The sequence below is a fragment of the Lygodium microphyllum genome, chromosome 17 (genome assembly GCF_053477565.2).
Source record: "Lygodium microphyllum isolate KBCC chromosome 17, Lygodium_microphyllum_v1.1.10, whole genome shotgun sequence".
Taxonomy (NCBI): domain Eukaryota; kingdom Viridiplantae; phylum Streptophyta; class Polypodiopsida; order Schizaeales; family Lygodiaceae; genus Lygodium; species Lygodium microphyllum.
Genome location: NC_141151.1, coordinates 38692954 through 38765042, shown reverse-complemented (window position 1 = coordinate 38765042; position 72089 = coordinate 38692954). Strand labels below are relative to the sequence as shown.

General features: G+C 39.7%; 1 protein-coding gene across 1 annotated transcript; it reads right to left on the bottom strand.

The window, feature by feature from the left end:
• Positions 1-24873: 24873 nt before the first annotated feature.
• On the bottom strand, positions 24874-55161 carry LOC148021796 (serine/threonine-protein phosphatase 4 regulatory subunit-like protein). Its single transcript, XM_087696661.1, has 5 exons — positions 54968-55161; positions 53697-53774; positions 25400-25448; positions 25172-25271; positions 24874-25023 (listed from the first exon to the last, which is right to left on the bottom strand). Exons 1-5 carry the CDS (start codon positions 55012-55014, stop codon positions 24947-24949), a joined length of 351 nt encoding a protein of 116 aa, XP_087552787.1. The 5' UTR covers positions 55015-55161; the 3' UTR covers positions 24874-24946.
• Positions 55162-72089: the final 16928 nt, after the last annotated feature.

Below are 72089 nucleotides of genomic sequence, written 5' to 3'. Positions count from 1 at the left end.
TACACTGCACTGTGTCAATGGGAGTTGCATTGCTTTGGCACAGAATCATGTATTCCATGCTAGGTCAAAGCACATTGAGGCACAATACCATTTCATTCAAGAGAAGATCTTGGATGAGACCATTGATGTAGTTTACTGCAAGATGAAGGATAACTTGGTCAATTTGTTTACAAAGGCTCTTCCTCAAACCGTTCTTCGACAACACTCTAGATCCTTGAGCCTTATGCCCCATCTAGGATCTAAGAGGGGATATTTAGAGATTTATTCCCCATTGACAAACATTGTGAGGTTACTATTGCACAGTTAGTACTCTTAAGCAGAATTACGCATTTCCCATTTATCAAGTTGGACAATTCCATGCAATCTACAACCCATTACCAGCATTTCCATCAAGCAATTGGGCAAGCTAGACAAGCCACGTAGAGTGCCACATGGCAGCTTGCATTTATTGCACAACATTTTAGTATTATTTTAATCAATGATTGTGTCTATGTACCAAACGGCCAATTTTTTTTATGGTCAACCTTATTATGTTATTGCTTTTATTCTTGCATATTTATAGGTAGCCTACCCTCGGTCATACTTCACTTGTTATTTTAGGTGGAGAAAGAGAAGGCTCATGAAGATACTTTGACAATCCGTATATACAACTGCCTGCTTCATTTCAGCATTTATCTAGTACAGATTTATGCGCTTTAATATCTCCTCTCTCTCTCCCTCTTCTCTCGTGTTTATTTTCTTTCAAGCAGGTCATATACTTCTGCATTTGCTGCACTCTTACACAACCAAGGTCTTGAATGCTTTTAATGGCATGCCATACAAACAATCTTATTCCATCACTTAAACAAAATCATGGTTGCATTCCGTCCATGGATGGATCCATATTGTACAATCTATCCAGTCCGACTAGACGGGTACAATCCATATAGCTTTTGTTCTTTTTTTTTAAGTTGATGTTAAAAAAAGTTGTTTTTTCTCAAGAATTTCAGAACAGTAATGTAGACCTTACTCTTTGTTATAAGATTCAAGGAAATGATATTGTATTGCTTTGTATAGATGATCTAATTTTGACAAAAAGCAATGATGCTTTGGTGGAGGATGTAAACTTTAAACTCTCCCACGAGTTTAAAATGAAAGACCTTGGATACTTGTATTATATTATTGGTTTTAAAAAATTTAGAATGAGGTCAAGAGATATTTTCACTTCTTAGCAGAAATATCTTCAATCTATCCGTAAAAGATTTGGTATGGCTAGCTCCAAAACTATCTTTACACCCATGGAATCAACCCTCAAGCTAGCTCAAGATGAAAATCATGCTTCTTATTATTCATTGGTTCTCTTATCTGTATGAGTAGTACAAGGCCTAATATTTTTTATGTAGTCAATTCACTTAATTTATGTAGAGTCCAAGGATGTCCCATCGGATGGCAGCCAAAAGAGTACTTAGATACTTGAAATGTACTCAACATTAGCATATTTTTAGTCTTTTCCTCTTTATCCTCATTCATTTCTACCTATACCTAACTTACCACCTCTTCTTCTACCTCTCTCTTACAAGCTCCTCTACTCTTCACTATCATCCATCTACTTCTCTCTACCTCTAGATACTCCTCTTCCTTGTGTCTCATCCCCTATGTGTAGCTCTATTTCTATTTTCTCTTCCTTTACCTACTTTTCTTTCCCTTCCCCTACCTCTATCTGTACCTTTACATTATTTACCCCTATCACAACGCCTAAGTCTCTTCATGAAGCCTTAGTTTCACATGCAACTCACCTTGAGTTTTAGCCTTTACGTACTTTTTGTATCTACTACTTTTTGTACTTGCCACTTGGCACTTGTGACTTGCCATACTACGATCCATGAATCATGATCCATCATTGCAGCTAGCTCTTTTTTTTTATCCACTATATATGTCTTCAATCTTATAAATGAAATTGGATCTTTGAAATTACTTGTGATTAGAGTATTGGATTTACATTTTGTCTCAACCTCTCGTCATGTTCATGACTCATTGAAAATTGAAGCAAGGATATTTGTAGTTTGTAAACTGTAATAGTATTGAATGGATAATGCCTTGTGACACTCTATCTCATGGGTAGCCACTCTCATGTTAAAACAAGTAATATTTACTAGCCTAACCCTTAATTTCCTATGTATTTTTTAATGACTGTATGAAGCACCAGATTTTATCCAACTTTTTTTTTGTACAAATACAATACTAAGTCCACAGACTGGACAGATGGGATGAATCGTACCTAACTACCTCAAACAAAATACACAAGCATCAGGCGCAAGTGGCAATAGTAAATAGCATGGTACTAAAATGGCATCTTTGCCTTGTAGAGTTCCAAAGAAGACAAGTAGCAAGGAGCTGATTATCTAATATTATAGGGATTGAGCCTCTATCATACAACCGAAATATGGAATTTTTCATTTTTGTAACTCCCATCTTATTCATTTGCTTTTGTAAAGTATCAAAGACTTGCTAAATACCAATTTGCATGATAAGAATAGACAAATCTAAATATTTAGAATATTTAATCACAATATAAGCATTGGAAATATTGTAAATTATTATCTTCAAGTAGTTAGCTAGCAATTTAGCCACCAACTTGTAAAAAGCTTGGATTAATGATATTAGCCACCGATCTATCTATGATTTAATGCCAATATTGCCTTTTTGGGGTCAATCTAACCAACTCTTCTTTCTAGCTATCAATACAAACTCCTATCTACCAATCATAACTGGTCATAAAAAGTGTATCCATCTGTGCATATGTGCATGTTGTAAATGGCTGCCAAAGGGAAGCATCAAATTGCCTCTCTTTTTTTGACAATTACCGAGCAGTCAATTTTTCAAATAGATCAAAGAACACTCATGATGGAGACAGAAGATAAAGATGGGGCTATGATTGATCATGAATATGGGGCACATGTATGGAATGGCATGTTTACTTTTGGCCATCATAAGGCATGGAGCCATAGAGATTGAACTTACCCATAGCATTTTTAAGGCTCAACTTCAAGCAACTATTGGAATGGCATTCATTTTGAGCCTTACGGAAATACAAAAATGGATGAATAGACTTGCATTAGAATGGTTAATCTGACTCTATAGTCAATTATTGCCAATTTTAAGTGCAAGATTTGGCAAAATACAAGGAATGGATGTCTGAGCGATCTTGAAAATCAAGGTATTTGTAAAAAAAACCGCCTTAAAAATGCTAGGGGTAAGTGCAATTTATTCATCCATTTTTGTATTTCCATAAGGGCTCAACTTCAAGCAACTATTGAGATGGTACTCCTATATACTTTCATTAGAATGGTTATCTGACAGTATAGTCAATTATGGCCAATTTTAAGTTCAAGATTTGGCAAAATACAAGGAATGGATGTTCAAGTGAACTTGAAAATCGAGGTATTTGTAAAACGACCGCCTTAAAGACGCTAGGGGTAAGTGCAATCTATTCATCCATTTTTGTATTTCCATAAGGCTCAACTTCAAGAAACTATTGGGATGGCACTCCTCTTAAGCCTTATGGAAATACAAAAATGGCATGTTTACTTTTAACCATCATAAGGGATGAAGCCATAGAGATTGCACTGACCCCTAGCGTTTTTAAGGCTCACCTTCAAGCAACTATTGGAATGGCACTCCTTTTGAGCCTTATGGAAATACAAAAATGGATGAATGGAATGGCATGTTTACTTTCGGCCATCACAAGGCATGAAGCCATAGAGATTGCACTCACCCCTAGCGTTTTCAAGGCTCAGCTATTGGGATGGCACTCCTTTTGAGCCTTATGGAAATACAAAAATGGATGAAATATTCCTTTTGTATATCCAGATTCCAAGTGGATACACCTAATATGGTGCAAGAACATTCAGCCTTTGCTTGAGACTTATGTGATCTTCAAAACAAAAGGTTTCACGAGCATATTCATTGTACTACAGGCTAGCAATCACCAACATATCTTATAGGCTATGGGTACTTAATGACAAGATGGAAGTTGGCAAGATAATTTCCATCTGACCTCGATGAGCTCTTTATCAATGGATCTGATGCCAACTGTATTTATCTTCTTCAACTTTAGGGCCAATGGCAATGATCAAGGCAGATCTTCACCTTGGGCATGCCATTTCAATGAGGCTCAACTTACACTCTAATTATGGGCTGCCTTGCATCTATTTAAGGAGCACATTCTCTCTCCTAATGATACTAATCAGACCTTCCTACCCTTCCACTTTTTGTATTGTAGAATTTGGGGAGATTTTTATGGGAAGAGAAGGAATGCATTGGACCAAGCGTAGGCTTAAGTCCATCAAGATGGGCCTAGAGGATTCTTGCTATAAATAGGGAGGAAACCTCTAGGTTAGGAAGGCGGTGTCTTCAGTCTTTTGCAGAAGATTTGATTTTCAATCACCTCCAATAGTTAAATTTTGTATGGAACAAGTGAAGGAACCCCCAGCATGCTGCCTTTTCAGAGTCAAAAGGGGCTACCAAGCTTGTGTGGAGCTATTGGCAATGGCTTTTGAATCAGATTTGAAGATTCAGGCTATTATGATTCCGCAAGGTCCCAGTCCTACTGGCTCTTCCGCAAGATCAGAGCTTGTTGGTGAAACGTGCAGCATTTGGCACCTTGTGACCATACAAAGGTCAAGGATTCTACCACTCTTTCTCAAGAGGAGGAGAATAAGTAGTTGGAGAAAGTTTAGGCACATTAGGAAAAATTGAATGCCTACATTCACTCATTCCTATCTTTCTCATGTACACCGGCCACAATTGCTCACATCAAGCCTTTGAAAGGTGCTCATGGATATGGTTGGAGTTGGACCAGCTTTACAATCGGATAGCTGCTATGAAGGAGGTGTCTCTAGAGATTCATATGCAAACTTTGAACTCAAAGAAGTCTGCCTCCATGTGAGAGCACATTAACAAACTCGAGCAATTGCAAATGCAGATTCAAAATGCCACTAAGGCGATTTCATTCAAAGACATGGCAGTGACTTTGTTGTCACAATTGCCTCCCCAATTTAGTGCTTTTTGTTCCACTTCAATTGTATTGGGGTATTTTGACACTCTTAAATGGAAACATCTAGATCCCATGGTGTTGGATCAAGAGGAGCAACTTAAGACTCTTAATCCTCCAAAGTCGAAGGCTCTTACAAGTCAAAGATCCATACCCTTAATCGATCACCCACCTTAATCGCTCAGGATATGACTCCATTTGAGGCTTATTTCAAGGTTTTTGAATGCAATGCTTATGCTTTCATTTCAATAAAGAAACATGACAAGTTTGAGCCCAAGTCCAAGAAGCAGGTATTCGTTGGCTACAATTCCCAATCATAGGGGTACCATATCCATAATCCAATCTTCCGAGATATTTACACAAGTCTAGATTTTCTAGTTGCAGAAGGCAAAACAGTGGGGGTAGTATCGACCTCCTCCCCATAGGGCATGTGATACACTCCATGATGCAAGGATTGAAGGACTTCCCCAAGAGTGGCAACCACAACATGGTCCATGGCACTCTCGACAAATTCAAGTGCATTCAAGAGAGCTTCTATGTAATATTTACGGATTGATCACCCATGCTATCCAAGGTCAAGAACCAACGTCAATTGCAAAAATCTAAGCCTATATACTATGACCATTGGTGGGAGGCCATAAAGTAGGAGTTAAGAGGCTATTGAGTGGAATGGCACTTGAAAGTTTGTGCCTTGGCCTGTTAATCAGAAGGTGATTGGAGTTAAATGGGTATTTAGGACATGTATCTCACAATTGCACACTAGATAAACACAAGGCAAAGTTGGTTACCAAGATTTTGCAAAATGGGTTGATATGGACTTCAAAAACACCTTTGCCTCTGTTGGGTTTCACTCACGCCTACGCTCACAGAGGAGTGTCGGTGATCTTCGGTAGGACACTAGGACACTTTTTACTCTCCGTACGAGAGTTTTTTTCCCCTAGATCTATTCTCTTTATTTTATGTGCCTATGTTACATTTTTTCGGACACTTATCGTGTTTCACACACTTCGGGTGTGAACACCCTCTTACGACCCTAAGGTTTAAGGGTTGTACCTTGTACTTTCATTTTACACTTCAATCTATTGCATTGGGTGTTGTGCTTTCACTCTCCACACTGTCTACTTCACTCTCAGCTAAGCTTCGATCCACTCCAGCTCTCACATTTGGTATCAAAGCTGAGTGCAGTACAAACTCCACTCCCTTTGCTCTGCAACCAGCAGCTTGCATTAGAGATTGCCACCTACTCAGGGAGTCCCCGTTAGCTAGAACCGCACTGTATCACGGCCCTATGCCCCACACCAACTTCCGCCTCAGCCAACGCTTCCTCCTGCACTAGCTTCCGCCTGGCAGTTGCACCCGACAACAGCCCCTACGCTATGCTCAATTGTTGCTCCTGTGCCCGACTACTGCCTTCTCCCCTCTGCCCTGTGCTGCGCCACACACCACTACACTACGCAGCTACCATGCGCCAGCTCTGCCCGCTTGTAATCCTCCAACGCCAACTCCCTTGCCCTCAGCACCCCCCTACAATCTAGACACCATCCCCTGCGTTGCCCCACCCGCCCATACACTGCGCAACTCCCTTGCGCCAGTTGCACCCACCTGTACTCCTCCAATGCCAACTCCAATGCCCTTGCCCTCACTGCCCCCCTACAATCTAGACACCACCCCTGCAGCCGTTAACAGCTCCAAGCCCGCCTGATAAGCACTGCCCAACCAACGCCGCCTGATCCCTCAGCGAGCCTCCATTTTCAACCGTCGAAGGTACCCTTTTTTTTAAAGGAAATTTTTACTTTTTTATTTCAAATTCATCTCTGGGGAAGGGGCTTTTGCCCGAGCAAGCACAAGCAATCTCAAAACGTATCTAGGGCACAAATATTGCACGAATTTCTTGGCAAATCAATCAAGAATTTTGGGACTTTTGACTTTTGTGCAGACATTGGTACATGCAATACAAGTTCAGTCTGAAATAGAATGTTTTTGAGCATTTTGGGGACAATAAATTTTGGGGCTTTTACTTCTATAGTGATACTGAGCATTTATTGCACCTTGGACTACGTGCATTACAGACAGTTTTGACAGAGTGTACTTCAATTTGCTAATTGCAGCGAATTACTTGCTGTAACTTTTAAAATTTTTGGGATTTCTAGATTGGTTCAGCTAGGGACATTGCTCTTTTGCTCTCTGATCAGCATCGTTTATCATGGCAAATCAAGGAGGTGATATGTTTACCTATGTATCCAAGGAGGACAAGTTGGATGGTAACAACTATTCACTCTGCTTCTTCATGATGAAGAATGTGCTGATTGCGAAGAATCTTTGGGAATATATCAACGGTGAAGATGTTAGGCTTGAAGTTTTGGCTCTTGCTGCTCCTCCTCCAAGAGGACGTGGACAACGGGCAACTCAACCTATTGTTTTCATACATGCAAGTATGACTCTTCTTGGGCTGATAGAGCATTTAACTCTACTGAGGATGCAACCACATGGTTTTTTGACAGTGGTGCTTCTAGGCACATCACATCTCGCAGTGATTTGTTTGCTTCTATTGGTGCAGGCCCAGTTGGCAAGTCTGTACAATGTGCCAACAATGCATCATATCCTGTTAGAGGTATTGGAGAGATTGTGCTCACAACCATTGATGGCTCTATTCTCTGCCTATAGTATGCTTTGTTTGTGCCAAGTATAAAGAAGAATATGTTATCTATTTCTTCTTTGGCACGTTGTGGTTTGCAAGTCACCTTTGATGATGACACAAATGCATGGTGAGAGATAAGGAACACGTGACTTTGGTCTTGACAGGCACTCTATGTCATGGGTTATATGAGTTGGATGCTCTTTCAGTTGATCAGTCGACCTATTTAGCATCCACTCTTACTCTCGCTATGTTACAAGAGGAGTTATGGCATGATCGCATGAGACATGTAAACTATGGTAGCTTGATGCTTTTACAGCATACACAAATGCTTAATGGATTACCACTCTTGGAGAGACCTCCTGAGCACTTATGCGAGAGGGATGTATTTTGGGAAAAATGCATTGATTTTCGTTTCACCATGATGTTGCTTTTAGAGTCCCAGCCAGATTACAGATAGTGCACTTAGATGTACGCTGCCCTATGCAGACAAAGTCATTGGGTGGTTGTTACTATTTTGTGACTTTTATTGATGACTTTACTCGCTTCTGCTAGGTCTATTCTTTGGTGAAAAAGTCAGAAATGCATGATGCATTTTTGGCTTTATAGCACTTGTTGAGAACTGATCTGGTTGCAAGGTCAAGACTCTCCGTTCGGACCAAGGGGGGAAATACATGTCCTCTATGCTGAATTCTTTTTTGAAACAAAAGGGCATTGTTCATCAATACACTACTACTTCTACTCCATAGCAGAATGAGGTTGCACAGAGGAAGGATCAGTTACTCATAGAGATGGCCAAATGTATGCTGAAAGCAAAAAGCTTGCCACACAATTTTTGGATGGAAGCCGTTATGTGTGCTTGCTATGTTTTGAATAGATGCCCCAACAAAGAATTGAAGAATATCATGCCTTTTGAGGCTTGGAACAACCAGAAACCTTCTATTGGGCACTTTCGTACTTTTGGGTATCTTGCATATGCACGCATTCCCAAGGTACTTAGAAAAAAGTTGGATAACAAGGCTATCAAATGCATTTTTCTGGGGTATAGCAATGAGAGCAAAGGATATAGATTATATGATCGTGTCTTTAAAAAGGTATTTGTCAGTAGGAATGTAGTTTTCGATGAAAAATCAGAATTATCCCTTGCTGGTTTTAACATATATCAGGCTGCTAGTGATGTATCTGAAGGGCTGCTGCCCATTTCATTTGATAATTCAGCTAGAGTTTCAACAAGTGAACTTAATGTTCAGCCAGCTGCTCCATTGGATAATGCAGAAAATCAGCCCATGGTTGATCTGAATATTCAGCAAAGTGCTAAATCTGAAATTCAGCAAGAGCTTGTGCACAGTCAAGAGGCTAGACAAATGCCTAGATGGTATTTACAGACTATGAAAGATAGTCACTTGGATGCTCCCATGGCTAGTCATACTAAAAGGCAGGCTCCTATGCATGATAATGCACATACCATGGAGTTTGTTATGGCAGCAAATACAATTGATGATGAGGAGTCTGAATGTTTGGAAGATGCACAACATAGTGTGCATTGGATGGCAGCAATGCAAGCTGAGTTTGATTACATCATTAAGAATCGAGCATGGGAATTAGTGTCTTTGCCTATTGGGAAGAAAGCCATTGGAACAAAATGGATCTACAAGCTAAAAAGGAATGCAAATGGATTCAGTGACAAATATAAAGCCAGGCTTGTAGCCAAGGGCTATGCATAGAAGAAAGGCATTGACTATGAGAAGACATTTGCTCCTACCTCCCGCATGACTACCATCAGGTCTATGGTTGCTTTGGCGGCAATTATGGATGGACTGTGCATCAGCTAGATATAAAGACTGCATTTTTACATGGGGAACTTCATGAATAAATATATATACAACAACCCATTGGTTTTGCAATTGAGGGATCCAAACACTTGGTTTGTAAGCTGAAAAAGGCTTTATATGGCTTGAAACAAGCTCCTCGAGCTTGGTACGCAAAGATTGATGCTTTTTTATTCAGCCAAGGGTTCATAAACAGCTCATCAAAGTCTACTCTTTACATATGTAAAGAGGGGGGATCCATGCTAATCACTTGTCTATATGTTGATGACCTTTTGCTTACAAGGATACATGTTGATCAGATTTTAGCATTCAAACAAGACTTGTTGATCAAATTTTAGCATTCAAACAAAATTTGCAGCAAACTTTTGAGATGTCAGATTTGGGGTCTTTGCACTATTACTTGGACATTTAGTTCATTCATGATGCTAGAGGTATCGGTTTATCACAGTCAAGATACTTTGGTAAACTTCTTGAGAGGTTTGGCTTACAGGATTGCAAGCTAGTCTGTACACCAATGGAACCTGGACTAAAGCTGCCATTGCATGATGATAGTAACTTGTTGGATATACACACATGTTTGCAAACACTAAAGCTATGCAACACTTTCACTCACACCTATGCTCACAAAGAAGTGTCGGTGATCTTCAATAGGACACTGGGACACTTTTTACTCTCCATACGAGAGGTTTTTTCCCCCATATCTATTCTCTTTATTTTATGTGCCTATGTTACACATTTTCCGGTACTTATCGTGTTTCACACACTTTGGGTGTGAACACCCTCTTACAACCCTAATGTTTAAGGGTTGTACCTTGTACTTTCATTTTACACTTCAGTCTATTGCTCAATCTATTGCATTGGGTGTCATGCTTTCACTCTCCACGCTGTCTACTTCACTCTTAGCTGAGCTTCGATCTACTCCAACTCTCACAACCTCTACATTCCACATGGTCGCTATTCGGAAAATTCTTAGGTTTTGCCTTAGCTAGACATGGGAGATCGTCGATGTACCAATTAGATGCCTAGTCAACCTTCTTAAATGGTGATTTGCAAAAGAAAATCTATGTTCAGTACCCTCTTGGGTTCTCATATTAGATAGAAATATAAAAAGGTTGAATAAGGCTCTATATAGCCCTAAACTAGCTCCTCACACATGGAATGAGAGGATTGATTCTTTCTTGAATCCTTAGACAGAAGGGATACCGAGATCTACTTTTGATCCAAATCTTTATGTCCACACTTCAGCCCAAGGGTGCACGTTATTCATACTCTATGTGGACGATCTCATTTTGACAGAGAACCATACCCAAATGATCAAGCAAAGTAAGGAGGCACTTCATGAGACGTTTGAGATGACAGAAATAGGATGCCTTCATTTTTTTCTAGGCCACAAGATATGACAGACTGAGAGGGGATCTTTCTTTCACAACAACAATATGTGCAAGAGCACTTGACTACTTTTGAGATGACAAAGTGTCACACTATCTCTACTCCTATGGATCTAAATTGGAAGGATTTGACTCACATTAATTCACCCACAATAGATGCTTCAAAATATCAATAATTGATTGAGTCTTTGATATGGCTTCTTAACACTCACATTAATTTGTGTTTTCCATTCAATTTGTTTCAAAAGTTTATGTTTATCCAGCACGAACATGCGATTCAGCTTTGGTGCTTCGAGGCTGGGCAAAGACTAGTCTAGCTGGTGATGTTGATCACAGGTGATTGACTACAAGCTATTACTTTCTCCCAAGTGCAAGTGCTATTTCTTGGAGTAAGCAGTCGACTGTTGCCCATTCTTCAAGAGAGACTGAGAACCGAGTGCCATCTTCCACCACTTGTGAGACCATTTGGCTTTAGAGATTGTTGGGTGAGATTGGCTATCCACAACCCTGAGCTATGAGACTTCTATGTGACAATAAGCATAGCAGCCAAAAATGTTAGAAACATTTAGAAACGAAACATCAGAAATGTGTTTCGTAAGTTTCCTTCAAGAGGGGGTAAAATAAGAAACACGGGTCTTTTATTATAAGGATTTTTAATAGTTTTGACTAGGGAAAGAGATTATAAACCTCTATGAAACTCTCTCTTAAACAAAGAATGGCCAATTGAGCTTGAGTGATAATAGAGTCAATTGAGAATTATAGTTACATATCTATGATTCATTATTGACTTGTCACTTATATCAAAAGCTATACTATGATTTAGAACTCAAACATTATGATTCATACATATCATACAAAGAAAATTAAAATTAACATGTAATAGCCTATCTAATCAATCTCTCGTCCAAAATCTTGAGCCCTCACGAGTTATTACACATCATCATCATCATGTTTAACATTGCCCGATAGTTTTTGTCAAAAAAACCACATTTTGTGTTCCAACTCACCCAAAAAAAAAACCCACGTTTTTTACTCTCACAAACGTTTCGTACTTTAAGAAACGTCTCGTGAGTTGCATAGCCTTGGCACAAGATCTAGTATTTTATGCAAGGACAAAGCACATAGAAATCTAGTAGCACTTCATACGTAAGATCTTGGATGGGAGACCAATGATGTGAAGTACCTGTAAGACAAAGGATAATTTGGCAAATCTATTCACCAAGAGGTTTTCTCAAGCCGTTCTTCATCAATATTCCAAATCCCTAAGCCTCATGCCGCATCCAAGATTTGAGAGGGGATGTTACAGGATTCACATTTCCACAACGAGTACTCAAGAAAGGACACGTGTTGGATAATACATCAGACAAGTCAAGCAAGCCTTGGGGCCCCAGGGACAGCAATCGGAACAGGTCGAGGCAACGGCGTAAACGCCCCGAACAATGTAGTATACTTAACAATTATGATATTCGCTTGTTTTCAAGATTTAATATAAAAGAGAATGAACACTTAAAGCTGAAAATGAAAATTACTCACAAAATTACAACCATGAAAATGTAAAAGTAATGGAGACAAGATTGAGGGTTGAAGATGGACAAACCCCCCCCCCCCCCCCCGAAGGAATGTATTTCTGCTCAAACCAAGTCCCTTAGGGAAGAGCTCAGTTACAATCAACCTGAGAGTGAGGAGAAGTAATTCTCACTCTCACAAGACTACGCAAAGATGTACAAACACGCATGCATTATCTATTATGCAATGATAAGAACTGATTTCTTTACAGTATGAGAGAAGAAAGAGGGGAAATCAGCCTTTCTCCATCGTTGATCAGCAGTACATGGATAGGGCTTGCTTCTTGTTGCTAAAATTGAAGAAAGAGCTCGAGAAGGAGGTGCTGTAATGAATTTACAAGCTTGCTGTCCTATAAAACAGCAGCGATGGAAGAGGGAATATGGAGGAATTTGATAATGGAGAAGTGGGGGATGATGATGGGAATGGATGGGGCCAGTTTCTGGCTGTCTGTGGGTGCTATACATGAGTTTACAGCAAAGAAAAATGATGTTGAATGAAGAAAAACGAGCTCTTATTTATAGGAGAGGGAAGAGCTAGTACAAAAGGGGAAAGTGGAGTAGCACAAGACAAGTGTCCAGCCACATGTCATGAGATGTGACAAGTGGTGGGACACTTGGAAACTTGTTTGACAAGTGTCTTGACACTTGTCTCTTCTCTATGGCCTTCCTTTTTGGGATGAATACTGTCAAGAATAGAAACAACCAAATTTAGTAAGCACAGTCAGAGCACAGAATTTACTATTTTTAGAATGATATCCCTATTTTTTAGGACTAGCATTTTTAGGCTAATTCGAGGCTCCTAAAATTTAGAGACCTCCTAAAATTTAGGGATCCCCCAATATGGGTGTCATATGAAAGCTTTTTCCGTGTACATCGCAAAAACGGTATCAAAATCTTCATGTGACTTTCCTATGCAAAGAAATGTGCATTTCATGATCATGCCATCTTGTTGATTGTAACTGTCTGTTCTGGTGGATCTAGCCCACACTTCAAGGCATAAATCCTTTCTGTGTGCGAGTCTAACCCTGATATGCGTGAGTTTTGGTCACAGGCGCCCAATCGGGCCATATAGGTGGAAGTGTGAACTATCTTTTCTCTAACCCACCGCGTGGGTCCACCATAACCTGTGACCACTCATCAATGGCCAGCTCCAATGCACTTTTCTTTATATCTAATTAGTGCAAAGGAAACAAATTTAATAAATCATTATATAGACAAATTAATTAAAAAGGATACAAATTCTGTTTCTATAGAGTTGTGACAAACGGGTAAGCTAGTCAAACCAGTTTGCCACAGTTAGCAGTATTTAATGTAGGCCAAGTGCATTGTTTTATTCTTTTCTTTTTTTGTTGAATCTGTAACATGCTCTTCGACTGTCCAAGCACGTTTTAGCGGTCCATCGAGAAACGAATCTAAGCGTTGCCGCCCGGCACTCCCATGGAATGTTCTGGGGTTTGTCGCCTAGGGTTTCTCAAGTCCACCTCGCAAGGGAACGTTCGTGGCCGAACCCACTAGGATCGACCTGAAATCGAGATTCCTAGTGGCCAAGGTCTCCTAACAATATTCTAGCGTTGGATCTTGGCCATCCTACTTTACGCAAGGCAGGAAATTTACAGCTAGAACCCCCCCTGGCATCCAAGCATCCTCCTACATTCAAACTGACTCACAGAGAGATCTCTCGTGGCGGGTTCGGCCCACATTCCCGTCACAGTTATTTGGAACCCCCTTGGCTAGGGTTGGCAACCAGCTAGGGGTAGCTTGGCACACCCTCCTTGAATTCAATCTAATTCATTATTCAAATTTCTATTGTGAGCTTGGGTCATCCCATCCTTTCATAGACATTGAATCTAGATTTACAAGCACAAACAAACAATGAAGGCGAGTGCTCAGGACATCTGCTAAGGTGGAGTCCTCATTTTTTACGCTGGCGTCGCCCTTCTTGGTCTTTCCCGCCTAGGCGTCATTTTCCATTATTTTCTGAGGGATAGAGAATAACCCCTTTCCGACCTCTCTCCTATGTAATAGGGGTGAGCAATTTTGCTATAGTTTCGGATGACAACTTCCCCAAGTTACTAACCTTTGGTTCTCATTCTAAGATCCCGGTCTAGGATTTAATTGATTCGTTGGTAACCATTTTCCCATCTTAGAATTCTATCGGGGTTCTAAGTTCATCCTAGGGTTTCCTTCCCTCAAGATAGCGGGAACTTGTGTCTACTCCTCTTGCAAGTCAGGTGTAAATTAAGTCTATTTACCATTCCAAAATAGTTGCGAGCATTGAATATAACTTGGCGAATAGTCATTCTTTGTGTGCGTATGGCATTTGAACCTTCTTATGTCAACTTCAAGATATATCATCTTTTGAAAATGATATACCCAAGAGTTTTGGGTCCATCACGGTTGGCTATTGGGGTAGGGACCCAAAAGCATGCTGACTCTAATTAAAAATATGGATGTAGGGTCAGCTTGACCTATTTGCAATTAGCACCCTAGTTGAGTCGAATTAGATCTTAGCCTCACCCGTCATGTAAAGTTTCATTTACTAGACTCGCCCTTGTAGTTAATTTTAGCACTTGACATGTACATCTTAATTCTACCTTTTTAGGTGCATTCCCTATTATGTTGTGCAATTGAGGCTATTCATGATGCCATGCAATTCTAGATGCAGGTCTTCCCTCAGATGTCAGTGTGATGCGAGATCCCTAATCATAAAAATTCCTTCTAGTACATTTATGCCGCTCAAAAGGCATAAAGATTAGGGCCCAAAGACTATTCCTATAGCCCTAGAAGATGTAGAGAAAGCATTCATGCTCTCATCAACAATACAAGTACCTAACTATTCAAATGCGAGTGTACATGCATTCATTGTAAATGCGAGTTAATTCACTATGATGGTCTATGGGATGCAATTGATATGTACGGAATATTTATGTACTCTGGCAATCTATTTGCATCTCTGAAAGTTCGAACCTAATACTTGACTTGTTTCTGCAATAACCCGTAGATGCTTAATCTATTCTCGACAACTCATGGTTATTAAACCCCTTTCGGCTACCTTTCAAAATATACAAGTTACTCGATGCAAGGTATGATTTTTTCCTAATGATGCTATGCTTAAATGTTCGATTTCAATTTCTAGACACAATAGCAGTACTTGGTTTTGGGGTGTTGAGTTAGCGTTCATGCCTAATAACCCATTCGTGTTGATGGTGACATCTTTACCCTATCCTTCTCCCATAGTTGCGGCTTTTCCAATTACTTGGGAGAGTTTACGCTTTGGGGCTATTTTAGGGCTGCAAAGCGACCTTCACTTCCTTCGAAGGACTCCTTGGTGCCGGAGTTCCCTACGCCTTGTCTTGACTTTTGCAATCTCCTTGTCAATTAGAGGTAGCGATGAAGTGGCTACAGGACTTGCGGTGGGGAGAGGCGGTACTCGAGCCTTTGCCCAATAAGGGATTTGTTCTTGAATCACTCCTCTCCCTCTCTTACTCTTCTTTACTCTAGATTTCCCTTCCCTCTCCTCTATCTCTTGTTCTCTCCTTCACTACCTTTCCCTCTCCTTCTCTTTCTCACAATGTTGGTAGCAAAAGAGGGGAGAAGAATAACGGGTCCCCTGAAAGGAAAGGGGAGGAAAATGATTTATAAAGAAAGATGGTGATGATTGAGGGGGAAGAAAAAAAAGGATTATTGAACCCTCCTTGGGGGGGGGAGGGGGGGGAGCGCTGCTATTACATACTTCTGATGTAATAGCCCACCGCCATCTCTGATTCTCTGTCATCTCATAGACGTCTCCTCCCTCACCTCGTCTTCTGTGAGTTTAGCTCCCCCTTCCTCGTTGACATGTAGTTGAACTTCCCCTCCCTCCACCAACTAGATGGTGTCAATAGGGGAAGAGGCGACGAAGAAAAAAACTGCTTTTTTTTTTTTAAAGGGGGGAACATTATTACGGCGGCGAGCTATTACAGGCTGTCTCTCTCTTTCTTTTTTTTTCGTGAAGATAATTGAATTAAGTAGTAAATATTTACATCAAACCATCAGGTCAACATTAAAAAAAATAACAGACATAAAGGAAAGTCTACACAAAAATGTCACACCGAAAGAACAGCTACTGTGGAGCGAACAATATCCAACCAAGGAGCAGCAATGTCAAGAAGAACCAAATCGGTAGACACCATAGAGGAGATTTGCCACAACACTAAACCACAAATTCAAGCCACATGACCATGAATACCAGATACTAAATCAAAAATTAAGGCATTCCAAGTACGCCAAATATGCCACAAGGCAGTCCATCTAAGGAAATGGAACAAGCAGGAATAATCTGAATGCAAAGAGATCATAGAGGTCATCTTTCCCATAATCCACGAACGAGCTCATATCTGATGATGAGTCAACGAGAACCATACATGAGAAACAAAACTCCAAATCTGTCTCGCAACAAGGCGGGAAACAAAAAGATGAAGCATTGTCTCATCACATGTAGCACAAAATACAAATCGACTAGCAGAGATCTTATGAGCACACAGCACATTCCCAGTAGGAAGAGCCCCAATAAGTAGCCTCCATATAAACACTTTTCCTTGATACGGAACCTTAGATTTCTAGAGCTACATGAATCTATCCTACCACTTCTTTTTGCTATCCCGAGTATGCCATACTTTATTAGCCTTATCCATGACCCATCTCTTGGCCTCCACCATCTAATGATATATCTGGTTAGCTGACCTTTTCTCGAAATCGTCAGGAATCACAAACATCCAATCACGCCAGGGAGACAATAGCTATGACGCAAGCAAAGGATAGTACCTCAAAAGTCTATCCTGTATGTCCGACCAAATATCATGATATCCTCTAAGCACCCAAAAATGTTGACAAATACACCGAAAAAAAAAAAGACGTGCCTGCCCAAGAATGACACCATCCAAGATTATTTGCAACCCCAAACGAGCCATCCGATTGAACTTGTCTCGTTGCAGATCTTTATCAGGCCAATCCAACAACCGGGAGATAGCCAATACTTCTCCTGGTAGGGAATTCTCCTCCGTACGAAAATCAGGAGGGCGCCAAACTGCAATCATAATATCGCCTACCAAGAAGTGATCATATGGGAAAGGAGAAAAGACTGGGAGACCTTAACAGATCTTGTAGAGTTAAGCACATGCCACCAAAATGCATGAATAACCGTGCTACCATGAGAAATGCCAGTCCTTTCTATAAGAAATTTTGCTATATCTATCCAGGGATGGCTCTCAACACAGAGTGCCTATAGAAGAGCTAACCTCAAAGTAGCCATATGAAAATTAACATCCAAAAGAGCTACTCCCCCTCATCCTTTTAGGAGTAGTCACATGATACCATGAAATCCACACCTGGCCCAGGCGATTTTCTTTCTTTTTCCATAACATGAATCGGATAGGCTGAAACTAATTGCAATAGGGATTTCTTTGTCCAAGGAAGCAATGGCGAGAAAAATGAAATCATGATCATAATGCATTGAGCAACTTTAAGTCTCACATGGAGAGGCCAGCCTTAAGACTTCCAGTACAAAAATCGATCATGAATACGGGATGCCATCCAATCCAAAAAGGCACGATGAGCTACCTCCACACCAATAGGATAACCCAAATGTCTGGTTATATTTCCCTTAGGGATCACAATACCATTCCAGCCCAAAGCCTGCAAATCATTTTCCATACAAGAGAGCAGAGTGAATTTCTAAGTATTAATATGAAGTCCCAAAGCCATAGCAAAAAGTTTCCATGCTACCATTGCCCAATCAACATTTGAGCGATCTGCCTTAAGAAACATAAAGGAATCATCTTCCAAAGATTAACCCACAAGTTGGGCCCCACTAGGAAGAGACAAACCAACGATCTCACCTTGATTGGCCAACTTATCCAACAAAAAAAGCATCAAGATTCAAGCAAGTGACCAATGCAAATAACAAAGGGCTGAGAGGGCAGCCTTGCCAAAGGGACCAAGATAAGGCAATTTCATCAATGATCCCTCCATTAAGTGCAATACGGGCCATTGTCCCTTGACTAATAGTATCCACAAGAGAAACCATACATGGCCCAAACCCCATGGTGAACATTAGCTGCTTCAAAAAAGACCAAAGGGCAGCCTTGCCGAAGGGATCGAGATAAGGCAATTTCATCAATGATCCCTCCATTCAGTGCATTATGGGCCACTGTCCCCCAACTAATAGTATCCACAAGAGAAACCATACGTGGCTCAAACCCCATGGTGAACATTAGTTGCTTCAAAAAAGACCATCTCACATGATCAAATGCCTTTTCAATATCAAGTTGAAGCATAATAGTCTTCTGGCCTGAAGCTTTTGCAAAGTCAATTGAACATTCAAAATGTTGTGCAGTACATTCCGATCCTTAATGAAACCGTATTGACGTGGATGAACCAAATGCGGAAATACTTTTTGCAATTTGTTGGCAATAAATTTTTAGAAGATTTTGTATAAAGAGCCCATAACAGAAATGGATCTCCATTGTTTTAAAGAGGTAGGAGAGGGAACCTTAGGCAATAACCGAATAACTACAATCTTCTAGTCCGAAGGCATGACACCAGAATTCCAAACTTGCTGACAGAGGCAAGTCAACGAATCTAAACTGTTCAACATTGACTAAAAACAACTCATTAGGAAGCCCATCCCAACCACGGCTTTTCCTTCTAGGCAAATGGAACAACACCTCTTCCACTTCATCCTCCGAAATATCAGCCTCCATTAAGGCTACCCATTCTGGCTAAACATGATTACTAACCAAATCACAAATGTATCTGCGAGCTGAGTGTACACAGCATCAGAAAGAATCTCTAGAGGGCCCAACAATGATTTATAAAAAACTACACACATCTGAATGATGGATGCAGGATCTTTCACCATAGCACCTTGCTCATTCTTAAAGCGCACAATATTTAACTGGGCGTATTTCTAATGTAATCGAGCAAAGAATTGATGAGATTGATAAATATTGTCGTGCAACGCTTCCGCTCCGAACAACAATTTGTATTTAGCATATTCCTCTTCCTATAGAGATTGAACTCGGCCTTTCAACCATTCAATGCATGTAAGTAAGTCATCAGTGGTATCCCCCAACTGACACAGAGACAACGAATGGGCCAACAAAGATTGTGCATGCTTCAATTCAGCACGTAACAAGGAAGCATGCTGAATACCATACTGTCAGGATAACGAACGTGCATTATCCCTAAAAACAGCCCATGCTTCCATCCCTTCTGATAGGACCCTCAAACGAAAGGAATCAATTAATTGCTGAATACATTCCAGAAACTGATTTTGCAGCTTATAGGCATGAACCGGTTGGTGTGTCATTTCCAAAATCAAAGGATAATGATCAGACAAGACATGCTGTCACTCTACCCACATATCAATGACTGCAGGGAGAAAAGAATCACTCTAAAAAATATAGATCTTGTCCAATTTGACCCATTTGTTTGGATGTTGAAGAGAACGATAAGTATATCGTGACTGAGAGGGATGCATCCAAGACCACATGTCCTGTTTCAAAGACACAGCTACTAAAGCATCCCAAGCTTGTCGCTCAGGACCATCCATAACCGAATGATGTGAAGTCGTCTGATCCAACGATGTACAAGCATTAAAATCACCCATTACAAAGCCTTGACGAGCCATAGCAAGGCAATGCAAGTCATCCCAAAGATGACGACGTTCACGAGCAGTAGAAGGGACATACACACCCACTAGCCATAAAACTTCTCCCTCATATGGAATTTCCAAAGCATAAATATGCCGCGATAGTCCTGAGAAATCAAAAATGGTTGCAAAGAAGATTTGACGGCCAACATAACGCCAGATTTATGTGGAGCACAACCACTAAAAAAGACTAAATAATCCTTATATACATAAGATGATCCTACCAAAGCATGTTATTTATGCTCCATAGCACAAAAAACATCCCAATTGCCGGCTAACACAACTTTCCACAACCGATATTGTTTACTGCCTGAAGAAATACCTTGAACATTTCATAATGCAATTCTCATGATGGATCATAGAAAATGAAACTATTGAACCTCCACTTTCCCTTTCCCTTTGACATCAATCGCTTTGGCTGCCTTAAATCTTTCCATCTCACTTCGAATCACATCTACCAGATCTACCCTTTGCAAACTAGCAATCCAAGTACGAGAAGGAAATTGTTGTTGCTGGAAACAGAAAACATCCCGAGGCACGAGCCTCCCTCTCGAGTCAAAGCGCAAAGCAGTATCAAAAACCCGTTTTTCACTGACACCATTTGCAAGTTGAGATTTCATATAGAACCCCCTACCTCTGCGTTGAAAAGCCTTGAGTGATAGTCTGCGGAGCTAGGTGAACAAGAGTTGATCGAGGCTCCTGTCTAGCATTACGACGAACCACCGTAACCCAAGAATTATCCTATGGAGACATGTTCTGGCCCACCAAAAGCGATGCACACTCAATACGAGCTTGAGCAGCAACCTTCTTTCCATCCACTTGTCCCTGCTGAACAATCGGCTCAAGAACAACTTCAAGCTGTTGAACCATCTATTGGGGACGATGATCATGCATATCCAAATCAAGATCCATAGACCGCTGCAATACGTCCTGGCTTCTATTACATTCTGAAATAAAATGTCCCAATTGTCCACATCTGAAACAGTGTCCAGTAAATGTGCCCCATTTCAGCTCGTAAACCAAAGTTTGTAACCCCAAAACCTCAAAACGATTTGGTCGGGCAAGGTTTCCCTGTATCCCAAAGCATACAGCCCCTATTCCTATTGCAAGAGGCCAACTGAGGCTCCACCAACACCTCACCAAGAGATCTCAGAACCACGGGAAGAAGTTGCCAAAGATAGGCATGAAAATCAACCACCTCGACCCAAATTGGACATGTCTGCCTAAGTATCTGTTGAAACTCCACCATAGGCCTCCATGGAACCATGTGAATTAACTGACCATCCATGAACAGCGGGATACATTGCATAATATGAGCATGCACTTCCTAGGAGCGGAAAAGAACCTCAAAAAAACCCCTCGGACCATCATAAATCTCTTCCACAAGGGAGGCATGCCCTTGCCTTGAAGCATCATCCTGACACACCTCCACATTGACAAGCATAGATTGCAACTAAACACAGATTCTAGTGATCAAAGGAGTCCTCCTTGTAAAGTAAAAGATGGCTGCCCTCTCATGAAAGGCAGAAATCTGCTGAAGAACCAGATCAGCACCCATAACAACGACCACATGTTTCCCTTCTAGTAAAGAACTCCCTTTACCCTCATTGGCTTGAGCATATTCCAACATAAGATGATTGGCAGTGACCAGCATAAACTGAAAAGACTCATTAGTTTGAGAACACGAAGCATGAACATTTTGCTGAGGCAAATTCAGGGCACACACATCTAGTTCTTCAACCGACATTTTACGACGTTTACCCATCTCATCCCCTTCCATTAACTGCCCAGAATCTTCAGCTGATTAATCACCATCTGATTCTGCCAAGTCTTTATCATCCCCATTCCCAATATGCTGGTCTAGAAAGGCCATGTCAATACCATTAGATTCCTGTAAAATTTCCATATCCAAGGCTTGCGCTTATTACACTGTTTATTCCAACCCTGACTAGCTGTCACAAAACAACATTGAACCTGTCTCATTCTGCAAGCTGTTGCACCTTAGGCCCTCTGCACAAATGCTCTCCTATACTGTTTGTACAAACCTTTAATAATCACTCTCACTCACACTCTGTCTTACCCAGGATGAAAGCAAGTCATCACAGACAGAGCCTCGAAGTCAGACGCAGCAAGTCGCCACAGGAAAATCAAGATGCTGATCAGGTCGACGATGTACACATGCATGCAAGGCCGGAGTGCGAGCTAGGCTGAAAGCGAACGTCTATAAGGCAAGGGCACAATTGGTAGTGTCGAGCAGGGCAGACAAGACCCGTGCGAATGTGGAAAAGGACTCGGGCGGCGTGCAAAGCAGATGAACAGTGACGCAAGGAAGAAACGCATCCACACGCAGGCAGGTAGGCACATGTGCGGGTCTTATGCAAGCTACGCCCAGGCGAAGATTAGGTATGTCTGCCAATCATGACAAGTCGCCATTGCTCTCTCTCTCTCTCTCTCTCTCTCTCTCTCTCTCTCTCTCTCTCTCTCTCTCTCTCTCTCCAATGAGTAGTTATGTTATATCAAATCAAGTAAGAAATACAAAAGTCATGGCAAAGAAATAGAAGAAATTGCCCTATGCCAAGGAATCAAATCCTCCCTGGTAAGAAGATTAGCATGTTGAATGAGATCTAACTGCCAATGCAAAAGAGCCTAGCAATATGTCCCTGGACACTAGAGGCTAAATCAAAAACAAATGCATTTTGGGTGACCCAATTGCGCCAACACCCCCAAAATCTGAGAAAATGGAACAAAATCTTAATACGTGTCTATGCTAGAGTGGGATATTTTGCCTTACCTAGTCAAAGGGACACAGCAACGGCCCAACCACAACTCTCCAAATATCAAACAAGAGAGAGTAGATTTTCATGGCCAATGGGCAAGAAATAAACCTATGATGAGGATTCCACACTAGTAATTCAAAAGAAACAATTGTCGTTCAAGATTCGGCACTTCAAAAGAATCGAAGCAAGGGAAGCGCCTCAATCAACACTCTTCAAAGAAAGACCTTACATTTGAACAAAGTCTTGTTTAGCCAACCTTCCATCACACTCATGTTTCAACAAGCATTAGATTTATGCAGGCCCCAAACAATATTCGCTTCGGTGACCGGCCAATGATGATCTTTGATCATAAGATGATACATCTGATTAACCAAAGCCTTTTGAATATCATGCCATTTCGTAAAATCCCAAACCTACCAAGAACAATCAGAATCAAGGGTGGAAAAGGGTTGCCTATGCTGCAATAGCATCAAAATCTGACCCCATAAGTCAGGATGTCTGCGAGGGATCCGGAAAAGCCTACAGGCCGTGCGGGAAGACATTGACACACTACGGCTCATCGAAGTGGCATCAACAACAAAAAACAAGCCCAAACGTATTCGATACAATTGAATTTGGTCAGTCCTTGTGTTTTCCATCCAAATAGAGTAGCTTTGACACAATCAACAATTCCATCTGAAAAGAGTTAGCCACCAAGCAATCCTCCACTAGAAATCAGTGCACCTTCTTAAGAACTAGCTTCCACGAGCTACCAAATGAGTCACCAAATAAGATGTTGAGATATGGGCATCAGTGTTAAGGATGTGCCACAACGAGCCCTGAATGCTAGTATTACCATGCATGAGACCCTGGTTCTCTAGGCAAAAACAAACGATAAAGACCCAAGGGTAATGATCGGTGCACATAGCGCAAAAAAGTGACCAGTGAAGAGCCACCATATGAGTCTCAACATCTAGAATAGCCCCACCACCCATGCTTTTCGGGGTGTAGACATGGCTCCAAGAAATCCAAGAGGTACCTATATGCAACAAGTCCTTTCTCCATAACATGAAATGGATGTGCCTGGTAAGATCATTCAGTGACCGTCTACAGCTGATGCAACAAGAAATAAGCATGGGTAGCATGATAGTCTATGCCACTTTGAGACGGAACATGGAATGGCCAAGCCTAGGATTTCCAATAAACAAACTTAGCCTCCAATTTATGTTAAATCCATTCCAGCAAGTGCTTTAGCTGAACATCGATGCCCAAGGGATACCCTAGATGCTTGGAGACATTGCCATGGGGTATAAGCATGCCCAAAAAGGTTCCAAACTCACACTCACTCACTCATACACACACACACACTCTCTCTCTCTCTCTCTCTCTCTCTCTCTCTCTCTCTCTCTCTCACACACATTCATTCATTCATTCATTCATTCTCAAGTGGCTACCCTAGTGGTAAGCTACTTGGTTCTCTTTAAACCACAGACTCGGGTTCAATTCTCCCTTTTTGTAACACCTATAGTAAATGACTGTGCGGAATGTAGGAGTTGAACCAAAGACCTTTTGGTCACCACCCTGTTGAACTTAACTGACTGAGCTACGCCCCTTTGCTCTCTCTCTCTCTCTCTCTCTCTCTCTCTCTCTCTCCAACACCACCCCACCCCTTTCATGTTCAGTGTTTTCCTACAACCACTTCCACATTGCAGCACTCTGACAGCTTGTCACATGGGACAGAAAATTGAGATCTCTGATTTGGAAAGTTGTACTGATCTTTTAGTTCAAAGGCCTCATTTGTACACTGAATAATGGCATACAAGGACTTTTAATCAACATAGAGGGCATGATATTTCTTGGAGCTTTGTTTGAGAAAAACATAACAAGCAAACCCCAATCCAGCTGGATATGTAGCTTAATGTCATACCGCTATGGACTTTACATAAACGACGTACATGAAAGCACAGAATATTGAAGGTTCAATCATGGTATTACTAGCATACTAATCCCCACATGGAAACCATTTGGAACAAAATGTTGACTTTCTTCAATCAGCAGGTAAGGTGGATGCTTACCTCACATAATCGCTGTAGGGTAAATGGAGGCCCATCTGTGAAAAAATCAAGTCCTGAAACAGATAATCAATTCAGCAATCCCACAGCCAGCATCTAGAGAAAGCTGTGCTTGCCCTCATTAAGAATGTGGCAAATCATAATCAGGCTTTAATATTCTCACTCACTTGTAAAACATTGGTGCATTAGAGCAAGTAATATCACCTTCAAGAAGCCGCTCCTGTAATTCATCAAAGGTTTCACCAGACAAAAGTGTTTGTCGTCCACCAGAAGTGGCATGTGATGCATTGTACTGGATCAGAACCTGCCATACTAGAGAAGCTCATTACTAGCATCTCAGGCAATAATCAAAATGCATGATTAATAAAATCAAAGACACAGCAATAAACGTAATACCATAGACCTGAATTCCAAAGATTCATACCTCCATACCTGCTTCAGGCGAAAAGAAAGAAGCGACTTCAGTATAGGCCAGTCATGCCTGTATTGCATAGGTCTAGTTAAGCCAAAGTGACCTTACAAGATAATTGCTTAACTTATTACCATAACTATCACCTGAATGTACCAGAGACAAAACAAACAATTGGCTGTGCAGCAGCAGCATAATGTAAGGTAGCAAAGAAACAAACAGCACCACAAATACCACCAGACCCAAGATAATAAACCCCAGAAACTCTTCTTTACCAGCCAAATCACTTTGTATTTGGCCCTTGAGCTGCTGTGACTTGCTTAAGTATGCACGCTGTCTCTTTCTAAGGTCCCTCCCAGCAATTTACAAAGACCATGTCAAAATAAGCAAATCCACAATAGATTTGCTTAACTAAGTGCAATCTATGGTGTATAATATGTTGCCCCTAAAATTCAGCAAGAATGTCTCACCAATCAAAATCTGTTTGGCTCTCTTTCCTGTAACTCTAAAAACATAGGCAACTGCAAATGGTTGTTTAAAATAGACATTGTTTCCACATGCATGATGCCTGCCCCTGATAAAATAGATTCAAGCCAAGCTTTCAAAGCAAATTTGAAGGGTCGCATATTTGGCATTTTGTAATATTTTGTGCTGCTATGCTATCTTTGATTCTTAGGTATAGCTCATCCTCAAATTATCAAGATATTAAGGTTTCCACCCTTTTACTGATCTTTCTTTTAGAGCCGTGGTTAGCAAGCAAACAGCAAGCTAGAATGCAACCTCACTACCCTTAAGAACTCAATTTCATTCTGATGGTATTTTGGTTATGCATAAAGCTCTATTGGTTACAAAAGATTATTCTCACAAATACAGCATCAATAAAGAAAACATCAAATTCCAAAGCAAAGCAATTTTCAAAGCATACCATGCTTTCTGTTTTTTATTTCAAAAAGCTATAGATATCAAATTGGCCTTTCTTGGCAGTTCCTCAAGGTAACTGTTAACCTACCATTTTCTTTTGTCACTCTATCCTCTCCTAATTGTGAGCCCTAATCAAAGTTTAACAGGGACATTGAAGCTCTAACAGCATCTTCTCTTCAGTTTTGTGTGCATTTTCTTTTCCACTTGGATACATGGGCGTTTTAGAAACTTAGAAAACATCTATTTTAAATTTTCAAAAAATCCCTACCCTAAAAAGTGTGTTTGAACTCTCGTAATCAACATTTGTCACGGATTCATTTGACACATTGACATGGACATCAACATTGTTTGTCAAGAATGAGTTTTTGTCTATGATGCATGTATATATTGATGGCTTCTTCTATAATCAAAGCTAATACTGTCATGGACAATGGACCATGATGCATGTATATGTTGATGCTATGTTAAATCTGTGAGAGGAAAAAGAGATCGAAGCTCAGCTGAGATGTGCAAGTACAAAGTATAACCCTTAAACCTTAGGGTTGTAAGAGGGTGTTCACACACGAAGAATATGAAACACGATACGTGCCTAAAACTATGTAACATAGGCACATAAAATAAAAGAAATAAATCTAAGGGGAAAAACCTCTCATTCAAAGAGTAAAAAGTGCCCCAATGTTCTACTAAACGTCGTTGACACTCCTCTGTGAGCGTAGGCATGAGTTGAACCCAACAAACCCCCCAAGAGTGAAGAGTGATCAAGATACAAGGGTCATCCACCAAAGGAGATCAAATTTAAAGCATTTCGAAATGCTTCAAATTTGTCATGAGGAAGAGCTTTGGTAAAGATATATGCCATATTACTAGTGGTAGGACAGTAAACAACGCTAATATCACCTGTATGTAGCCTCTCTCTGACAAAGTGATAATGGATCTCAATGTGTTTCGTGCGTACATGAAACACTCGGTTCCACGCCACTGCAATGGCACTCTAACTATCAAAGAACAAAGAAGTAGACTCCATGACAAATACATCCAAATCAGGTAACAAGCGTCTAAGCCATACGTATTCAACTGTGGTGGTAAAAGTTGCCTTGTATTTAGCTTCACATAACATTGTGGCAATAGTGGATTGTTTCTTGCTAAGCCAAGAGATGCAAGATAAGCCAAGAAAGAAACAACCACTAGTGGAGTGACAAGAATCATAATCACCAACCCAATCAAAATCACTATAAGAATGTAAGTGCACCGGTCCCCCCTTGGCATAAAGCAATCCAAGAGTTCTAGTACCCTACAAGTAATAGAAAACACGCTTAACAGCTTGTCAATGTGACATGCGTGGCTAATGCATATATTTACTCGGGTTAAAATTGCAAACTGTACGTCCGGCCTTGTGTTGCATAGGTAAATAAAACATCCAACTATTGGAGCATATGTACGGATATCAAACAAGTCATTGTCATCATGCAATGACAGCTTCAATCTCTAGGTTCCATTGGTGTACAAACTAGCTTGCAATCCTATAAGCCAAACATCTCAAGAAGTTTACCAATGTATCTCAACTGTGACAATCCAATGCCTCCAGCAACATGAATGAATTGAATGCCCAAGTAATAGTGCAAAGGCCCCAAATCTAACATCTCAAAATTTTGCTACAAATTTTGTTTGAATGCTGAAATTTGATCGGCATGTGTCCCTGTAAGCAAAAGATCATCAATATATATGACCAGCAAGGATCCCCCCTCTTTACATACGTAAACGGTAGACTCTAATGAGTTGTTTATGAACCCTTGGCTAAGTAAAAAAGCATCAATTTTTGCAAGCTCGAGGAGCTTGCTTCAAACCATATAAACCCTTTTTCAGCTTGCACACCAAGTGTTCGAATCCCTCGACTACAAAACCAATGGGCTGCTATACATATACTTCTTGAAGTTCCCCATGTAAAAATGCAGTCTTTATATCAAGCTGATGCACAGTCCATCCATAATGGGCAGCCAAAGCAACCATAGACCTAATGGTAGTCATGCGGGAGGTAAGAGCAAATGTCTCCTCATAGTCAATGTCTTTCTTCTATGCATAGCCCTTGGCCACAAGCCTAGCTTTACATTTGTCAATGGATCCATCTGCATTTCTTTTCAGCTTATAGACCCACTTTGTACCAATGGCTTTCTTCCCAACAAGCGAAGACACTAAATCCCATGTTTGATTCTTTATGATGGAATCAAACTCAGCTTGCATTGCTGCCATCCAATGCACACTATGTTATGCATCCTCAAAGCATTCAAACTCCTCATCGTCAAATATATCTACTGCCATAACAAACTCCATGGTATGTACACCATCATGCATACAAGCTTGCCTTCTAGTACGACCAACAATAGGAGCATCCAAATGACTATCTTTCAAAGTCTCCAAATACCATCTAGGCATTTGCCTAGCCTCCTGACTGTGTACAAGCTCTTGTTGAGTTTCAAATTCAGCACCTTGCTGAACATTCAGATCAGCCATGGTCTGATTTTCTACATTACCCATATTCAGCAAGCCTATCTTGTTGTCCATGACCTCCTTGTGCTTCTATTTGCTGTCCATCATAATCTGGCTCAAAAATAACCGGCTGATCATCAGTTTCAGCCTGTGGTACAACACCTTGAGGCTCATTTTCTGAAGTAATGGGTGGCTGCAAACTCTGAAATTTCACCTTTTTTAGATATTCATTAGAGGCTAAAGAGCCTTTCAGCAATTTTGCCTCATTAAACACACCATTACGGCTACGAATAATTTTATTGGACCGAGGTAACCACACTCTGTAGCTAAATTCACCCTCATCACCATAGCCCATGAAAATGCCTTTGGTGGATTTTGGGTCAAGTTTGTTCCTCAGCTCATCCCTAACATGTACAAAAGTATCACAGCCAAATATGCGTAAATGGTCACATGAGACCGATTTGCCAAACCAAACCTCCGCAGGGATGCCATTATTTAATGACCTATCTGGAAAGCGGTTGCAAATGTGGACCGCGGCTTTGAGTGCCTCTCCTGAAAATGCATGAGGGAGATTAGCAGTGGACAGCATGCACCGCACTCTTTCACATAAAGTCATGTTATATCTTTCAACCACCCCATTTGAGGAAGGGCTGTAAGGGGTTGTAAGCTCCTTCTTAATACCATCCAAGTCACAAAAGAACTTGAATTCATTCGATGTGAACTCACCCCCATTATCAGTTCTCAAGCCTGTATGAGTGGTCACAAATGCATGAAAAGTTTTAAAAACAGCACACACTTTACTTTTCTTTTTCAGCAAGTACACCCAAATATTCTTGGAACAGTCATCAATAAAGGAGACAAAATATACAGCACCACCCAACGATTTCCCGGGCTTACTACATACATCAGAATGCACTAAGTCACAGTAAAAGGATTTTTTTATTTGCTTTCTAAACTCACACTCATTACAAAAATCAAGGTTAGTGACTTTTCCATCAACCCTCTTTAGAGAGGTAAGGACATCAAGTCCTTTTTGGCTCATATGGCCTAATCTCTTATGCCATAACTCCAAGTGGCTACAAATTTCAGCAACTGCAAGAAGCTTGCCATTCAAGGCTTTACAGTGCAAACAATACAAAGTGCCCTTCTTGGTTCCTTTTGCAATCAGCATGGAACCCTTTTTTACTTTCCACAAACCACCACCAAATAGTGTGGTGTAGCCATGCAAGTCAAGCTGACCAACAGATAGTAAACTCTTTTTAATGCCAAGCACATATCTGACATCTTTCAACACAAGCTCTTGACCATTGTCTAAAGACAAGTGTACTGTGTCAATCCCATCAATGCTACAAGCATGGTTATTACCAAGATACATCTTTCTATAATTTCTTGTACTAAACATAGCAAAACACTCCAAGCAAGGAGTTACATGGAAAGAGGCGCCAGAGTCTACAATCCAAGTCTGAGCGACACCATCATCAACTAACAAGAGTGCATCAATCACATCAACCTTGGTAATCTCATATCTTGCATGTGACATACAAGGGCATCATAATCAACTGCACATAATACATCAACCTTTGTATTTGAAAGCTCTTCTATGACCACGCTAGAGGCCACATTGGCCTTCTCTTTGCCTTTGGTTGTCTCCGATGCATCTGTCTTTTCTTCCTTCTTCTTTTTATCTCCTACATTCTTCTTTCCCTCTTGTTCCTTCTTGTAATACCTACAATCAGGTTTCTTGTGTCCCTTCCGACCACGGTGATAGCAAGTAATGTCACTCTTTTCCTTTCCTGCTCTTGCTCATGTTTCTTTGCCCTGCATTTGCATTTTTCCTTTCAGCCCTGCCTCTTACATTATAAGCTGAGTTGTTGCCTTCTCCACTAGACATACGTCTAATTTCTTCATTCAAGATTGAACCTCTCACCCCATCATATGAGAGATTGGGGTTATTGCTGGGTGAAACCACCAAGGTCTCCCAAGAGTCAAGCAATGTCATCATCAAAAAGATCGCCCTCAACTTATCATCAAAGTCCAAATTTGCATCTTTGAGCTGATTTAGAATCCCTGTAAATGCACTCAAGTGTCAGCTGCAAGCTTTGACTCATCCAGTCGCATATTCACCAACTTGCGCATTAAATGCACCTAATTAATAGGTGTGGTGATCTCATAAGTAGTTTTCAGCTTCTCCCATATTGCATAACCTGTATCTAAACCCTTAATGTCTATTAGAATGTCATCAGTGATACCCATCTTTATGTAAGACACAGCCTTTTTATTCACTCTAGCCCAATCTGCATCAGACATTAGTGCACGTTTATCTTCCTGCAAGACATCCTCACAATCCCTCGGGAACAAAATGCCCTACATACGGTCTTTCCAAAGGTCAAAGCCATGACCATCAAACCGTTTGATCTCCATCAAACTCTTAATGTCTGAACTAGAAGAAGTTGCAGTCATTTTATCAAGAACACAAGAGCAAATGCACTAATCTGCAAAAACACAAGCTGTACCAGCAAAATGCACTGCTATTCTTTCTCGACCACAAGTAAATTTCTGTTGTTTGTACATGAACCAGCCAACAACGAGTAAAAGATGCAAAAATTTACCAAATTCTGCGCAAATCCCCAAAATTTCAAGTCCAAAACTGCATTAACTTGTTACAACTTTTGCCTCCGACACCCATCTTTTTCACAGGGTCCTTCGGTAACTGTGAGAAAGTAGCTTGCATCTCACATGTGCAACATATGTGCATCTTTTAATTGCACATTTGATTAATCCTTTAATTAAATGTCAATTAAACATAAGCAAAGCATTAAATTTTCACGTCCTCGTGACATGTTTTCTCTTCCGTTACGCACTATCAAATGGTATCAAAGCCAAAGTGAGGACTTGGAGGTTCTATGAAGGGAAGACCATGCTCAGCTTACTATTTGGAGCGGATCTGTTGAGGAAAATGTAGATTTTCAGCCTTGTTCAAGTCTTCTACAAAGTGTGCAAGGCAACTACAACTTCCTTTTACAAGGTATAGCTGATTCTCCTCTGTTTCAACAGCCTAACACCAAAGCACAGCATACTCTTGTGTTTTTGCAAGTTCTTTTGAAGAGTTATGGACTACCAATTTGACAAGTTTGATGACTCAAACGAGGGGACTGGTCAATCTTTCTTCAATAGGCAGTTCCATCAGTCTGAATATTGTGAAAAGTGATGCAAAGATCAACATTCACAGCCTCATTCTCGCTCTGATAGACAAGAAGATCATCCCCCCCCCCCCCAGCGCAACCTTCTCCACATGTTTCTCACAAGGCCCGTACTAGAAGTCCTTGTGTAGCTAAGGTGCTTCTTCTTTTCAAGTCTCTCTACTTTCTTCTCTCCCAAAAGAATATCAACTTGATGGTGTGAACTACTCCCTTTGGTCCTACAAAGTGGAGCGTATCCTTGACACCTTCGACATGTGGGAGGATTCCCACAATGGTTCTATGATGGACCGAGAAGCCCTTTGGGATCGACTCAATTCTAGAGTGTGATCTTCTCTCTTCACGAGTCTGCAGGATTCCACTGTTGTGCATGTGTGCAAAGTTTGGAGGCAACAAAGGTATGGACAAAACTCTCTTCTCTGTACCATTAGAAGACTTTTGGCCACCTTATCACCTTGGAAAGAAACTATGGATGCTTTCTGTTGATGATTCCCCTTCTATGCAGGATCACATCAACAAGATGGAGGACATGTAGGATGAGCTTGCGTCCCTTGACAAGATGATTTCATCGAAGGACATGGCCATGTTGAGGTTGATGTAGGACATGCAAGATGAGCTTGCATCCCTTGACGAGATGATTTCATCAAAGGACATGGACATGGCCATGATTCTCATTACTCGAATGCCATCTCCCACATATGATGTCTTCTATTCTAGCTTGCTAACCTCTAGGGTTTAGGAGAGTCTTCTATGGTAAGAGCTAGCTAAGCTTGATTTGAAGCATGAAGAGTGCACTGATCATAACAAGCATAAAATGCACATAAACTAAAACACAAACGTAACCAATCAATATTGGACAACAGACTCCCAGTTCCCCCCAAAACTAGCACCTCTTGCAGTATTTCTTTAGTGTCTATTAAACCTAGATGAAGTACACTAAGTTTTCGCTCCAATCTCCTTCACTATCCAATGTCTCTTGCTATCAAAAATGACCAGCAAGGCTTCTTATCAATTTTCCCCTTGATCTAATAGGGGATTAGCCTCTAATTGACCATTAATTAAGCAAATCTAGCCCCAAATTCAACTAGGATGGTTGGCTTCTTGAAATCTCTAACAATTCCTCTAATTCCAACTGCTGATTCCAAGTACTAAACCTTCAATTTCTTGGCACGCGCCTTGAGGTGCCTAGTAAACCCTACTTCTTGCTGTAAATTAGGGTTTATTAGGGTTTACAGTAGCAAATGCTCTACTGCCACCTTCAATGGCTAAAATCTATTGTAAATGGCTTTTATAGCTGTGAATGGAATTCTAGGAGGCTGCCTTGTTAGCAGTCTACTCAGTTCATGTGTGACTCTAGGTTGTGCTTGATAGTACTGGGTAATTTAGATATTTTGTAGTGGTCATTTTAGTGATTATTTAGGCATTTATTGTTGGTCGATCAGCTGCCATATTTAGCACATTTTGGGTATATTTATTCAATGGCTCCTCCTCCTCTCATTCAATTATCATCATTCTTCAAATGGTCTTCTTGTTGGAGAGAGGAGCCAGTGCCGGTGCCCATGAAGCCGATGACTCACTGTTGTACGCGTCATTCTCGTGTTTGGTATATGGATTCCATTTCCTAAGCACGTCTCTGAGTTCTCTTTCTTTGTAGTCTTCTTTTGTTCTTTTGCTTCCTTTCTCTTTTGTCTTATGTTCAACAGTTTATTTCAGCACTTGTCTATGCTTCCATTACTACACCGCTTCTGACATGGTATCAGATTGCAATATCTCAATTCCTACTGCAATTTTTCTGCTAATTAGGTCTTTCTTCCCCCTGCTAATCAAGATTGCATTTTTCAGACCAACAACCTATGTTTTCAGCCTGCGCCTGGATTTCAGCCTGCAATGGTCAGTTTGCTGCATTCAATGCTGTACTAGCCTGCATTTTTGGTTTTCTGCCCCTAACCGTGGCTAGGCGACTCTTTGTACATGCTGTTTTTGCTGTTTTCAGCAGTTTTTGACTGGATTTCTTCATTTTGCAGCAATTGGCCATTGCTTTTTATCAGATTTTTGCTTACACTACATGTAAACTTTCATTTTGTGAAGTCTTTGCTGTTGGTTTGGCTATATTCCCTCTCCGTATACTTTCTATCCTCTATCTTCTCTTCTCCTCTCCAAATGGCTCCTCCGTGCACTTCTACAGATGATAAGTTACATGGACTTGACTATCTTACAAGGAGTGCTGTGATGAAAGCTTGGTTTGTGCAAAAGCAGATTTGGTACATTATATGTGGAGCTATTCCTCAGTTTCAGCATCCTTTTCCTCTTCCCAAAGATTTTGATGAGGACAACAATGAGAAAGTTATGCTTACATGGGATTCAAACGATACCCGTGTGTATTCTGCATTGCTTCGGTGTATTTCTAAAGAAGTTCTACCGACGGTTACCTCTTGTAGAACATCCCCAAAGATATAGTCGAAGCTTCAAATGTGGTATGAGGCACCTTTCCCTATGCCTGTTGTGACCCTTTATAGACAACTTCAATAGATGAAGTTTAAGTCCAAGGGACACCATTCAGTCATTTTTGCTCCGTGTTACACAAGTACAAACCAGCTTTGACACATGCAAACTATCCTTCCAAAGGCACATCTAGTGGGCACGATACTCTACAAGCTCCCCCCGAAGTTTGATGGAGTGAGGAATGCTTTAAGGGCACAAACATCCTCTACAACTCTGAGCTTTAAACATATGTCCTCGATGTTGCTTGAGCATGAGACATCTTTGTGTTTACAAGGGAGGCTTTGATCTCATTATGGCAGTTCCAATGAGCCCTTTACAGCTTCAGAGAGGGGTGCCAAGAAAAAGAAGTCGAAGACCCAATGTTATCACTGTGGTAAAAAGAGCCACTTGCGGAAGGACTAAAAGGAGTTAGTAGCCTCATGGATGAAGAAGAAGAAGCAGGATACGAACTCCTCAGCCCCATCATCCTCTGCCTTAGACTTTGACTCCGATTCTCCGACCAAGGAGAAGTCTGCAGAGCAAAAGAGATCCATTTCTTCAAATTGCAGGAAGGGCTTGATTGCCCCTTCCTTAGCTACTTTCTAATCCAAGTGATGCGGTTATCCCTCACAACTCTTCAGTGCCATAGAGGGAGTGTGAGAGGGTGGTAAGATGAGGTAGCTACGCCTCATCTATATAGGTATACAGGTGCACAGGTTCCAAAGAGAGACATTCCATACACCGACCGAAGTCTGACAAGTTCAAATCCTGGAGTTGGGATTGACATCTAGGTTTATGATGAGCTGTTTATTTAACACAAAGCAGGCTTGGCTCTTAGTCTTAAGTTCACACGAGGAAACACTTTGGCAATCTTGGCCAAAGGCGAAAAATCCATGGTCATATATGTTCAGAGGCATGTTTGACAAGATAGTCTCGTATACTACTGGGAAACATTGTTGACAAACACAAAGATCTGTTATGACTCTTCTCTATTTTCAAGAGCTAGTACAATCGACATTGACCTCAAGTTCTCTCTGAGGCACCTTGGTGGTGGCTTGATCACCCACTACTTGGGTATCTATGGTTCTACTCTGGTGGCTCTTTGTTGTATATGCTTATCATTGTATCGTTGTATTGTATCAGATCACCCATGATCTAAGAGAGGGTATTAGCAATCTAGTCAACTCATGTGTAAGTCTAGGCTATGCTTGATATTAGTGGGTAATTTAGGCATTTTATAGTGGTCATTTTAGTGATTATTTGGGCATTTATTGCTGGTCGACCAGTTGCTACATTTGGCACATTTTGGGCCTATTTATTCAGTGACTCCTCCTCCTCTTATTCAATTATCATCGTTCTTCGAGTGATCTTCCTGTTGAAGAGAGGAGCTAGTGCCAGTGCCCGTGCAGCCAGTGACTCACTATTGTACGTGCCATTCTTGTGTTTGGTGTATGGATTCCATTTTCCGAGCACATCTCTAAGTTCTCTTCCTTTGCAGTGTTCTTTTGCTCTTTTGTTTCCTTTCTCTTCTATCTCGTGTTCAATAATTTATTTTAGCACTTGTCTATCCTTGCATTGATGTACCACTTCTAACAGGCCTTGCATTAACTCAACTATAGCTAAAGCATTCTAGGCTTTTCAAGAGTATGACAACCTCTAGAGGAGCAAAGCAAGGATCTAGTTGGGGTTCTATCCCCTACACGAAGTCCAACATCAAAGATTAGTCAAGGGTATCGCCACTAGTATCAAAATCTCAAGGATCAAGTTGTGTGTACCACTCTAGCTCGGTTCTTGGTATACGTTGTTCTAGGGCTTGAACTGGTGAAGATGTGTTTGAAGTCATCTTCCCTTGGGAGTTCTTGTCTCCAATGTCAAGCTTTTCAAATCGAGGCCAAGGTTTCTTTAGAAAGACCTAGCTTTGATATCTTGAAAAGAAATACTCCAACACCAAAGATAAACACAAGTGTATGACAAAACACAAAGTGATAAAAGTAGAAAGATAATGAATGAATAAATAAAGCTAAAAGCTATAAACACACTATACAAGAGTAAATACAAAACTTCAAACCTCCATGTCTCACAATGGATAGAGGCGGAGATAAGCTCGACAATGCACTATACCCCAAACAAATCCCAAAACATGGTATGCAGACTCTAAAAGCAATCAATAGCTATGAACGCAGATCCAACTGTTTCAATCAGGCTGACAGAGGCAATGGCAATAGGCAATTGCAACTAGAGAGACTGAATGTGCTAAGCAGCACCACCATAGTATCCCGAAACGGACCAGCCATTTCGGACCGAAACAAAAATGGCAGACTGTCGTTTTGCGATCCTGCGGCCCGTTTCGGTGTTGGTTATCCAACGCATGAATTTGCGATTTGGGTCCAATTCCAAGCTCCAACAGCGCGTTCACTCCAACTCCCGAGTCCTAACTCCCGCGGCACACTCCAATCTCCAGCTCCCACCTCCTGAGTCCTCCGACTCCCGTTGTCGCTGCCGCCTCCTCATCCTCCCACCGTAATCCATTACCTAAAGGCTAATCATCATATCATGACACCGAATCCATATTGGCGGCACGTCACTCCAATCAAGGGATACGAGGGCAATGGCGAATCAAAGTGGCGGTGCAACTATTGTGGATCGGGGAGCATAACGCACGTGAAAGACCACTTGGCATGCGTTCCCAACAAAGACATCGAACCTTGCGCAAATGTGCTGGCAAAAGTAATGGTAAGTCTCCATCTTTGGCGCCAAAAGCATATGGGTATTGAGTTAGAAGAGGATAAATCTTCTCCTCCAATACCACATCTGGCTAATGAAGCACAAGTGGGGCAAGGAGAGACTAGTGGACCTAGTGGCACTAGCCAAATTGGAGGTACCAATGGCCCATCAAAAATAAGTGCATCTATATCCGTATCGGGTCCATGTGCAAAAAGAACCTCGTTGCCATCTTCTAGCAGTAGTAGACAAAAGGGCTCCTTGCATGGTGCAAGTGTCCATGCAGTACTTCAAAGGCAGGCAATTGTGGAGGCAACCAAGGAACTCACACGCTTATTTATTCAGTGTGCTATCCCTTTCAATGTGGCCACTACACATCAATGGAAGAAGACAATCAGGGCAATAAGCCACATAGGGTGTGAGTGGGAAGGCCCATCCGCAGATGCATTACGCACATGGAAGCTTCGAAAGGAGACAGCATCCATAGAGGCTCAATTGGAGCCCTTAAAGGAGACATGGGTGAAATATGGATGCACAATATTATGCGATGGATGGTCAAATATGCACCGAAAGAATGTTTACAATGTTTTGGTATCTTCATGAAAAGGTACCATGTTCATTTTAAGGCCATCGATGCCTCTGCCTCAAGTCTTACCATCACAGGAGCTTTCATTTGGAAGCACATGCAACATGTCATCATGGACGTAGGAGTCAAAAATATAGTGCAGGTAGTGACAGATAATGGAAGCAATTGTGTGTCTATGGGACGTATGCTTGAGGAGAAGTTTCATTGCATAGTATGGACTCCATGTGTATCCCATTGCCTTAACTTTCTTATTGAAGATGTTGGGCAAATATCTTGGGTGAATGACATTTTTAAGACGGCAACAAGCATGGTAAGATTTGTAAAGAAGAGGCCATCCATCACAAGCATGTTTCGAGCCAATAGCACACTTGAGCTATTGAAGCCCTCTAGCACTAGATTTACTTATATATTTATTATAGTGGAGAGGTTGATACAGGTCCGTCCAAATTTTATGCAGACCATTGCATGCCAAGAATAGCTCACATGGAGTGAAAGAGAGTTTCCAAAGGCTCTTGCTTTTAGACGCAATATTTTAAATGAGAGTTGGTGGGTTGAGACAGAAACATTTGTGAAAAGTCTCATTCCTATTTACACTGTATTGCGCATCATTGATATGGAGGGGAGTACTTCGAGGCTTCTATATGAGTATATGTATAAAATTAGCGAGACCTTGCTTCGCAACAGCTTTTTGCCCCAAGACAATTAAGTTTTTATTTAACTTTTACATATGTAATTATTTGATATTAACGATACCTTGATGATTTATCATTATTCTAACTTCTAAGTTTTCAACTTATTTTATCTATGATCCATCATCCTTTGCTCTAAAGGATTGATGAGATTCATGCAGTGTGGAATGCACAATGGGATTGGTTCCATAAACCAATCCATGTTGTCGCACATATCTTGTATCCCCTTTGGTGCAACGAGGAGCAATACACTAGCGAGGAGTTAAAGAAGGGCTTCATGGAGTACATGAGTGACTCACAAGGGATAATATAGATATGATGAGAAGAGTAGAGGATAATTTGTTGGCATTCCGCAATCATTCTCTTCATTTTGACCGATGCACAACTACGTTTGGAGAGACACAGCTTCAACCTATCTCTTGGTAGGAAAAATACAACAATTGTGCTCCTACTTTGGTATGTGACTGATGACTTTTATATTTTGAATCTTGATTATCTAATGCATTATGCAACCTAGGTAACAAGTTCTTGCATATTAGCAATTGCTAATTACTTAACCTCAATCTTTTAAATTTGAATAGAAATGCATTGTCATTCGAGTCCTCTCGCAAGATTGTAGTTCAAGGCTTGCTAAGAGAAACTAGAGCACATGGGTCATGTTCCACACCAAAAAGAGAAACAAGCTCGCAATTGCCCAACTAGAGCATTTAGTGTTTTGCCAATGCAATCTCCAGCTTCTTGAGAGGACCACTCTGTCTCCCCTAAGCCTTCACATGTAAATTGATAATGATTAGTATTATGTATAATTAACTTTTTAACCTTGAGTCCTTGACACTTGACATTGCTAATTTGCTTGGAAGTTGGATTGTAAATTGTGATATATATGAATATTAAACATGTTGAATCTTCTCTCATATGATATATCTTTGTCTCGTTCACATTTACATGTAAATGTTGACAAGATTGATATAGAGAAAACGCGTGATATCCCGCAGATAACACAGGAGGAGCAAGATATCTACTCCATGCTCTATGAAAAGCTATCGGCACTAGTGCATCAGACTCGTGCACGGAGGAGGATTAAAGTGAGCACCACACGTGGTCGTGCATCACAAGCAGAGTCAGAACCAGAGTCTGAGACTGAGGCAGAGGCTGAGGCTAAGACTGCTTCATCAACTTCTCGATCAGGGTCCTCAGAGTCAGACGAGGAGATGGTGCACAGATCCTCAGAGTCCGGATGAGTCATAAGTTATAACTCATGAGTCGTGATATACAAGAGTCAGTTTAGCAATGCAGAGTCCAGAGTCTAGACTACGGTTACCAATTATTCATTGATGTTAATACTTATAGCCTCAATGGACTTTGGAGTTTTAACAAATTATTCACATGGCATAGTTACATGTATCATTGTATCTTGATTTCACTTATTATGCATCTTGATCCTTGTTCCATTGTTCTTGATGTTTGTCTTCAATGTTCACTGCTCTTTAGATCATAGATTATTCATTAGTCATAAATTCTAATTCATTTTATTGCCTTGAGTTTTGAAAATTAAGCCTTAATTGTGTTAAATTGTCTTAAGTTTCAACTATTAAGTCCTCTGTACTATGAGCAGCACACTGCAATAAAGGCAGCTATCTGTGCACTTTTGGCGATTGTTTGGCGATGAAACTATGCAGGCTGAACAAGGCAGCAGTTGACTGTAGCAAATGCAAGGCTAAGCAACTAAACAGGGTGGAGAAGATGAAGACAGCAGCCAAGAAGGGCACCTCAAGCTGATGAGGGACTAGCCACACCAGAAATTGTAGTATCCGCCAAGGAGGGGTGTAGACAGCAATGGAGACTGGTGGGCACCAGCAATTTGCCAAAAAAGGATGGCTTGAAGTGGCCAAGAAGCCTTCTATTTATAGATGTGGATCCTCCAAAAGTTTGGGCGTTGGCTTAAAGGACACAAAAACATTGGTAGTTTTCTTTTTAAGTTTGGCACTTTAAGTTTTGGGGCTGTTTTAAACAGCCAATTAAGGTTTTAAGTTTGTAATGCACCTTTTTCGCTTAAGACCTCAACTCATCTCCATCTCTTTTATATGTCCATGGCTGTCATTTTGTAAATAATTGTTGTACTTAGCTTCCAATATTCATTGTATTCAATTTTTTCAAATGTGAAGCCTCAAAAATAAGCGAATGCTATAATTGTTAAGCATACTACATTGTGCAAGGTGTTTACAAACCTTGGAATACAAAAACAATTCTTGATTACAATCTTCTTTAAGGCACAATAATCAATGCACATACGACATGAGGCATCTCTCTTCTAGATTAGAAGGATAGGGGAGCCTAAAGGGGATGAGCTAGGCTGAATTAGCCCCTTGTTCAATAAGACCTATGTCATAATCTCTTTTTGTTGGGCTGCACTCGTATGTATGATGTGTTGAGCTAAAAATGCATTGCAAACTGATTAGCTCTTTAAAACAGCCCCAAAACATGCAAATTACCAAAAATTTTGTTGAACGGTGCGCGGTCTTAGAGAGTTTCTATGTCCCATAAGCAAAACCCTAATTTAAGAGGATCCTTCTACATTTATAAATAGATAGGCTGCCCACCATTCAGCCCATCCTTGTCATATAGGTCTCGGCCCCATCAATCCTCTTCCACTAGCTATCTAGCCCCCAAAGACTCTACTGATACATGGTCTACAGCTGTTGCCCAATCTCCTACTATTGCCAATGATCAACTCCCACTATCTTGAAGCAGTTACATTACTGCATTTACCAGTTAGAGAGCCAAAGACTGCTACGTTTTGGTTTCTAGCTTGCTGCCCTTCAATTTCCAACATCATCCTGATTTGTATTTGCATCTACATCAAGTCATTTTTGTGTCTTCGTCACTTTTCTTCATCAACCTCTACTCCAACTGGTGGTTATTGCACTTAGAATCCATCTCCAATGGATGAGACACATCGAAACCTCCCTCAGCCCACTCCCACGAGAGCCACCGAATGTTGGACAACTCTACCCTTTATCATTCTATACATTCTCTCATTCACTAACATCATTGATTCCTTTACTTTAGAGTTCTCTTTTTTCTCCATTTGTGTTTGGGTTTTTGCATTTAGGGTTTGCCTTTACTGCATTACTACTTGAGTTACTATGTTTCAACAATGTTTGTAAATTCTATGTTTTCTCTGTGCAAACCCTAGCATATTTTCACATGATATTTAAGCCATTACTCTTCTAAAGAGCATCATGTGGCTATCGTGGAGGCTTGGTTTGTGCGAGATACACAAACAACACATAACCAATTCACGATGGCTCAAACGACTCCATCTTTGGAACCTTTGATGTTTTCTCAAGCTACTCCTTCAATGAAGATCCTAAAAAGATATTATGGTCTTGATTTGGAGGACAATACCCCTTCTACTAACCTTTATTGTAGGGATCACTCACCGAGGCCCAACTCTTCTTTGTCTCTACTCCTTGACAACCTGCATCTCAGTTGGAGTACTCTACTGACAAGACTAATCACATGTCAGTTGAGAAAAGACTATCCACTCGAGATACAACCGAAAGTTCAAACTCTTCACAATCAAGCCCAGTGGCAAGTTCGTACAATCCATTTTTGTATGAGTCTCAATTTGCCTATATTGCTCCTTTTGTTATACAAGAACCAACTATAAGTCACCATGGGAACCCAGATTGATACCAAGATGGTTTTGAAAAAAACTCTATTCTTCAAAGATGTTCCACAAGGTAATCCTCCATCCTCTATTTCATTTCAACATGAGTTTGGTGCTTCACATTCACCTTTACATTTCTCGCCCTTCCCTCCCACATTCACTTCATTAGATTCCTCTTTTTTCAATCTAGATTCTTACGTTAGACCCACAATAGGTTATCCAATCTTAACACACATTGTCTTTGATGCACATCAAGATTTTAGGCCATCATTAGATACTTTACAGTATACCACCCTACACCCTAGTACATCATTAGCGAGAATGCCACCCTATGTCAAAAGTGGATGTAGCAATAGAAGCATAGAAGAATGTTGAACACAAGATAGAACAGAGAGGAAAGAGAAAACACAAGAACACTACAAAGAGAACTCAAAGATATGCTTTGGAAATGAAATCCATATACCAAACATGAGACAGTCACATACAACAGTGAGTAACTGGCTACATGGACACAAGCACTGCTCCCTCTCTCTAACAAGGTCTACAATGGAATTTGTAAGTGATGAATGAATAGAGTATGGTGGAGGAAGCAAAATAGATCTACAAGAAATATACCAATCGTGTGATCGGGTCGACCAGCATTTAATGCTAGTCGGCCAGCAATAAATGCCCAAATCGCCATCATAATGACAAATAAAAAATGCCCAAAAAACATTGTAATGTCACGCCCACTACTGCAAGGTGGCTGCTAAACCCTAGTTTCTATATTTACAGTAAAATTTCTTACAATGTCTACCAAATCTAGCTAAGATCTGCTCCAAATGGCTGAGATAAGCTGAGAACAAGCCCCAAAAGCGTTTTCTCAGTTTACATGGGTATTTTTGCCTAAACCCAATTTTCAACATTATCCAACCATTAAATTAATTCAACACTTCTGACCCTATCCAAAATTAAATGTGCTTATCCATAACTAAATTGGCCATGCCATTTGCAACCTAGAGTAATCTCCAATCTCTATTGACCCTTAGATTGGCATTAATTAATTAATTAATGCTAGTCCCTAAGGTCATCGCTCACACTTATTAGCCACACAACTGTCCTAAGGTCAAAACTAACACCAACTAACCACCAAGGCCCAATTGACATAACTTATCACAACTTTTGCCTTTGACAACCCCTACATCTTAGGGATCCTTGGCCTATTGCCGTGAAATAACTATTGTGTGCATCACATGTGCTAAACAACCTTGCACATTTAATTAGTAACTTAATCAAATGTTATCAGCAAGATTAAAGCATCTCAAAATTTCGCATCCTCGTGACAAATCTCCCCCTTAAAATCCCTACAATCATCCTCAATTGCACTGCATTATACCAAAGGAAAAGCATATTATACTAGAATTTCCATAAGTCATCACAACCACAACATGAGCCACTATTATCTAACCATGCCATATACCCCAAAGCTGCTGAAAATTTCCGACCAGCATAAACATCAGTTAAAACTGAAAGACGTTCAAGAACTGTTCCTAGAAACCCATTGGATGCATCCATAACTCATGTTTCTCAACAGTTCTCACTTATTAGCCATAGAAAAGCATTACTTCAACATAAATCATGGCTGAAACTATCAATGGCATTTTTTAACATGCTACTGTCCAAGGAACCAGTTGTAAACCATTGAAAATTGAGCATAAACTGATCACTTGCTGATCTGAGAACTAATCACAAACTACTATAAATGTGACTCCAAACTTATTGCAAAAACTAATCAATAATTGATGCAAAACTGATCTCAAAAGTAACCATGAATTGTTCTCAAAATTAATCAAAAACTGAGCTGAAACCAATCAGAATTTTGTCTCAAAACTAAGGCAAAAACTCATGCCAAACTGATCATAAACTGATGCAGAAGTATAGTTTCAATGCCTCGCTGAAACAAATACTCATCTGTTTACATCTCACAATAACTAGTACACCGATACCTGACCTCATCGCAAACATACTATCAACACAATACCTTGGATACATATTGAATACATCAGAGTTCCACTACATACGAGAGTTGTCCACAACTGGTAGAGTGGAAGTGCTAGCTCCCCCTTGAGCATCAGGCAATGCTTTGAACCCCTGCTCTACTAAAGTTAACTAAGCCCTCTAACTGAAAGGCATCTAGGTAAAGTTGCAACAACAGAGGATGGTCTGTCAAGTCATCCTCTTCCATCAACTTTGCATCCATTGGTGAATAATTCTAAAATTTCACCAAATCTCTCCAAGAAACTTTACCTCTAACCTTTGTGCCAAAATCTGCTCAAGTACCAATATCTCATCCAACTCCTCAACCTCAAGCTGAATTTCTACAAATACATCCTTTCATACATCTTCACAAAAAGGCCTCAACAAATTGACATAAAAGGCATTGTGTATCTACCAATGTGGAGGTAATTTCAATTTATATGCCACATTGCTGATCTTTTCCAATACCTGAAAGGGCCCACAGTATCTCAGACTTAACTTTGGATACAACCTCTCTTTTTCTTTCATCTTTTTCAGCCTTGCCTTTTCAAAACATAACAACACATAATCACCCTTTGCAAACTGCAAAGCACGTCTATGGTGATCAACTACCCTCTTTTGCTTTTCCTATGATCTCTAAAATGTATATGTTATGTTTGCATAGGTTGCATCCAAGTTTTCTACATAACGATTAGCCTTAAAGATCTTATCCTTAGTCTACAAGATAGATGGTACCTTGTTACCACCCTTAACTACCTCAAAAGGAGCTTTGCCAATGAAACTATGCGTTGTGTTGTTTTAAGCAAACTCAATCAATGGCAAACACTACTCCCACTATGTCTTGTGATACTAAACAAAGCACCTCAAAAGATCCAAAACCATAGAACTTGCTTTCTTAGACTAGCCATCTGCTTACGGATAGAATGATGAGAAATTCAATGTGGCACCCATATTCTCAAACCACCCCTTCCAAAATCAACTCGTCATCCAAGGGTCTCAAACTACAAAAACAATCATGCCATATGATCAACCTTTACTTTCTTTGTCACTGGAATGAAATGGGCATATTTGCTAAATCTGCAAATAATAGTCCATATCCTATCATTCCTTAAAGGTGTCTTAGGAAGCTCAAAAATAAAATCCATAGCAATGCTATGCCAAAGCCTGTCTAGAATAGGCAAGGGTTGTAACAAACCCGACATCTTTTACCTATCATGCTTTACCTTCTAATATACAATACATGTCCTAATCAATTACTCTACATCATGCCTCAAAGCTAGCCAACAAAATAAATGCTGCACAACCTTGACTATGGCATCAATACCTCTATGTCCTACATGCGGAGGAGCATGACTTTCAATGATAACTCTAGGCCTCAACTGCTCTCTGATACATGGTCACCTATCATCATTAGAAATCCATCTCTAAGCACAAAGTGCTTATGCCTTTAGCCATTGCAAAGTTAATCATATACATTGGCAAGATTCGAATCATCAGCATATTGCTCCTTCATGGCATCCAACTCGATGTGATAAACCATGCTAATGGCTGAAATTTGTGGCTTACATAGCAATGTATCAGTCACAACATTCTTTTTACCATAAATATGTACAATTTGAAAATGAAACAGAGAGAAATTTTCCCATCTCATATGTTTCTCTGACAACTTTGTCTACGTTAGAAAGTACCTCAAAGTTTAATGGTCTATCTGCACTGTAAAATCAATCCCCAATAAATAATGTTTCCACGTAGACAGTGCATAAATTACAACCAAGAGCTCTTTCTTATAGATCTACAAATTCTTCTCCACACTAGAGAATTCAGATCTAATAAGCCACAACTTGGTTATCCTACATAAGAGCAACCCCAATGATGTTACCACATGCATCACACTAAACCACAAATGACTTCCTTAGATCGCGCAACACAAGCACGGGATCTAAAGTCATCTTTTCCTTCAACTTTTCAAACACTGAAATTTCCATTGTTGTCCATCTAAATGGCATATTTTTCTTCTGCAAAGCATCCAATGGAGATACAATTTCAGCAAACCCGCATACATACTTCCTATAGTAAGAACATAAACCCAAGAAGTTGTGAATCTCATACACATTTTTCAAAGGTAGCTATGATCGCATTGCTTCAACCTTAGCAGGGTCCATATGAATACCATCAAGCAATACAATGTGCCCCAAAAAGTGAATTTCTCGTAAAAAAATTTCACTTTTCTTGTCATTGATAACCAACCTATGCTTATGCAGCTCATTGAACACAATGTCTAAATGCTTTCTATGCTCTATCACATTCTTTACTTTGCCCATGCTTTGTGCAACTCAATAGCATCGTCATTGGGTTGATCACTAACAACATTGGACACCAATCCCACTAAGGTTTTGGGCTTCTTTGCCCTAAGATCTCCCTGATTTTCCAATTTTCTAGCTTGTTGCCTATTGGGACAATCCCTTGCAATGTAACCCTCATGTTCACAAATAAAACATTTGTTAGTAGCCATCAATTTCCTATAATGTACCAATGTTTTCAAGCTCTTTCTTTGTTGTTTTAGTCTCTTTTCAAGCTGATTTTCAAATATGCCCCTTTCATCAACTTTAAACAACTTTTTATTCAACCTCTCCCCACTCTCTAAGAAGCCCAAATCCTTTCCACACAACAAAGCATTTGTTGTAGCAATAGTCTGTATGAGCTGAGACATGCTAGACACAATGGATTTTATGCAAAAATCCCTACTTTCTATAGGCAGCATATTTTTCCACTTGCCCATGAAAGGTTACGGGGCAATAAGAAGTGATACGACAGCAATGCATCCAAAACTTCTTATTGTATTGCTCCAAATTTTTGCATCCCTTAGCATCTAGCTTGTTCCAAGCATAACTACCAAGGGTTTTTGAAACGTGAGGTATAAAACCGATGTCGTGAGGATATGTATTTTTGAAACCTCACTTAACATGTCGATTAATTTTTAATCACATGGTTAAGTAAATGTTGCACATATAAGGTGTAATTGGGGTTAGAGTAAATTTACAAGCCCAGGACTCGAAGAAATCACAGGATGTCAAAGGCAAAAGTTGTTATAAGTGGTATCCGGTGCCAGTTGTTGGCCTAGGTCATTCATTTAACTATAAGTGTCAATTGGTGGCACTAGAGAAGTGAAATTTAATGGTACCTAACGCCAATCTGATGGTCAAAGATAATGCAAAGACACTTGGGAATGGAAGTTGCTTAGCCAATTTAATTATTGGCCAGTCAAATTATTTTTTAGAGCACCGAAATAATTATTAGATTAATTTTCACTATTTAAAGGCTGAAAATTAATATTTAGAGGCTGGAGAGAGGCATTTTTATAAATTCAGCATGCAAGAGAGAGGAAGGGGAGATTGCTGGTCTGATTTGCAGCCATTGGAGAACCTTCTGACGCTACCGAAGGCAGGAGAAGACCAATCAACAGTAGGAGACAGCATCTACAGGCTGTTGAGACAGGGCAGCAGCAGTGAATGACTGATTTTCTTCAGTTCTTTGCATCTACAAGCTGTTGTGGCAAGGCAACAGCTGCATTTGACTGATTTTCAGTCATTCTTTTAAACAAAACTCTAAATTTTCTCTCTCTACAGCTTTCCATCTCATCTCCCAGCCATTTCACAGCGTTGCTCCGAAGATATCAGCATTTGGGCCCCTGGAGGCTGAGAAATTTCAGATTTCTCTGCTGTAAATCCTAATCTGCAGAGCAGTAATTAGGGTTTAGCAATAGCCTCGGAAAGCGTACCAAAAATTGGAAGCTCCAAGACTTGGATTCAACAGGGCTGAAGCTATTTTAGCCTATTCAAGTGGAGGGACCAGCAAATAATTGAATTTGGGGCATTTTCCATCTCCATTAAAGCAGGTGAAGGCCAATTGATTGCCCAAATCAAGGGGCAAATCGGGTTAAAGACTTGCTGGTGATTCATCAAGGGGAGTTGGAATACTGAAAGGGATTGGAAGAATCCCATTGTAAATGAACCTCTTTTTCAATAAAGCTAAAGAAATACCGAAAGGGGCGCCAATTTTGGGGCCAATAGAGTATGGATTGTCCAAGATCAATAGGTAAATTTGTATTTTCAAATTTGCACTAATTACTTGCTGCTATAATTAAGTTGTAATCAAGGATTTACCACCCATCCACGGAAGGAAGGTTGGTTACAACAGGTTTCATAGATTTCATACTTATCTTGTAAAATGTTAGAAACGAGTTTCATTCAAGATATAAAAAAGTATTAAAGTTTTATGTGCATATATTATACGACTCATGTGACATAGAAAACACAGATTGATATTATTCATTTTTCTATAAAATGTAAATGAACATTCAACATAGCATCAATATTCGCATGCATTATGGTCCACTATGCATGCCCAGCATCAACTCTAGTTGTACAAGGAGTCATCAATATATGCAATCATCATGGATAACACCTCAAAACAAAACTAATGTCAATATCCATGTCAAGGTGTTAAGTAAATCCATGGTAAACAATGATTACAAAAGTCCCAAGACATTTAGAGTATGGTATTTCTAAAAGTTCAAAATAGGTGTATCATACATTTATGAAACGCTTAGGTATGAAACAAGTTTGCTAACCTTACCAAATAAGTTTTTCCAAGCTGTCATGATATCCATCTCAAAGGTACTTGTCAACCAATTCAATGTAAACATTTAATTAAATTGTACCCATGTTGACGTTGCTCTACCTTGCATCAAAAGTGTGGACCACCACTCCAATGCATTCCCCTTCAAGAAAGTGGCTGCCTTTCGAACCTTAGAGATTTCGGTGAAGTTTCCCCTTGAATAGGCTACATTAAACTGATGAATGAAAATTAAAGCTTTCAACCTATCATATGCACTATTGAAGGACTCAAACTTCACTACTTTTCCACCATCATCATAGTCTTTTGTTGTCCCTTTGGGTGTCAAGCTATCATACACTAGCTACTACAAAAAGGGTGCATTTGTTGAATTTATGTCAAAACCACATCCAAACAAAGCATTTGCATGACTGGCGCTTATTCCTTGAGCCCCATAAACATTCAAGGGTGCAGATGCATTACCAAACATGCTACTTTGTGCCCCAAGCATCAAGCCAATGCTGCCCTACATAGGGTTTTGCACATTTCCAGCCATACCTGCATACATTGGGCCTTATACACCATACATTGGCTGTTGCATATCATAGGAATATGTGTCATGCATTCCCATATGAGGTCCCTATCCAACCATAGCATGAAAAATCATCCTACCGCCTAAGTATCCTAGTTGCCCCACCATAGCATGCATGCCCGGTTGTCCAAAATCCATTGGATTGGCACTTCCATGTAATGCCTTGCATTTGCATTCCTTGCCCCATAGGTACCGATTGTTTTGCTTCATTGACCTCTTTGGGAGCTTTAAGTGAAGGCTTTGGCCTTACCTTCGGTGCATCTTGCTGTCCCAAAGGTGTAGAAGATGTTTCTACCCTTACTGTCCTTCTTCGAAGCATTCAAAAATCAAGTGAATTGAGGATCCTTTGCCAATTCCGCAAAGAGATTTACTATTGTCCTCGTCCGATTCTTGAACTGGTCATCAAATTCCTCTTCAATTTGTTGGTTATCAATCTCATCACCATTGCTATATTTCAAAACAACCAAGAGCTTGAATCCAAGATATGTCTTCACACAAGCACTTAAAGAAGGTGGAAGAACAATGATGTATCAATGACATGGGATTAGAAATGTAGCAACATGACCTTTCTTCACCAAAAAATAGCCCCAAAGTTGGTTCCAACCATCTCAACCATCATCCTCCACTTTTTCATCACCTCTCAATTTTCCTCCTCTAATTGTTGTTTTGCAGGACTGCAACCTATAATATTCACTGCATTAAAACTCCTTTTCTATATCAAAATCAAGAAGTAAGCCATGTCAATGTAGTGCTAATCAACCATGAAGAAGATTGATTTTTCCTCTCTTCCTACTCTCAAATTTAAAGAAATCAATTGTTTTATTGCACAATGAGTATATGTATTCCGTATGTGTGTGTGTGTGTGTGTGTGTGTGTGTGTGTGTGTGTGTGTGTACATCCCTAGCATAATACATCTCTCTCAAGAATAATTTCTTTTTTTTTTGTGGTTTTAGGGGGGGCCATGTAGGGTTTGCCCATCAATCTCAACTCATCTCCATCTCTTTTATATACCCATGGCTATCATCTTCTAAATAATTGTCATATTCAGCTTCAAATATTTATTCTTTTCATCTTCTTAAAATGTTAAGTCTCGAAATGAAAGAATATTTTAGTTGTTAAGCATACTACGTTGTGTAGGGCATTTATAATCCTTGTGATATAAAAATGGTTCTTGATGACAATCTTGTTTGGGCACAATAATCAATGCACATACGCCATAAGCCGTTCTCCTTCAAGATTAGAAGGCAAGTGAGTATAAAGGAAATAAGGTAAGCTGAATTAGCCCCTTGCTCAAAAAGTCCTTGAACTATGTCATAATCTCTTCTTGTTGGGCTGCACTGGTACGTATGGTGGCTACCCTATAGAGAAATGCTCTACCTCAAAAAATACAATACAATCGTACGACACGCATAGACTAATAGAGAAATATAGTTAGAGATAGGATAACTCAGAGACAATTCACACATTAAAAGATACTGAATAGAATACAATGCTCAATGCAACAAACACACTATGCAATGAAGTATACTGACCCTTGAACTCCCTATCTCGAGGACCAAGGCAAAGAGTATGAGTTGGAGAGTCCTACTCTAACGGATCCCGAAACACAGCAAGGTAGCCTTCAGATGTGTCTAGCAACAACAAATGCAACAATAGGATGCCAAATTAGTGACAAACAGGCCGTAGATAGGCTGAAAACTGCAAATATACCAAGGAGATAATGACATGATAGCTAGCGATGACCAGAATCAGCAAAACGCAGTTCTAGACAGCAGCAAATAGGCCAAGCAATAGAAAGAAGATCAAAACACAGCCTTGTAGGAGGTTACCACTTGTAGGAGACAAATGATCAAGCTAAAACACAGTTTTTCGGGAAACATGTGTGAAGAAAACTGTGGAGTAGCTACTAGAGTTTGCACTAAGGAAACACAAAGTCTAAAACCACAACAAAAACACAACGATACAGACAGAAATGTGCAAAACTCAAACGCTAAAAGCAAAGCTCAAAACTCAAACACAAGCAAAAGGAGAGAGAGAAAACACAACTCTAAAGTGAATGAAAATTGTAAATGAATGAAGAGTGTACACAATGCCCAAGAACAAAACAATAGTGTTGTTGGAGAGCGACGTCCACCAAAGACAAATCCCAAGTACTATGACCACCAATTGGAATGTCAATGTGAGAAAAATTGTCAAACACAAATCTCAATGGAGGTTGGAGAAGCTAACGATAGTAGAGATGATACCGAAGGAGGCAGGCGGCACTAGAAAGCTACAAATGCAAGCTAGGGAGGAGTTGCCTACTAGAAGAAATGGTCAGCACACTATCGCCAGGGGTATCGCCTAGGGGTAATGATGCCAAACACAAGTAGAAGAGGCTGCAAGATATGGAGGAGGTGCACTACCAATTGTCGCTAGGCTAATGGTTGATCAAACACAAGCTAGGGAGGCAATTTGAGGGCTAGCAATGGTTGATAGTGCCAAACGCAACAGTGATGGAGGCGCTAGAAAAAGGGCAGCAACAACGGAAGGAGTCGCCTCAGCAACTAGAGCACTTGATGATGGAGTGGCAACAATTGCAAAGGCTAATGGCTAAAAATTTGCACACAAGGGTCAAAAAATATGCACAAGGGATGATGACTAAATGGGGATAGCCTGTCTATTTATAGATGTGGATCGACCCTCCTAAATTAGGACTTCACAGAAACTCTCTCAAATCACATCCTATTTTAGGGTTTTCCATTAAATAAGCATGTTCTGGGGCTATTTAAGAGGCTAATCAGCATGTAATGCATTTTTTAGCTCAACAACATGCAACAACAAATGCAAGCTCCTACGTGTAAATAACAGCCACCACCTTAATGAACAACAATGAAAGGATGGCTGGTAACAGTTGACTTACGCAATGGAAGGCTAGGAAGCACGTGTCTGGGCCTTGATGGTGCATGACAATGGTGGACAGCTCCAGCTAAGATATCCTCTGCGAAAGGGGTGTGGACAACAAAGCTCTAGCACCTACCAGCTATAAAAACGAGATTGTAGCTAGAAGAAAGATAGCATTCCTATTTATAGAAAGTTTAGATCCTCCTAACAAGGTTTGTGCTTATTGGACACAAACACTCTCTAGGAATTAATTAATCATATTTTGGAGCTATTTCAATGAAGCTAATGTATTTTTATCTCCACACCCCCTCTCAAGCCCAATACTAGAACCAAAAAGGGACTATACTAGCCCAAGCCCAAATTTTCTTTTCTTTTACACCAAGGCATCCCACCCCAAAGCATCCAAGGGATCAAGAAAAGGGTACATGTCGGCTGCCCAAGGGCACAAACATGTCTCATGTGTGATATAGCTTACTAATTTGAATGGACCTATATATGTTTATACTTTTAGACTATGAGTGCTTGTATTTTCATGTGTTTCAATCGATGTACTTTGCATTAAAATGTAGAAAAGCTCAATATTTTTGTTTCTCTCTTGCACCACTCACTTTCTTAGTTTCAAACATGCCTTTAGGATACATTTTCCATGTGTCCTCACAAGTCAAACAATCACATTTAAGCTTACAACTTTTTGTGCTATCTTTACATTCACACGTGACAACATTTTCATAGTACAAGTCCTCATTGCTAGGTAAAAAGTACTCAACTTCATGGGGATTTGTTTCATCACCTATACATAGCATATTGGGGTTCCCTCTGAGCTCACATGTTGAAGAGGACAAGGCATCCCTAAAAGGGGTCAAAGCTATCTTTAAAAAGGTGGTCAACTCTCTACTAATCCCATTAGCATAAAGGGCATGTGGCAACATTCTCTTTTGACTTCACCTCTAGGATGAAACTTGCTTTATTTGTCTTTCTATGTGGCTAATGTGTTGAATTGGAAATTTTCAGAGCATGTGATGTAAATATGCATAAGTATTGTTGTGTGTGTACAAACAAAGTTATCGTGGTAGTGGGTTAGGTGTAGGGCTAATATCATCAAGGGTTTTGGAAGGATGAACAACAATCTCCAATAAACATCTGGATTAATGATCTCTTACCTATGGTAAGAAGTGGGGTACTTGTTGCATAAGTGTGTGAACACATGAAACATTGTGTAGTGTTAATCCTAACTTAAGTCAATATTCAATGAACCTTCAACTTAGCCTGACAAAAGGATAATTGTTTCAAAGTGATTGGTGCCACAACATAGTTACAATACTGGTGCCAAGGCAGAAGCAGCCATGAGAAGTTACATTGTCCACTTCCCACTAGAATTAACAACCTGGATGTATTCCTTAAATTTCAAATCAATATGACATGCCAATATAGATAAGGATGCAGCTGAAGAACAACATTCCTACCAATAATTTCCCGTCCATGCTATGATCTGTAATATCTGCCTGAGTTCATCAGTAAACTCAAGATCCGTTTCATCACCCCTGCAAAAGTTGTTTAATAATGAGAAACAGCTTTTCAAAGGAGCTAATGTGTAAACAGTTGCAACAGAGGAAAATCATGAACTGTAGCAAAATCTATCACATTCAGATCTATATATGGGATTCAGCTCTAAATGGTGCTGCCTTCAGGAACCCATCTTCTTACTTAAAATTGATGCTGGCTGAACCAGAGCTAAAACTGTAGCTAAAACTGTTTCTGAATTTTTCTTCCAGGTTCTATAAATCCTATATACTTGTACAAAGCTTAGTTCATATGTAAAAACAAGTGGCATAGTTACCAAAGAGCGTGCCCATATTAGCAAGTTAAAAGTGTAAGAGTCTTTGTACATGGAGGATGCTTGACTATATAAAATGGAGCTTATCCTGACTCTTTGAATCTCATATATTGTAGTTTCTGTTGCTTCTTGTCAATAATGAGATTCCACAATAATGTTTAGGCCCAAGCTGTGGCCACAAACTTTTGCACAAAGGTTTGGTAGATGCTGGTCAGTTTCAGGCATCCTACCACTGATCATACAACATAATCCAATGTTGAATATCGTGGGCCCAGTTAGATCCACAATCATAGATGCCATGGATCCAATTTCATTAGACTGCATCTAGCTTCATAAGTCTTGTGATCGCTCTACTTTTCAAGGGACATTTGACGGTCCACCATAAATGCCTCCAACCTTGTAGACACATAGGTCCTGCGACCGTTTTCTCTGCCCCCTTCCCCCCCTTCTTTCTTTGTCCCCCCTCCCCGCCCCCCGGGAGGATATAAATCAGCAAACCTGTATAATTTACCAAATAAAAAATGTCCTCCTAGACTCATTTCGTAGCTATAAAACCATGAGGCACCCTCATGGACTCCAACCAAACAATCGCAACATGCTTATCTGCTATGCAATTCACGATATGGAACTGTTTTGTTGAGCATTCTCCTAGCGTCCTTTGAATTTGTGGTGTGGCGAAAAAGGGAAAAGAAAAACTCAGCATTTGGAAGACAATGGAAAAGATGCTCGCGAATTATCAAAGCCTGTTTGAAAAACGTTGAGATGCTTCCATTCTATGATTTGCTGTCGTACTCCTGAGCTCAAAGAGGCACAGTATTTCCCAGTTCTCTAGCTTGGAACTGAGAATCGATGGTTTCTGAAAATAAATGTGCACAAACGATCGGGATGCGATGAACTTACTCGCAAAAAGAGGCGAGGGTCGCAGCTCCCGGGAGGTCGCTCTGCATCCTGCTGAAGGAGGAGGAGGAGGAGAAGAAGACGCTGAAGACGTCAATAAGTCTCTCTCGCTCACGCTCTCTCTCTCTCTCTCTCTCTCTCTCTCTCTGCCCCCTCCAATTTGGTGTGTGAACTCTTCACACTCTAGGGAGAACACAATTTGAATCAATGTGTGTGTGTGTGGGTGGGTGGGTGGGTGTGTGTGTCTCTCTCTCTCTCCCCAGCTTGTAAATTTGTGAGCACATAAATATACTGCAATGGATATTACCAAAAAAAAAATTTGTGTGTGTGTGTGTGTGTGTGTCTCTCTCTCTCTCTCTCTCTCTCTCTCTCTCTCTCTCTCTCTCTCTCTCTCTCTCTCTCTCTCTCAAATCAAGACAATTTGATGCAAACATCCATGTCATTGATGTCACTCCATAACCTATTAACACTTCATGCTTGAGTCTAAGTACATTTTAGACTCAAATCGATCTTGTATTATATTAATAAATAATGTTGTCTTACAAAAAGGGGGATATTAGTAGGCTAAAAGCCTTAAAGCTTCGGCCAGATCCCTATAGGTAATTTTCCTAAGCAACACAAAAACTCAAGAAACCACTTGACTTTACTAACTATGGTATTCTAGCTTATGAATGGACTACAATTGCTCTTTGGCAAAACTAACCCATATAGCCTTAAAATTTTATCAAAACTTGTTGCTCTGTCATCTTTAGCCCTTTGCATTATCTATAGATTAAGATTGAGTAATATTGCATCTTGTGCAAGCTTGCTTCTTCCAGAAAACTTCTTGACAATGTACATGGAAATTTACTTCCCGCACGATTTTTGAAACATCTAAGAGACCTTTTTCCTACCTGACTTGCTGAATTGAACCATTATTCCATCCTAATTAATCAAATGCCTTACAACAAAGAGCCCTTTCCTTGCTAGAAAACTGCCCCTTCCACCAAGTTGCATGGCTAGACACCTCTTCAAATTCCTACATAAGTATTTATGGCAACTTACATACATGAAAGCTTCAAAACAAACCATGATATCTCTTCAAAATAAGCAATCTATGTGCAAATAAATGTAGTAAAGGAGTACTACATCAGTGTTGCCCTATTCTTGAGTGTACTCAGTAGTGAATCATCACTTAGAATAGATCATAAGCAAGCATGACCTTCCCTTTTGCATCTACGCCTCATTTATACCAATATTATCCTTGTTTTCCCAACACAAAAGCTTTAATGTTTGCCTTCCATGCTTTTCCCATCCACATTTTTTGTTGCACTTAGATGGTGCCAATTCATTTTGTGTTTACGCTTTATAGCTACCTTTTTTTAATGGTCCTCTCTTTTGCTTTCATGATAGTTCCAACAATTAAAAACATGTTTAATAGTCATGTAAAATGGCCCTTTAAGGATTGAAGGTACATCTCTTTCATATCCCTTAAGCTACACCAAGGTTTAAGCTTAGTAGAGATCTAGTAACTTTCTTGTCATGTGAGACACCCATTGAAACTCTTAGCCATGTTATTGTTTCAATCTTATCACCTTGTGGAGTCAAATAAATATTGGCCCGTAGGCATACAAGTATAAAATCCTTGTATAGATAGTCTTTCCCAATAGTTTCATTATTGAACTTGTAATCACATGATATCCACCCCCTCTAAACATGCATGTCCTTCGACATGTGTCACTTATCTTACTCTTCATCATGACCAAGTTCCTTAGCTCCATCTTCACTATCTTTCTCTTCCTCTTCTTCTATGCTATCTTGAGGAGATCCAATGTCACCCTCTTCTTCTTCATAAGTGGAAGAATCTCTTCTCTCGAATAGATTGATCAATTTTCCAACTATGGGTATCTTCATCAACTCTATCATGTTTAGCTCAGTAAGGGAACATGTAGATAATATCATGTGCATGCTTTATGAAGGAGCAAACCATCTCTTAGAGACCTTCCTGATGGTACTATGATGATTATCTAAACCTTTGTCGTACACAAGTTCCCACTCTCCTTCTTCAATAGCTTTAGGTTGCATTCTATGCCTTTTGTCAAACCTATATTTGTTTCTTAAGCTAGCTTCTTTCAATCCTTGAGCTATAAGCTCAATATCTTATGGCCTTCTCTCCAACTAACAAATCCTTAGAGCTAGCAGTTCTTCTCTACTCATCCCTTCATCCCATGGCAACACATTTCATATATCAATTACTTCCTCTATTGGCATGATTGGCTTCTACCCATACATCAACTCCACTCATGTGTACCCTATCATAGCATTATGAGTAGTGTAATTAACCCATAATGCATATAGAAGTAACCAAGGCCACTCTCATTTTTTTTCCTTGCATGCCTTTACTAATGCCTTGACAATAGGAAAATGTCCCCTTTCACTCTTTCCATTACCTTCTAGACTATATGCCGATATGTAGTTTGATCCACAACCTAAATAAATTATCAATTGTAATCTTGCCCATACAAATCACACCTTCTAGTAAAAACCTACTTATGACACTACTAGGTTTAGTCATCAAAGCTCATCCTTCAACTTTATTTGTAAGATACTCCCATACAAGCACGATATATCTCATTTGCTATAATCTCATAGGCATGTTCACTAGCTCTACAACCCATTGTAATGCATAGAGAGAGAAAAGATAGGATGTCAAGATTGTGGGAGAGAAGGAAGGAGTCTCACTTGTAGCTTTCTTGCTTGCACAATGGGGGAATACACACAAGGGTGGAGGCTGAAAACAGTTTTCCTCTTCTTAGTTGTGTAAGCCAAAAGAACTCTCATACAAAGAAATAGAGGAACCCTATATATGGGTCTCAAACCAAACTCAACTAACTAAGGTGGCATACTAACTGAGCCACGAACTAGAGTAGATAAGGATAGCTATCATGTAGCTATTATTCATGGGCGGTGTACTAACCGCGTCTGCAACTGACAAGTCGGTGACATAAATACACAATGGTCACCCTGGCGTATCACGAGTGGAGCTCGATATCTCAACACTCCCCCTCGAGCTCAATCCCAATTCCTGCACACCAAGCAGGTCTCTGAACTTGCGCAGCTTCTCTGCGCCCAATGCCTTCGTAAATATGTCAGCTACCTGATCCTCTGTGCTGACATAAACTAGATCAATAAGACCTAGTAAAACCCTCTCCCGCACATAGTGATAATGCACCTCAATGTGCTTTGTTCTAGCATGATAGACTGGGTTATTTGCCAAGTGTATACTACTCATGTTGTCACAATAAATGACAACTGGCCCATCTGTAGACTGATGCATATCATAAAGTAGCTTATGCAACCAAGCTACCTCACATGCAGCCATTGCTGCACCCCTGTACTCAGCCTCTGTGCTCGACAAGGCAACTGTAGGCTGTTTCTTGCTGCTCCAAGTGACTGCAGCACTCCCAAAAGAGAACACATATCCACTGGTAGATCGTCTATCAGAAATACTACCAGCCCAATCAGCATCAGTGTATCCATGCAGCTGTATCTGAACCCCAGTCTCATAAAATAGTCCATACTACAATGTGGACTTCACATACCTGAGTATGCGTCTAGCCGCATCCAAATGCGGTTTCCTTGGAGCCTGCATAAACTGACTTACCAATCCAACAGCATAGCTCAAATCTGGCCTGGTAATAGTCATATAAATCAAGCTTCCTACTATGCGTCTGTACATAGTAGGGTCTTCCAGAAGCTCACATGCATCTGTGCTCAGCTTCACATTCTGCTCCAAAGGAACTGAAATAGGCTTACAGCCTGTCATCCCATATTTGGACAGCATGTCCAATCCATACTGCCTCTGCAAGAGCTGTATCCCACTTGGTGATCTAATCACCTCAATGCCCAAGAAATAACGCAGCTCTCCCAAATCCTTCATCTCAAACTTCTACTTCAATAGCATTTTCACATGAAGGATATCTTCATCACTGTCACCTGTCATAATCAAATCATCAACATAAATGACAAGTAGCATAATACCTTTCTCTGTTTTTCTCACATAAAGTGAGAAATCTGCCTTAGAAATCTGAAAGCCAATAGTGACAAGATACTGTCCTATCTTGTCAGACCATGCTCTAGGTGCTTGCTTCAAGCCATACAAGGCTTTCTTCAACCTGCAAACAAACTCAGGATGAACAGCATGCACATAACCTGGTGGCTGCTCCATATAGACCTCTTCTTGCAAATCACCATGCAAGAAGGCATTCTTTACATCCATCTGATGTAAAGACCATCCCTTTGATGCACCCATAGCAATGACTGCTCTTACGGTTGCCATCCTTGCAACCGGACTGAATGTTTCTTCATAGTCAATGCCATATGTTTGTGCATACCCCTTGACTACTAATCTTGCCTTGTATCTGTTCACAGAACCATCTGCATTGTGCTTCACCTTATAAACCCACTTATAGCCAATTGCATTTTTACCTTTAGGCAAAGGTACCAATTCCCATGTAGCATTTGCTTCCAAGGCATCCATTTCTTCATCCATGGCTTTCTCCCATTTTTCTTTTCCCATGGCTTCCTCAAAAGAAGTGGGTTCTGGTTCCTGTATCACTTTAACCATATATGCATAGTGAATGGCTGTAAATCCATCATATTTCAGCCTATCCACAGGATACCTAGCTCTCGTAGACCTGCGCAAAGTAGGTTCACTCCCAGGTGCTCTCAAAACATCCCTGGTCTTCCTTACTCCAGGTGTAACAATAGAAGGAATACCCAGCTCATCATCAATGCTCTGTTCTGAGCCACTAGATTCACCATCCACATAAGAGTGACCTGCATTCACATCAAACATGGGCTGATCAACCTTCTCTTTTCCTTTTCATGATACCTGTATACCACTATCTGCATTGCTTTGAGAAGATTCTCCTTATCTCAATCTGCCTGTCCATGGCGAAGAATGTGAACCACTGCTAGAAGACGCTCCAGGTCCACTAATATTTTGTGATTGCTGCTGTGAATTCTGTGCAGCATTACCATTTTGTGCATCTACATCATCAATCACATTTACTGGTTTATACCAGCTACTCATCTCATCAAAAACAACATCTCTGCTCACTGTAAACTTACGAGTAGAAGGGTTATAGCATCTATACCCTTTTTGCTGCAGAGAGTAACCAATAAAGATGCACTTCTCAGCTTTTGGATCCAACTTGGATCTCAACTCATCTGGCACATGTACATAGGCAATGCAACAAAAAATTTTCAAATGAGAAATATCTGGTTTCCTACCAGTATACCTCTCCTCTGGAGTCATTCCATGTATTGCTGCAGTGGGAGTCATGTTCATTATGTAGACTGCTGTAGCAACTGCTTCAGCCCAATAAAAATCTGGCAGGTCTTTTTCATTAAGCATGGCACGAGATACCTCTCCAATATGCCTGTTTTTCCTTTCTGCAATTCCATTCTGTTGTGGGGTATGACTGCATGAATATTGCTGCTTTATGCCATGCTCCTGCAGGAACCTTGCAAACTCATTTGAGAGGTACTCTCCCCCTCCATCTGACCTTAGGCATTTTATCTGCAGACCTGTTTCTTTTTCAACCATAGCTTTAAGAGTTTTGAAATGCCCAAAAACTTCACTTTTCTTTTTCATAAAATACACCCAAACTTTTCTGCTATAGTCATCAATAAAAGTGACAAAATAATGACAGAAATACATCTGACATGTATAGCAAGTTTTAACAAATTATAAGACACATATAGCCCATACACCTCTACGACCAACCCGTAGACTCTCATGAAACTCGCACATGATTTGCAAAGTGAGTGGGCTTACCATACACTCCTCACAAAGGAGTCTCTCTTTTATGCCTTAGATATTTCCAAAGAAAGCTATGTTTCAAAAAGTAACAATATGCCTTCCTTCATATTCTCTTGAATTCATCCATCCATCTCTTCTTGTCAATGTACTTAAACACCTCCCAATCTGTAGCAATTTCCCATCATATAGCTCTTCTACAAAAGACTCCATCAAAGAAACAAAATATTCACGATCAAGTACAACTCCCGTAATTTTAGCCTCTTCATCATTAGCCATCGTATCCTCTTCATCCTCATACCTGGTTGTAGACAACATGGCAATATGGCAATGTCAAGAGTAGAACATCTCACAATCGTAATAAGAAGAGGTAAACAATATGTCTCCACAATCATCGGTGCTCCAATAAAATACTCCTTATCGCATTTCAAAGTTATAATCACTCCCCGCAACTCTCTCTTAATTTGTGGATACTTTCTTTGTCTCTCATTCAACACCTTTGCCCCAAATCTGACCATATACTTGTTTCCCTCATTATGATCCTATCCAATAGCCCAACCAATGCCAATAAGACTCGTATCAACAGTGATGAGAATGGGTCTTCCATATGCATAATCAACTTTGTTCAAAGTAGGTGCAATCCTCAATAGTCTCTTTAATTTCCTCATAGCCTTTGTGTACATTTTATCCCATTGGGATTTTTACCCTTTTCTCAATAATTGATATTATAGAGCATCTACAATATACATAAAACGAGGTATCTACATAAGATAAAACACACAGGCTCCCAAAAACCTCCTCACCTTTGAGATCAAAGAGCAAATCTCTTCCATCCTATCAATAGCATCAACTTTGGTTGGTGATGGCCTTTTGCCATATGGACCACACATATGTCCAACAATTAGAATCTTATTCACTCCAAAGATTGGTTTCTACCTTGAAAGGGTCAAATGAACCTCTTTTAGCCTAATCAGAATCTTTTCATGGTCAGCAAATCTTCCATATCTATGTTCATTTAGTTCTTCATCTTTTTCATTTTTTGTGCACCCTTTTATTTGCACGTCATCCAAAAAAGGCATGGAAAGATGAGGTATACAATCATGCAATACTTTGTTCATGGCATTCATCATGCTTACAATAGAATTCATTGCCCCCTATGGTAAAGTGTATATCCACACTAAACTTAACGATATCTTCATGGTAGTAAGATCTCTACTTTCAATTGCTAACTAAAATTAGTCATAACCAAAGTATAAGTCACCCAAAAAAAATACATCGCTCTACCAGGAAATGCCTCTATAAACTCATCCACAATAGGACCTACTCTCACATTCCTAATGGTCACTTTAATAACTGGCCAAATAAATTAAATGATCTCAATGTCCTTTTTTTCTTGGGTGTTGTGAATCATCTATTTGAGTACGGAGCTAAAGAATGTTCCAAAATCCCCATCTTTATCTTTTCATTCAAGAGATTAGTTAATTCAGGTAGGTGAGCCTTTCACACTAGAATTGACCGCAAGTTCCATGGTTCATGTGGAATAATGAAAATAATCATAGGAACAACTATACCCAGATCCATGCAACCAATCTCATATGGCTAAAATTCAAAAGCTCTTCCATGCCTAGACAACATCTCCGCAAAACATTCTTCTCTGTAAGTAAAAGAAAGTCATCACATCCAATTTTCAGCTCTTTCAGAGATTCTGTATAGTAAACAACCCATGTTAATGCCTTTCAAATCACTCAAGTTTGGCTAATGGGAAGCTAGCTCAATCATTTCCTTAGTATCTAGAGGCAAAGATAATGCAACTGGTTTCACTTTCTTTTCCATAGTCTTATACTTCATATTCACTTTTATTTTAGCCTTGTCATCTGAGCTTAAACACTCCTATTTCACAAACTTTGCTATCACCCAATACATATCCAAAGAACATACTTGCGCCATGTTATTTTCAGCTTTTAACATAAATTTCAACATAGTTGAAAGTTTAGCCATTGTAATCGTATGAGATAGCCCATTGTACATCCCAGTTACGTGTTCTTCAATTTCTAACAAACCATTTTCTTTCATGCCTTTTGTGCTCTAAAAACACACTATCTTTCGACCCTTTTCATGGTCTCAACCCTTTGAAAACATATAGAACTTCCTACCAAAAATCCAATAAACCTTGTAGAAAAAGCACTTTGTATCTACTATGTGAGGCAAGAGCTTTTTCCATCACACGTCATCGTGGTCCTACTTTACAATGATATTTGCTAAAAATCCACTCCCCTAGAATCTCTCATTCTTTTACATTGGAGGCAAAGGATAATCCCTCGGTGTACCATGAACAAACAATAGAAAATTGGACAACCATTTTGCCATCATGGCTTTTAATCCTTGCATAGGCAAATCCATTATCTAACACCTTTGTTTTGATGCATATAGCTATGATATATGGCTGCCCAAGAATAATCAAATAGGAAGAGGAATTTTATACAAAGAAGTACTACTCATCTTAGACATCTCCAATGGTAATCTTTACACTAGGGCAAGCTACATATAAATCCCTAGGGGCTTTATTAGTAGCCCTCATCCTCCAACCATGTTTTATACTCAGGGGGTGCACCTTATAGAACATGTAAGATATCATGTGAGTTCAAAAGAAATGGAATTTTATTGAGTAAATTTTACAATATTATATTTACAAAATGAGTTTTTTAACTACAACTTGAAAAAAATCTTTAAGTTTAGTAAAGTAAAAGGGGTAAAATTTCAATATTATATTTATAAAATGAGTTTTTTAACTACAATTTGAAAAAAATCTTTAAGTTTAGATTATTTCTTATAGGTGCACCTCCTAAGGTTTTACATCCATGACCATCTATCGCTCTCATACAAACTTCAAACCATTACATTGATATATGAACCATGGTCAATAAGAGCAATGCAATGTGTTTTTAGATCCCCAACTTTCAGCATTTTTTTAGTGGTTGCACGAGTCCAATGATTTCGTATATAATGGCTTCTAAGTATCACACGTGTAGTCCCATCCTCACCGTAATGCACTTGTTACACACACTTTTGCATATGACTGGAAACTATTGCATTTTCAATCTTAACAAATGCTTTTCTAATGTCAGCAATGGCATTTTTAGCATCAATAAATTCAATTTCAGTAGCTTTTTCAAGCATTGCCTGAAAACCTTGTGATATTGGCTCTTCTTCACCCTACACCATAGAATGTGTTGGTTCCCTAACTTTCCACCTTTTTCACTTAATTATACATATGATTATTCATGGAACTCCCTTTTGGTAATACCAAAAATCTCTCCAATAGTAAATTCCACTTTACTATTCAAGATATAGTCTTTGAAGACATTTTTAAAGTAAGCAATTTATAAATCCAATTGTAGCTTATATCGGGTTGGTTTTCCTTTAACTTTGTGTGATCCTACTTTTTCTCTTTCAAAACATCCTCCATAGCATGCTTTGGTGTAGGCCTAGCAGGAGGTGGAGGTACAAATCTACCACTACCTTTAGCAGCCCTCTTAAATGTTCCAGGATTCCCATAATCTCTTTTTCACTTTTCTTCCATGAGAACTTAGCAAGACAAGCATAAACAAAAACAAATCTATTGAAACATCCCAACCTATCTTTTCTCAAATACTCTTCCCTGGCTCGTTCAAGTTTATTCTAGGAAATTTCCCTTTTTTTATGTATGCATAGCATGTATCCAAATCTCCACTTTCTTGCCAAACATAGATGCACAACCATGACATTTTTCAATCTACAACCCATAGGTAATTACTTCCATTTCAGCATATGCATTCCACTTGCTTACCAAGCATAGATGCACAACCAAGCCCTTTTTCAATCTACAACCCATAGGTAGTTTCTTCCATTATAGCATATGCATTCTTGCTAAGCATAGATGCACAATTGAGACCTCTTTTAACCTACAACCCATAGAGGTAGTTGCTTCTATTACAACGTACACATTCTTTATAGCCATTTCATCAACTAACTTTTGCATGCCACTCATGCTCAATGTTGTCACACCAGACACATTGCCATATAAGGCCTTATTTAATCAAAACTCTTGGTCCGGTGGATCATCCCTTTTCTTCTAGCTTTGTGAACTTCAGTTTGTAGGTCACACATACCTTTAACCAAATCATCTAGTACATCCTCTTTTATAAGAGTAGCTATAGAAATTGGTTGCTTATTTACATGCTCAGTAATCTTACTTATAATTGAAGGGATATGCCCAACATGCATCCTAGCCCTTCTTCTCTACCTCTTAACAAGCATAGAGACAACATCTTTAACATCTTGCCATTCAATTGTCAATCCTTGTTTAGTACTTTCATCTTCTAAGATATCTTCTAGGCTCAATTGCAATGTAGAATCAACTAAGTACAAAAAAATTTGTATCTTTTCATATTCTAGAGCTTACTGCTCTGTATTATCCAATCGGTATCATATTTGCGCTCAATCTCATGTAAAAGCTTTATAGCTACAAGCCGTTATTGGGTTTTGTAACCCACTCCATGAAAGTCATACAAGTAACCAATCCTTCATCCTCTATGAAATACTCTTCCTTCACAACCTATAGTGCCTTAATTAGAGCAAACTTGTGCTTCCCAAAAGACTACTACATTTTCTATTATTGCTATTGCTACGAATACATGGTAAAGGTTTGCACTAATTGCCTAACTTCATTAGATGAATCCATAGAACCAAAACATGTAGCTACACTCATATTGCAAATCCCTTCCTTCAAACTTTCATGTTGGGTTCACTAAAGATGTTGGGGATATTAGCAATTATGGTTGCAAGTTGTAGAGACTCTAGAAAGAAGAGTTTAGTTGTAAGGAATTCATAGTAAAAAGACAAGAAGTATTGGTATGAAACAAGGGTTCAAACTGGTTTGTTTTGATTCCAATTTGTTTGACATAGAGCATCAAGATTGTTTATTCCAACATATACATCACATATACATATCATATTTCATCATGCTCGAAGCATAAATAGACCCAAAACCCAAATACATCGATAGGGATAGGTATTGATAATACATTGTTTTTATGCCTCAATAAGTGATCTTAGGACATTCATGTAGTAAAGAAACCCATATACACTCAATATGCCCTATCTTGAATCAAGATCAACCAATAAAAAGTCTTCAGATTCTTGCATAAATCTTTATGACAACATACAAAGTAATCTACGAGCAAATAATTGTAGGTAAAGAAGTATTACAATAGTGCCATCCTATTTGTGAGTGTATATAGCAATCAATCATCACTTAAAATAGATCATAAATGGGCCATCCTTATGGCTCCAAAGAAGAGAAGCATTGGTATGAAACATGGGTTAAACATGGTTTGATTCTATCCCAAAATGTTTGACATAGGGTCACTAAGTTTGTTTATTCCAGCATATACATCACATATAAATACCATATTTCATTGTGGTCAAAGCATAAATAAACTTGAAACGAAGACACATCAATAGGGATAGGTATTGATAGCATACATTGTTTTTTTGCCTCAATAAGTGATCTTAGAATAGCCCTATAGTAAAGTAGCCCATATATATTCAATAGGCCTTGTTTTGGACCAAGATTAACCCATAAAAACCCATCAAATTTTTACATAAGTCTTTATGATAGTGTACATACATGAAAGCTTCAAAAATGTCCATGATGTCTCTTTAAAATAAGCAATCTATGAATAAAAAAATTGTAAGTAAAGGAGTACTATAGTAGTGTTCCCCTATTCATGAGTGTAGTACTCAGTAGTAGTGAATCATCACTTATAATAGTTCACAAATAGGCTAGGCCTTCCCTCTTCCATCTATGTCTCATTTATATCAATTCTATCCATGTTTTCCCAACGCAAAAGCTTTAGTGCTCACATTCCATGCTTTTCCAACTCAAAAGGATTGTTATGCTTTTCCCATCCATGTCTTTTATTGCGCTTAGATGGCACAAGTTCAATCAATGTTTTGCGCTCTGTAGCTACTATTTTTTTCACTTGTCCTCTCTTTTTCTTTTCACGACAACATTTAATAGCCATGTAAAATGGTTCTTTAAGGACCAAAGTTTCATCTCTCTCATATCTCTTGAGCTACACCAAGGTTTAAGCTTAGTGGAGATTTGGTAACTTTCTTGACATGTGAAATACCTATCGAAACTCCTAGTCATGTTACTATTTTGGTCTTATCAACTTGTGGAGTCAAATAAATATTGATCCTTAGGTGTCCATGTAAAATCCTTGTATAGATAGTCTTCCCGATAGTCTCTGTGATTGAACCTATAATCACATAACAACATCCAAAGTGACTTTCTTGCATGATACTTCATCATAATCCTCTATATTTCTATTGACAATAGTAGACAACAACTCCCCCACCAGTAGGGGTTTGGATTTCATGCACCGATTGATGTCTTCACTCATGCTGCTTGGATGAGACTCTTTGCTGCCTTTACCTCCTAGTCGCACAATTTTTTCAGATGTCATGCTAGCCAACTCTTCATCATGACACTTCCTCTTTAGTGTGTTTATAACAAAGCTAGCTTTAGTCATTAGCTCATCACTAGTCTCTACATCTTCTTCCATCGCTTCGTCTTTCTTGTTTGATTCAAGGTGAAGCTTGCTCACTACTACTTGGGCAAGCTCCCATGTTGACAAGTGCATGGGGTGCCATGTGGTAGTGCTCCCTTAACTCCAAATTAAAATCCCAAGCTACTCACATGGCAAATGTGATAGTTTCGTTGGCTCCAAAAGGGGGGGTAAAACCCCAAGACACAAGCTCAGAATTCTCCCAAGATCGCTCCTTCTCTTCTCCTCCCATCTAGAGTGCTATTTGTTGCCTAAAAACTACGATCGCATGCCACACAAAATCAGGAGCCCTTCTTTTTTAATGAGATATTCCAAAACTAGATGAAAAGCAACTTACTTTCTGCATGTCACCTTGTTCTTAGTATATTTACAATAAATAATATTCAAAATATAAAAAATAGCCTGCAATTGCCCATAAATCCCGTATTTTTGAACCATCCATACTATGGACACTAACACTAATGACTAATATGACATTGACTCTCTAAATTAATATGAAAGCTGGATGATGATGCACTCCATGGTTTTTCACATTGTGTTCTCGTAGTGACACGACATCCAATCCTTTACTATAAATTACATTGGCAAAGAAGGAATGTTGGAATCTTCCTACTCTTTTCTCATACCTCACCCTTAAAAAACATTCTGGCATAAGCAATTAGCAGCTAATCTTGTTAAGCATTAACTACTTTGGCACATGTAACCAATAGAAACCTCTCTCACCCCCTCTCTCTCTCTCCCTCTCTCTCTCTCTCTCTCTCTCTAAATGAGGTTAATTGTAAGTAATTCAAAAAAGCTTTAAATGGATCTAGAAGCCTAGCTATGTGCAATTTATTCTTTGGTTACTAGAGAGAGGATCACATATACTAGTCCAAGTGTGAATGTGTTTCATATGTGTGAAAATGTTGTTTAGGTGACAGTAGATCCTTGTGACTTGTGATTTGTAATCGGTGATGGCATACATGTGTCTATGAGAATGTGGATTTGTGGTATTGGTTGTTGTTCAATGCCTTGCACTGGTGCTTATGATGCTTTAGTGTGAGTTGTTGGTTGGTAGACTAGATTGTGACTTAGATTCCAGAGATCATTTTGTAACTTGTTCTCTTGATACAATTGATTTTACACATTGCACAGATTGCAGCACCTATGTTGAGGTCAATGTTCTTTGTTTTCATTGATTGCTCCAATCCTTACTGCTTCTTTCTCATGGAAGTTCTTGTCTTGTGCCAGTTTTGCGATGTTGGCTCCTTAATTGCATTTTTTTGAACTTTGACTATGTGGGTATTTGGATGTGTAGTATTTGTGCAGAACTTGCTTGCTATCCTTGTTGGCATCTTCCTTATGTGTGCATATGATCGTTATTCTTTAGTTTACAAAATCAAGGATGTCCTTCTTGTCAATAACACGCTCATGTAAGCATTCATGTATCTCTTCCTTCATTGGATATTGATGCCAAATCACTTGCAAGATTTGTAGGAATGGCAAGTCATGTGCGTGTTTGACAAAAGTGTGCAAGTTATGGTGTTGTCCTTATATCCAGTTGTTGCTAATGAGGTGATGTAACATTGGTTGGAAAAAACTAGTTTAGTGACTGCAAAGTGGTGGAAACTATACAAGATCATTAGACAATATCATGAGTTTTTTGTCAAATGGATTAAGCAAAGAGCCTTGGCAAAATTGACTATTTGGCTCACTATTATATCGAATGTTATCCATGTCAACATTGATATCTCATCAATGATGATTATGTTTGCTTCTCTTATTATAATGAAGCACTCGTCCATCTCTTTTAGTGACACTGGATATTGTTATGTACATAATGGCATCTTAAATTGGTAGTGGATTGTGGTGGAGACGCTACATAGTTTAGCCATAATTGCTCATATGCTTATTGTGATAACACACTCTTATTCTTAGTAATGAGGTTGTAATGATAATAGTGTATGAGGAAGTTTTGTCCACTACCTAGTGTATCATTGATGATGTGCATGCCGAATATTGGATTGATGAGTTGGTTGTAGACCGCTTATTACTGTATTGTCAGGTATTACTCTTTTGTGAGTTGGAACATCTTGGTTGCTTGGTTGATGTTGGAGATATTATTAATGTTTCTAGGTTGTCTTTGAGAAAATTGGTAGGTGTGGTCGGAGGCAATTTCTTTGTATATACTATGTGATGTATATTTCAAGGTTTTCCTCATTCACCATGAGACCATAGAGTTGGCACTTGACATAGTATGATTGTGTTGTGTTTTCATCGCTTATTAGTTCACTCTCAAATTTGAATGTTACTTGTTGCATCAATGTATTCAAGAAGAAACCTTTAATTTGGTAACTTGGATGAAAATCATTGAATCGTACTAGTCTTTTGTATTGCTAGACAATGTTTCCATAAGTATTCTATTAAGTGGCTTTGAGATCAAATCTAGATGTTGCTTTGGTGATGCTATAGTTTTTGTGATAGTGATAGAACATCAAGTGGTCTAAGCTTAATGGTCAATTTCCTTTTACCAATGGTGAGATAGTAAGTGAATTTATTGTTGTATCTTTGGTAAGAAAATGGAACATTATAAGAATCTTGAAGGTTGGGTATTCAAAACAAGCCAGAATCTCAAAGTTTATTTTAATGAGCAATGGTCAGGTGTAGCATAGATCGACGAGGTGCATGGTGATATTTTCCATCCTTGTGAGCTTTCATTGTTATATATTGGCAGGGGATGATGCCTATGTACTTAATAGTCTTGCTTCTTATCACAATCAAAATCAGCATGTAGTTTAAGACTGCTTTGGTGAGTGATACTGGCTTGGATAGTATTGCAACTAAGATTAGCTTTTATTTGTTAGAGGCAAAGTATTATAGACCTAGTCTCTTGGCATATTCCTTTAGGATGTTTAAATTCCCCAATGGCTCACTTCATTACATACTTGAATAGGTAGTATGAGATGGATGAATTCATTACTTATTGGATGTTTATGTGGGCTCCCCATAATACTAATAATATTGGGCAATATGGCACGACATTGGGATGTTCATCTTCAAGATGATAGTAGATATATTCATTAGGTTTTAGGACCTATTGTTGGTTTTGGATCATAATATGTAGGAAGTGCAAATCCATACTTGTATTTTCCATGGCCATTAGTATTAGTTATATAGACCTACAAAGTGGCTTTGCCAAGACAGGCACTCTTAGTTTTCTTATGTAACTCCATCACTTGTCATTGTGTAGAATATCTGTGCAGATCTCATTTGTTGTATTTTTTATGTCTACCTTGTGCAACCATAGGATAATATGTATGTGCAATGAGCCCCTGTGTTGAATCTTGTACTTGACCACATGATGCTAGATGTGACCCACCTAAGCAGATTTCCCAAGGATGGATTGATTGAAGAAGAGGTGGAACCTAGTGCAAAATATGACGGCGCACTTGATGAGACAATCTTTCCATGAGAAATCTAGATCAAACTCTTTTGAAATGGCTTCCAACATGTTGATCTCAACCCACCTTGTACTAGTCAGCTCATTTGTAGTAGTGAATGTATGGAAGAAGTGAGGCATGCCCCAAATATCAGCCATTGTGATAAGGTCCTTCAAGTTACACCGGTGCCAATATGGGGTGTCTGCATTGATGTGGATATGCTATAGTGGGATATGTGCCTTATCACCACCTTATTGGAACCATTTTTGTTTGCTCACCTATAGGTATCAATGTCTCTTAGTAAGCAAGTTGTGCTCATGCTATTTGCACTTAGTATGACTTGTTTTAGTTTGTATAGAATCATGATCTAAGGCTTGTGCATAGTGTAGATTGAGAATAGGGATGATGTGCGCATCTTGATGTATTCATTGAGATACATGTTGCTATCACATACCCCATGACCAAGTAGGAAGAGGTATGGGAATAGTGAGATCTTCAAGGTGACATCTAGGCAGGATGAGACTATTGCAAGAAAGCCATATGTTGTGAAAGATACTATTCTTTCTAGAAGCTAGTTACTATTCCTTAGGATGATGGATGCAAGCTCATGCTCATCAACTCTTTGGAATGCCTATCATTGGCATTATCGAGGAGAGTATAAGCTACTTTGTTTTTAGCTTATTGCATTGTATCCAATAGGGAGTTTTCATGATGTGCTTCTAAAGTCATTTTAATCGATTACTTGTTGAGAACACAAAGGCCTATCTCTAAATATTGATGGTCAGCTATTGTGTTGTATTTTTGCACCATTGAATTATGTAGCATATTAAAATCGAATACATTAGCAATGCTAGATGCTATCAAGAGCAAATGGTGTGAACCATTACAAGACATGAAAGGATTGCCAAGAATCTACATGTTAACTGGTAGACGAACAAGGTGGAAAATCTGGAAAAGCTAAAGCAGAAGACAAAGGCCAAGGCAAAGTGAAACGGAAGACAAAGGCACACAAGGAAAAGTGCAAGTCAATACTTTTGTAAAAGGGCACAAGCGCATCATGATTTAATTTAAGGAGCGTCGGGCTCTCACCCATGCAATTTGTAAATGTAGACGAGCGGTGGAAAGGAAGCTAGGAAGATAGAAGGACAATGGGAAAAAGGGCCTAGGCCACGGTCGGCCATGTAAAAAAGGGGATAAGGGGATGACTGCCCAAAAGGGATTTAGGGTTTTGTATATAAAGTTGAAAAGTGAATGAGAAGCTCATTCTTGTGTGTGGCCAAAAGTGGCTCTCC

Excerpts from the sequence above, each read along its gene's own strand:
- LOC148021796 (XM_087696661.1), bottom strand. The coding sequence starts at position 55,014 with ATGCAGAGCGACCTCCCGGGAGCTGCGACCCTCGCCTCTTTTTGCGA. Across the intron at positions 53,775-54,967 it reads ACCCTCGCCTCTTTTTGCGA|GGGTGATGAAACGGATCTTG; the intron begins GTAAGTTCATCG and ends CAACTTTTGCAG. Across the intron at positions 25,024-25,171 it reads ACAGGAGCGGCTTCTTGAAG|GACTTGATTTTTTCACAGAT; the intron begins GTGATATTACTT and ends TATCTGTTTCAG.